This window comes from Chrysemys picta, chromosome 2, assembly GCF_011386835.1.
Source record: "Chrysemys picta bellii isolate R12L10 chromosome 2, ASM1138683v2, whole genome shotgun sequence".
Taxonomy (NCBI): domain Eukaryota; kingdom Metazoa; phylum Chordata; order Testudines; family Emydidae; genus Chrysemys; species Chrysemys picta.
The window spans coordinates 62,289,660-62,361,748 of NC_088792.1; the positions used below are offsets into that span (position 1 = coordinate 62,289,660).

Here is a 72,089-nt window from a genome sequence, read left to right on the forward strand (position 1 = left end):
TGGGGTTCTGGCTGTTGGGCTATAAAATTGCAGTGTAGATTTTTGGGCTAGGGGTGGAGGCTGGGCTCTGATCAAAGGAGGAGGGTCCTAGAGCCTGGGCTCCAGCCCAAGCCTGAACATCTACACCACAGTTTTGTAGGTCTGCAGCCCGAGCCCCATGACCCAACGTCAGCTGACATGGGACAGCCATGGGTGTTTTATTGTAGTGTAGACATACCCTCAGTTGTCACTACAGGGTGCCTGCAAACATAAGAGAAAAGCAGTACTTTGTAACTACCACCTGCAAATTTCACATTGTTGGCAGGTGTTTTGCAATGAAGTACTAGAAAAGGATAATTGCTGGAGACAGAGTTGGCAAGAACAGCATATGGAAGACACATTCGATTGCACATGAGTATGATAGGTGAACTATAAAAAAAACCCTGCCGTTAAATGTTGAACAGCTGAAAACTCTAGATCATCCATTTTGTTTGCTGTGGAGTGGACAAAGGGGCTTGTGATGTGAGTAGTTCATAGTCATTGCATTGTTTGCATAGCAGAGTTACTCGTCTAGACCCTTCTGTGAGCAGTAGTACAAACTTTTAGGATAATAATGGTGAACACTGACACAGCTGCAGTGAAGACAGCGAAATCAGCTAATCTTTTACTTTATTTGCAATATTAATTTTATATTTCACCCTTAAGTAGAATGTGACATAAATGCTAAATTAAGCATTTAAAAAAATAGTTGATATCAATGTTTTACACATCAGCTTGCACTTACATGTGACATCTGTCTAAAGGCTTTGCTTGCATGGGGTGAGGATCACTTATGGCTCTGATACTTGTCAATTGGAATATCTAATAATTAACAGCATGTGTGATTTTACTGCAAACCTACATTAGAAAAAAATGCAATGGGGGAAGGAAGTAAAGATTAATTTTATCCTCTGCCAAATAGCTTTATGATTTATTGTCTCATGCAACCCAAGATTAGAGCCTGAGATTTTCCTTGTTCAGAGTTTTCAGACTTAAGAGGGTCTGTCTACATTAGAAAAAAAGGCCGTAGCCAAGATCTTCCTCACTCCCCACTCATTCACAGAGAAGGGGTTCCATCTGCAGCAGATAGATCTCACGTGAAAGTAGTGATCAGGTACTGCTGTGGCATTGTTCTCCCAGCCCTTTCCTGGCTGGGGCTCCCACAGAGAATCTTCCATGGATACAGGAACCAAGTGAGGGGAGTAGGTGGAAAACAGATGGAAAGGGGCCAAGATCAAGGAGTAGGTTAGGCCTGTGTTCAGTGGGGAGGAACCTGCATTGTCCCCACACCCACACATACAACTTGACCCCAGGGAAATGTCCAGGAAAAAGTAATCCCTAAACCATGCTGAGTCCCCGGGGACATATGTAGCCAGTGGAGGCCATGTAGATACAGCTACATGTTGATCCTTCCAGATCCTTCCCATAGTTATTTCCAGAGGTGGGGTCAATTCAGTTCTATGTTGGTAGGTCTGCTCTAAAGATGGTATAAACATAGTTTGAACTACCATGGTTGAAACACAGCTTCCCTATCCAGTGTTTCTGTGTACTGCCCCTTACAACCAAGGACTGCTCTCTGCACGAAGTGGCAGCCATTCTGCATTCATTGCAGTACAGACTGATATGGAGGAGATATTTGATCTGTTATAGAACATTTTTGCTCGCCCTTGAGGAGTTGTTCTTTTTAATCTAAAATAAAAGTGATTCAGTGTGATTATCCATTTACAGTTTGTGTATGGAGAAATATAACACAAATTGTAGGACTTTGTGTACACAGTCCTAGCAATTACATAGTTCTGCACATTTTTACAGTTGTGTTTTACAAAAAATGAATATCAACAAAACCCCCTATTTTTATCTAGTTGTTTGAGTCATTCCTGATAACATAGGTTATGTCTACACTACTGCTTATGTCGGCAGAACTTTTGTCGCTCAGAGGTGTGAATAAACCACTCCCCTGAGCGACAGAAGTTACACCAACAGAAGCGTCGGTGTGGACAGCAGAATGTCATTGGGAAACCTTCTCCCACTGACATAGTTTCTGCTGCCAATGTATGTTTGTCAGTCTTCCCTCCATTCTGATGTAAAGACTCAAAAGAAAGGTTAGCCCAAGTGGGGCCTTCACCACTGACTGCTTTCCTGATTAACTTATCTTAACATCCAACTTGCTTGATTTTCTAGGCAATAAAATATCTCTAAGACCAAGAGAAACTGAAACAAAACAAAACAAAAATCACACTTTGAAATCCTCCTCCTTGGCAGCTCTCTCTTTTTCATTTGGCACACACCGAGAATTGCTGGCAGAACTGGTGGGGTTAGGCTAAAAGACAAATGGTTCATCGTGAATCCTTTAACTAAGCTGATATTTCAACACAAAGGATGCCAGCATTTTTCTTTGGCGTATGCTTTGTAGAATGTACATGACAGCCACATCGGCATTGTTAATATATTGGCATTACCTGGTTTATTTTTTCTCTCTCTATCACTCACACAAGTGAGTTTCATGAGAATATCACATAATAGAAGTCCATCGTTTTTTAGTGTTTATTTTTAGGTGCAAAAAATAAGACTAATTAAATAAATGTCAGGATTAGGGGGGAAATTCTTAGAGAAATAAAAATGGCCTCTAAATAAATCACATTTTATTTATCAGGACAATTATCTTGTGAACCACTACACTGTCATCACTGACTTTCAAGAATCAGGTATATTAGACGGTTGGAGTATTAGATTTTGGTGAACCAGTTCACCCAAAAACCAAACACAACCCCCTTTTTGAATGGTTCTAATATAATGTTTTGGTTTTGTTTACGTTTTTGACCATCTCAGCAAATGAGGCAACACTTTCAGGTTTCAGGAATTAGCTTGGTAGGATGGATCTAAGAGTCTTGATAAAAAAGAAACATTTAAAATTTCATAGATAAGACCAAATAACTTGAATGGAGCTTAAGATTTCAGTCCAAGCACAAATAACAGCTTGATAAAGCCAGTAAATTTGAGCCAAAAGAAAACACACAGACACACTTGCATGCTGATGAGCCAGTCAAGATGAAGGTGTGGTTAACAAACTTTATCTGGAGTTACCATGATATGCTCCTCTTGGGGAGAAGATTTTACAGTCACCAGGGGAGACAGAATGTGAGGATTTATTGGTAATAAAAATAACTGCTCTGTAATTGAAGAATGGAGAACACATTTTCAGGACTGATGACCAAGAACGCCTTGGCCAAGATTTCAAAAGTGAATTTATCAGGGTTTATCCATGTGTGATCGAATGCAACCTTGTATTCACACCTTACACACCATTGTAATAATTTTTGTACAAAATATGCCTTGTGAGGTATCGTTTGAAAACTAATACCTTGCTGGTCAATATCATGGTGAAATGTGTGTAGCAACATTATATGTAAAGTTATGAACATAAGCTGAAATCATGACTGAAGTGCATTTACTGGACAAGTCTGGGGAGTGGATAAATCTGTTTCTCAAAGACAAAGGACAAGCTGACACCTCTAGCCAGTTCTCATCAAAGCTGATGGACAATCAGCTATCAAGTGACCACTCTTTGGCAAGGAAGGGAAGCAGGAACAAACAGATCTGCATCTTAGCATACAACAGCATGGAACCTCTTTCACCACTAGACTCCTTGACTCCATCCTCACAGTGGGAATGAACTTTATCTAGGGATAACCTTCAGAAAAATGCATTTCAAAGAGTGACTGAACTGTAAAAGTGAAGGGCAAAACCACCCCAAGTTCTCTTCTGTATCTGTCTCTAGTCTCTCTCTCCTTCACCTCAGAAGACAAAAGGAACAGACTTTGGACTTTGGGAGCAGATCTTGCCCTGAGAATTTGGTCAGCAATGTTACTGGAAACATATGGTAAGGGACTTCACCTTGAGTCTAGTTTGTTAAGTTTTAGTATAGAAAGCGTTTTGTATTTATTTCTCTTGTAATCATTTCTGACTTTAATTCCTTATACTTGTACTGACTTAAAACCTATCTCCTTGTAGTTAAATAAACTTGTTTTATTCTTTAATCAAAACTAATCCAGTGTTGTGAACTGTGAGGGTAACTTCATTTAGGGTAGCAATATTACATATTGATCCCGAGAGGGGCAATGGACCTAATATATCTGGACTGTTCAGGATAGGGCTGGACAGTGCAGAACACCTGTTTGGGGGAAAAATACAGGACTGGGAGTGTGTTGAGGTCACTCTGCAAGTAGTAGCCAAGGGTGGTAGAAGCCAGAGTGTGACTAATGTGTGGCTGGCAGGCTGCAACTATGCAGACACTCCCGTGTTATTTGCATGCTGACAGGCCCAGATAGGAGCTACAGCAGCAAAGCATTGTGAGGCACCCAAGTTTGCAGGGCAGGAGTGACAAAGTCCCTCATGGGTCTGGATTGTAACCCAGAATAACATCATGGGAATTCCAGGTATAGTTATAACCATTTGACCACAGCACATCTTATCACTATAAACATCATCCAATATAAAAGAAAGGTAAGTGTAATAAGGTGTATATATAGTAAAAATCATTTTGTTCTTGATCAGAATGGTTAGTTGTTTTCCCCTGACTAAGAAAGATTAAAAATTGTAGGAATAAAACTATAAACTCTAACTTTCCAAATATTGATATTTACTTCAGGTTTGCTATGTTAGTGAGATTTGCAAAAAGCGACAAAGCAATGACAGGTTTTTCTACTTGAAATAAAATTGACTGTAGTGTTAGAATTTATTATTAGTAATAAGAATAAGAGACTGGAATGTAAGAACCTAAGAAGTCAATATGGAAAAAGCCCAACAAGCTCAACAAAGAATGAATAACAAACCATATATTTTTCAAGCTGTGACAGGGCACTGCATAAGAATACTTTAGGATGGATGCAAACAATGTGCTGGGGAGAGTGACAATAAAACAGGGATGGCAGCATAAAAAGAGAATGATGAATGCATTAATACAGGTAAAAGTGTTAGATAAAAGATCACAGGGAATGGCAGAAAATTCAGTCTAAACGGATCCTGAATAATCTAAAAGGAAACAAGTGCTAGGTAATGTTGTGACACCAGATGTTCTTCCTCAAGGACATTGTCAGAATATTTCAGTATACATATATAGAGATTAATATTTGTCTATAGATAAACATTTATAGATACTTATACACACTCTCTCTCTCTCTGTCTATATATATACAGAGAGAGAGAGAGAGTTATAAGTATCTATAAATGTATATATATATATATATTTTTTTTTTGAAATCTCCATGATAAATTTCTACAACCATGTGATAAACTGTATTTACAGGAGTTTGCACCTTTGCCTGCCTCGTCTGCACTACCCTCACTAATCCTTTGCAATGGGACTTCTGGCAATACAGAACATCTAAACTGTTTCCAACAGCTGTCATATTTGTTCAAATCTGCTATAAAAATATCTCCTCTTTTCCTTCCCATGTACTCCTCCAAATGTGGAATTTCCCCTTCAGTTTATCCTGCTTCCAAGATCCAGCCATGGATTAGTGTTGTTTTTAAGATCCAATTCCGTTAATCTCTTAATCCACCAGGGAAACTGACCAGAATTGAAGAGTCCATTATTAGAACAAAAACTGATGTTAATAATATGGTAGCAAGATGCTTTATAAAAAAGAAAATGTCAATAGGTGGAAGAAAGATGTTATTCTTCTATACAAGAAAAAAAGAAAGGCAAATTAAACTTATTAAAACCTTAATTTTTAGTCCAGAAAATTTGTAATAGTACTGGATTTCAGATTAATGGATTCTTGACCAGAATTCTTAACAAAAATCAACATTCTTTAACAATTGAACCAACACAGAAAACAAGGAACCTAATCTGTGTGTTTGTATTGACAATGAGAGTGCCTCTGTGATGCTACAACATAACTAAAAATTAAATTATATATAGTGAGGCCTACATCATGATATTTTTGTTATGTTCTGTAGCCTATTAATTTCTGGAATAACGTATTGATTGTTGATAGATTGTTTTATATTAGATTACAGTGACCTTGGTTAAGGGTTCGGCCTGTTGAACAACTACAGTACCAGGATTAGCAGAGTGAGAATCACCATAAGGATTATCATTATAATGGAGCACACAAAGAACGATGAACACAACTGATGTACTTAGAAGTTCTCAACTATCCTTTTATTAAGAATCTTACTAAACAGACAAACAATGAAATACAACAGCAGAGAGAGAGAGAGAGAGCAAAGTGTTTAGCCCTATGACTAGCATCACTCACATCTCCTGCTAGGGGACCTTGGAGTGTCAGTCATTATCTTCCTTCTCCTCATCTTCATCATTATTACCATCATCACCAGTGGTTGCCATCCTACCGTCTTCCCATAGGTTCCCCCATAACATGGTCAGGCAACCACTTTTATTCCGAGTTATCATTGTGCCTGCTAAGGCTCATACATATGCAGAAGGATTGCAATCCTTTTTTCCTTATTCATACTTCTGCACCTCACTAATTTAGGGGCGCCCCGTTTCTCATTGGCTATCCCCTTGGTTCCCGGTATTCTCATGAACATCTATGTCAATGAGTTACTGTAGCAATTTGGGGGTTATTACAGAATACCAGGCATCTTGGGGTATTAACTGTACACTGTGGCATATTTTCTAGACTATTGCTGCATAGTTTTCAGGACATCAGATGTAACACAGCGGTTCCCAAACTTTTTGCCAGCACAACCCCATTTTAATAAATTATTTCCTCCCAAGACCTAAGACAGCATGGGCCATTTTGAAGAGCAAAATGGCATCCTCCACTCACTGTGACCTCGCATGCACCATACATGCAAGGTCACACCACAAGAGGGACGCCATTTTGCTATACAAAATGTTGTCCTCCGCACAGCATGACCTAGTACGTATGCATCATGACCTTGTTTTCAATGGGAGTTAGGTACCTAAATAATTTTGAGGATCTGAGCCTTAATGACTTCAGCGGGCTTTCGATCAGGCACTTTGATGCTAATACTCCAAAATTATTTTGTTTTACTAGTAGTTAGCACTCTCATGCTTCATCTCTCATGGTTGCCCAGTGACTTCTCTCTTTTTAAAAAAAAAAAAAACTTTTTTTCTTTATTTTTATATACTATATTATTCAATATTTGAGATCTAGGGATGCCTGGGTGCCCTTTCCAAAATGTGTGTCATATATCCTAAGCCACTGAAAGAGTGAAGGAAAATGATACTGTTGATTCAGACCTTTTCTAATATAAAGGGACTGAAAGATGTGTCAATAGTCTTCAAGCCAGGTTCTGGCCTGCAAGTCAAAGGAGGTTTTGCACCCATTACATCAAGTCTGAGTCTGGCCCTTCAACTTTAATTTACAGGGGGAAATTTAACAAGTAGCAAATAACCAAAGGATGATCCTTTTGTTGGTCTGTAAAACTTGGACCACTTGCTCAGAGTTAACTTATGTGTCTATACAATAATTTTACAATAAAACATGCAGAACATTCACTTCCTAATGTTTAGAAAAAACTAAAGATGCAGGATTGGTGGAATTCTAGCACTATGCTGAGGCAGTGGTACAATATTGCCTGAAAGGGAAGACAGCCGCCTGAATCACCAGTAGATGAAGCTTCTGCTTATCTTTAAAACTGCAGCTGTTTTACACAATGTAACTTGTGTTGAAGTGACCCGTCTGAGAGATTTTCAAATTCTGGCAAACAAGTTCCTACAAAACACCTTGTGCTTCTTGTGTTCACCCACAAAGCCTGGGATGAGAATAGGGAGCCTGAAAAATTCCAATCTTTCTATATATATACGAGAATTTTAGTTTTAGCTGAGAAGGAGAGTAGTTGAGGTGGAAGACTTTGCAAATGACAATATTTCTCAGAGATTTTTTTCTAGTACCCTACTGTGTGCTACTGACTCGAGAGACCTGTTAAATAAAGAGTGAGCACTAGCCTTTCAAAACTCTCACCATTCTATAAATAACCTACATAACATGTACAGTATGTTTAAACAGCATGACATGGTTTTTATGGACGAATTTTCTCTGCAATAAAAGTAAAGTCAAAACATCCCATGGATGGCAGCTATTTTATTTATTTATATAGGAATATGAGAGCAAATCAGGTGGCAAATTCTTCATGTTCAAGAGTGAATATAAACAATGAACTTTATGAGGCCAAAGCCATCCCAGCGAGATCCAAATGCAGCTTGAATGGAATTAGCCAAGAAGTGACTGCTCAACGTTTAGTAAAAGCCTCAGCTAAGTGAACAGTGAAAAAACAAACCATTCCAGCAGTAAAGATATCTGCCATCAACATTTTCTAGAGTTTGCCATCTGGGTCCTGCAGCCATCAATCAAGCCCTTTGTGTGACTCCAGCTGTTGACTTCTCTCCTTCAGAGTAGAAAGACATGAGAAAATAAAACAGAAGAATTAGAACAGCAGCTGGAAGCTTTAGTTAGTCAGCAGGAAAATCTCATCCAGACATTAACTGGCTTATGATTATTTTTGATGGTATGAAAAATTCAAGATGTCCACATTTGTCAAAAAGTTTTGCCCAGTTCTACTCATAACCTGCTTTTACAGAGAAGTTGCATACTCTGAACTCCCCATGATTTTAGTGAAACTTGTGGATTCCCATCACCTCTTAAAATCTGGCTATTGTTCTTTAACAGAAAATCTCAAGTTTATTATAAAAGATTCTAGGTGCATCTAATTACAAAGAAGAGAAAATCACATAAATGTATGTGAAATATAACAAAAAGAATAACAAAAACAACATGCAACGAAAAGAATAAAAAGGTAAATTATGACCGGATGCTTAACTACAGGGGAAAGGAACACAAGCCAAAATAGGGAACAAACAGGTTAAAGAATATTTATATAAGTTAGATGTGGGTCTGATGAAATTCACCCTAGACTGCATACGGAACTAGCTGAAGCAATCTTGGAACCATTAGCGATTATCTCATGGAGAACAGGTGAGATCCCAGAAGACTGGAGAACTGCAAACGTAGTAACTATCTTTATAATAAGGAACAAATTGGACCCAGGAACTATAGACCAGTCAACCTAACTTTGATACCTGCTAATATACTAGAACAAATTATTAAACAATCAATTTGCAAGCACCTGCAGGATAATAGGGTTATAAGTAATAGCCAACATGGATTTGTCAAGAACAAATTATGTGAAACCAACCTAATTTACTTCTTTGACAGGGTTACTGGCCTAGTGGATACAGGGGAAGCTGTAGATGTGATCTAGATTGATTTTAGTAAGGTTTTTGGCACAGTCCTACATAACATTCTCATAAGCAAACTAGGGAAATGCAGTCTAGATGAAATTCTTATATTATATATATTATTATTATAAGATGGGTGCACAACTGGTTGAAAGACTATTCTCAAATATTAGTTATCGATGGTTCCATCTCAAACTGGGAGGATGTATCGAGTCGATAATGGAGTGGAAAGCATGCTTATAAAATTTGTGGATAACACTAAGCTGGATGACACTAACCCTTGACAAATTGATCAGAAATCAACAATATAAAATTCAATAAAGACAGGGGGAAAGTACTTCACTTAGGAAGGAAAAATCAAATGCACAACTACAAAATGGGAAATAACTGTCCTGCTGAAAAGGATCTGGGGTTATAAAGCATCACAAATTGAATATGAGTCAATTTGCCCAATCCGCACAACTGATTCCATTGTGACAAAGGCTAATATCATGCTGGGGGTGTATTAACACGAGTATCACATGTAAGACACAGGAAGTAGTTGTCCTGCTGTACTCAGCACTGGTGAGGCCTCAGCTGCAGTACAGTTCTGGGTGTCACACTTTAAGAAAGACGTGGACATATTGAAAAGAGTCCAGAGGAGAGCAACAAAAAAGATAAAAGGTTTAGAAGACCTGACATGTAAGGAAAGGGTGAAAAAACTGGGCATGATTAATCTTGAGAAAAGAAGACTGAGTGGGGACCAGATAACAGTCGTCCAATATGTTAAAGGCTATTATTATAAAGAGGATGGTGATCAATTGTTCTCCACGTCCACTGAAGATAGGACAAGAAGTAACAGGTTTAATCTGCGACAAGGGAGATTTAGGTTAGATATTAGGAAAAACTTTCAAACTATAAGGATAGTTAAGCACTGGAATAGGATTCCAAGGGAGGTTGTGGAATTCCCGTCAATGGAAGTTTTTAAGAAAAGGTTGGACAAAGACCTGTCTGTGATGGTCCAATATACTTGATCCTGCCTCAGCACAGGAGCTGGACTAGATGAGTGCTCAGGGTCCGTTCTAGTCCTACATTAGTATGATTCTATTATTAAGAAGAAGGAAGCAGACATATTAGATTATAAACTCTTTGGGGTAGGGACTATCTTTTTGTTCTGTGTTTGTACAGTGCCTTGCACAATAGGATCTATGGCCCGGACTCTAGGTGGTACCATATTAATCTGGTATTGATAATCTTGGCACCTTGGTGATTCAAAGTATGGATGAACAAAAATCATGTTCGGCTTTAGAAATAATTGGAAATAGGAAAATGTTAGTGTTGATTTAGGGTAAAAATATTCATTTTTGGTTAACTTACGTTTTTCAATAAGTATCAAATGAATTAACATTTTAAAAAGGAATAGAAGTTATATTTCAGCAACTTTGAAATATATTGCCAGTGCTTTCCAATGAGAACGCTGATCACTCAGTCCTGTGGCCAAACTTGGCCCCAGCTGGTGGTTATTACTACAGCTCCCAAAGAGCTAATCAGCCTATTAGTTGAATAAAGATAATGACAGTCACAGGTATTTATAAAAATCATTTAAAATATTCCTTTTAATGTTCTGTATATAAAGTATATAGTACATAGTGGTACAAATACATACATGACCTCCGCATGCACACAGTATTATTTACTGAATATTAGCTTCATCCTGAATTATAGCTCAGCACAGGAAAATTTCTTTAAAATACTATTTTCCCGGATTAATTTCATTAAATACAAACTTTTTGTATCCCCTACAAGTCAAAATAAGTACCGAAAAACCTTTATATTTGTCAGTGAATCTTAGAAATGTTATAATGAGTAGATAAGAACTATTTGTAATTAGCATGCTAATTGCTTGTATGCAAACGGCTGTTGTTGAAGTGGTTTGAAAAGTGCTTGAAAACAGTTTGTTTGCTTTCACTCTTAAGCAGGCTAAGCATTCCCACTTGCAGTCTTATTTACATTATTAATTTGCTTAACAAACATTTTTTTTAATAGTGCAAACAGAAGGAGTGGAAGTCTTGTTTGGAGAGCTCTTGTGAAGAGTGCTGTTTGCTCTAGCTCAAGCAGATGAGCAGACACAATCAGACTGAAATGTGAGTTTTTCAGGCATATAATAGACCCTTGGCTTATCAAAGCCTCTTATCTGATTGCAAAAAAAATTATCAAAGGTAAACTTCACAGCTCCTGGAATTAAAAGACAAATGAGATGTCATAATTATCAAAGTGGCTAATTTAGAAAATTAAGCTATTCACATAGGTGACATAATTGCTTGTCACAATCACTCTTTTTCTCATTAGCCTTCTTCTCCTCAGCACCTACGTACAGTGGAGCATTCTTTAGCCTTGGAAATGAGAGCATGTACTGTAATCTCTTAATAGTATTGATGTAGCCCCTGAAATTAATGTGCAAATATATTTATCAGGTTTATTGATTTAACAGGTTTAATCAAGTCTCATATTTCACAATTTGGTATTTGGAATTGTTTGTATTTTATCAGATCTCTTTTTTAGCATCTTTTAAAATTAAACAATTTAAAATTAATTAGTTAATTATAAAATTAATTAGTTTATCAAGCCAGCATGCAGTATGTTAATTGTTTTTTGGCAGCACTATGGTTTTAGCATACAATCGGGCTCTAATATATAATTTTTGTGGTTTGTATCTAGAAGATTAGATTGTCCTCCTAAATTATGAATGCAAATATATATATATTCATTAGAAATAGAAATAAAATAGCATCTCTTTATATTAATGATTCATTTTATTTTTAGATTTCAGCCAATTTAAAATAGCATTGTAAATAATACTCTGTATAAGAAAATCATTTGGAGGAAGTAGTTAGACTTCCCTGATAATCACATTGTTTATGAGTCAGCAAGTACAGAAATTATTAAGGACAATTTCTAAGAAAGAAAATGAGTCTGGTTTGCTATGTGTGTTTCGAGGCATGACATTGTAAATGGGCAAGGTTAAAGATTTTGGATTAAAAACATGACTGTGAGATTGATTAGGGTCCTACAGTCTTGTAAAGTTGGTAGAACATAGCTGACATGACTTATAGTTTGCTGAATTCCGAGAGATTACATTGATGTCATTCATTTGAAGAGATAGTTCATCCTGGATGCATATAGTGAAGCTGTCATCTGTACATTTCACAAATATTCATGTGGCTAACATGTTTTGATTAGACTAACACTGAACGACACCATTGAATGGGTCATGTGTCTGAAGAGCTATGTCATGTTAAAGTCAAAGCCTGTAGTTAAAAATAAAAAGCAAAACCCACAAAACAAAACAAGGCCACCTATCAAAACCAAGTATCAGGGGGTAGCCGTGTTAGTCTGTATCTACAAAAACAACAAGGAGTCTGGTGGCACCTTAAAGACTAACAGATTTATTTGGGCATAAGCTTTCGTGGGTAAAAAACTCACTTCTTCGGATGAAGTGAGGTTTTTACCCACGAAAGCTTATGCCCAAATAAATCTGTTAGTCTTTAAGGTGCCACCAGACTCCTTGTTGTTTTTATCAAAATCAAGACTCTTTTAAAGGTTTCTGTGAACCTTCCATCTCCATGTCTGAGGTATATAAACATATGCAGTAACTTGTATTTTGCACCAAACCTAATAAAATCAATTAGGCCTCTGACAATACAAAACAAAGACAATATTCCCTCAGATTAATTATTTGTTCTGAGCTGACTCCTATGCAGTTCTGCATGAATATGCTAGTAGGGAAATAGGGTTTATGGAACTTCCTCCCCACAAACAGTAACTGGGCAGGATTCCAACCTAGCGTTCATGAGCGTGATAGGGAGAAACTATCTTCTCAACAAGAAGAAGAACAGGAGGACTTGTGGCACCTTAGAGACTAACAAATTTATTAGAGCATAAGCTTTCGTGGACTATAGCCGAAGTGGGCTATAGTCCACGAAAGCTTATGCTCTAATAAATTTGTTAGTCTCTAAGGTGCCACAAGTCCTCCTGTTCTTCTTTTTGCGGATACAGACTAACACGGCTGCTACTCTGATATCTTCTCAACAGGGTACCACAGCCTCAAGGCTTCACAGTTCTAGGCAAATTGTACTAGGCTTAAGAATGCTTTATTTTTTTTTAACTTGGTATATGAGGCGAACAAATATTTAACGTCAGATTTTGGTTTTTCTTATCTATTGAGTAACTCTTTCCTTTTGTATATGGTTTTATACCCTATTTGTTCTTTATGTATTATGTATAGTACTTGCTTTAATACAACTTATCCTGGTGACTACCAGACACACCATGAGCTTCCTGTCTAAATCTCTTTCATCTTCAGATAGTTTGGTGGGTGAGGGGAGGCTTGCAAAGAAGTCTAAATCTGTTATCAAGTGTCTGAAAGCAGGTGCTGATTTCCAACTCCTGAAGTGGTATAAAATGCCCATTTACATAGTGTCCTGACTGCAGGCCAAAGGTGAAACCAACTTTGGAGTTGGAGCTGGTACATTCCATCAGAGGAGTAATGACAGTAGTTTAGTATAAAGAATATGTATGTTACATGCACTGATCGTTGGTGATGAACAGATTCCTTGGTCATAAACTTCTAAGGAAGTTTAACTGAATGGCATATATTCACTGCTAAAGACTAGAACCTACAATGTATAGATCTATAGTTAAGGAAAGATGTCATTGATAACTAACTCTTTAACTGGAATATTTATAATAATTTCTTTCCTGTCAGACCTAAAAGCAAGTTGTCAGTGCATTTGAAGCAGCTAGGGGTGCTGAATGGAACTGGAACGAGGTCCCTCTGGAGAGATCCAAAGCAACCTTCTTTGTAGCTTAGTCCAATTTCCAGCCAAATAGGTCAGCCTTCAGTGAGGTGCAGAAACTTATGCCTTGGCTTTGTGCATATGAGAGGGATTGTATGTACTTTGACATATCCCTGATTTTGTTTTGCTTAGAAAGAATAACAAGGAAGCTTCAGTAGCACCCCAAATGTAACTTGAAATCAAAGAAATATGTACACAAAGGTTGTTAATTGTCTTTACCAATGTTTACATAATGGAGATATTTTTTCATTGCTCCATCTCAACATCGTACTGTAGGAGGTCAGAGACCACAATGAGTTAAGCAGTAGCCTATGCTGGAAAAGGTGGTTGTTTTGATTCGGGTCTCTAGAAATTTAGCTCTTTGCTTATTGTAAAACACTTCAGTTTTGAAGGAAAAAATTTACATTTCTCATATTTAGATGCTTTCCCCCCCTGTCTCCCTTTGTGAATCTCAAATCAAAACAGAAAAAAGTTATCTCCAAATAGAAGTTGTTAAAATATTATTAAATCTGATTCAAATACAAACTCTTAATACCAGTAGCTTTTTGTTGTCATTTTAAAGGATCATTTTCTATATAGAACCTTTTCATAAAGAAAAAAATAGTTTTGATTGTCAGAAAATACTTCCACTGGAGATATTATAGCAGTTTTGATTTTTGTATAACCTGGCAGTTTAAAATATGTTTTGTCACAACTATGAAAGCAAAGCATTTTAAAGAATTAGATATGCAATTAAGACAATCAAATATGCCATTTTGCAGTGAATATATGCCACTCTGTAACATATTAGGACAATGACGTCTTAGTTCACCAGATACAATTTTATTCCAAAGGTAGCCCTGCAGAATGAGCTTATATATTGTCTTTTGCACCTGCTGATGCAGGAAACAGTCTTTAAAAGAGGAAACCAGTCTCTGTGTTTGTAACTGGCATTTTAACATAAAACTCCTGTATATTTTCATATTATAAAATAAACATACACACCTTTACTCGTGCACATCATTGTTTCAGTTGAAAGAAAAGAAGGAAAATATGGTGTGGAAAAGACTAAATCATGATTCTCCCCCCGCCCCCCTCCAAAAAACCCAACCCTGAATACAAAGAGAGTGAAAGATGAAAAATATAGGGCCCGATTCTGTGTTTGGTACTAGACCCAAGGGAAAGTGGCTAAGCTTTGTAGCTTGTGGATTCTGTGGCTAGTTTGGTTCCTGACTAAAGTTAGGGCTGTTCTAACTTTCTCCTTTTTGCCTATGGCCCCAAAGGGACCTTCTGCCAGCCTAAAATAGCCAGAATATAGAGATGCTCCAATCCTATGCTCTTTCCTTTGCCACACCTCTTCTGTGATGTGTGATAAGGGCATGGGATAGAACCACAATGATGGCTCCATTTCACCCAGGGATTCCCCTACAAAGAGCCCATAGTGTTAGGAATTTGCACTAGATCAAATTGACCAAGCATCTGTGTTTGATTAACAACACGAAACTCACAGCAATAGCTTTTGCTACTTACCAAAATAGGTTACTTTTCAAAATGATCTACAAATATACACCTTATAAACAACAATAATATTCTACTGTATCAAACCGTCCATCTGAGGGGCACGGAGTGCTTTACAAACCATAGGGGCAGATCCCCAGCTGATGTAAATTGTTATAGCTCCAGTAACTTCAGTAGAGCTATGACCATTTACACTAGCCAATAATCTGCTCCTTAATCTTCACAACCCCCCTGAATTAGATGTTTTTATTATTTATTTACTATTTATTATTTATGTAGTATTTTTATTGTCTCCATTTCACAGATGGGAAAACTAAGACACGGAGAGTTTAAGTAATGTGACCAATGTCAGAGCTCGGAACAGAGCCCACAAGAGAGCTATGTGAACCTTCTGTACAGAAAACAGGTCTAATTTGCTAGATTTCAGTTTTTCATTATCTAGTCAAAACTCAGTTTAGGATTGCTAATTGTTTCCTGAGATTTGCATACCTTTTAGTGAGCTCATCCCAAGTTCAGAGTGAAGCTTGATCCAGCTTCCCACAAACCTAGACCCGCTGTTCAAGATCAGGCCTTCTCTTCCCTCAAGTAAGAATCACAACTAAAGCAGGGCAGGCCACTGTTTTCCCTTCCCACAACAACTTTTGAGATTTTGGATATTTTTCCATCTGGCATTGGGACAAAACGTCAAAATCTTGAGAATTTTTGCAAACTGTAAATACTAAAAAAAAAAATTTGTTTGGGTCAATCAAAATGTTTCATTTTGATAATTTCAAAACATTTTTGTTTTGATTTCAACAATTTTTTAAATTATAATTAGCTTACATTTTGAAATAAAAAGTCACTCCTGGCCAGAAAATCTAAATTTCTGTTTTGAAAGTATTGCAATGACACGTTTTGACAGTTTCAAAAAAAAATTCAACTTTTTTTTTTTTTGAGTTAAGGAAAGCATCTAAACTGACCCTTTACCATGAAACATTTCAGTTTTGATAAATATGCATTTTTCGGTGAAAAAACATTTTGGTGAAAAATTCCCAAACAGCTCAATTTCATAGAATCATAGACTTTAAGGTGAGGGGGACCATTATGATAATCTAGTCTGACCTCCTGCCCACCCACTCCTGTATCAAACCTATGGCTGAGCCATTGAAGTCCTCAAATCATGGTTTAAAGACTTCAAGGTGCAGAGAATCTTCCATGGTCAATATAAATACTGCTAATACACTCTTGGAGCTTGATTCACTCCTGGGCTTCCAATGCTAGAAGCCAGTTACACCTCTGCACCAGCAGGAGTGAATGGAGCCCTTGGACGTAAGTCTGTCAATCTCTTGAATAGAGGCTCTGTGCCAAGGGCTCATCACAGAAAGGAGAAAGAAGAGTTATAAAAGAAAGGGAAAATGGCAGCCTGTAATAAAGACAATGGTAGAAGTCCCATGACTCCCTCTTGGATTTGCCCTATTTCCCGAGTTACTAGTCTGAAAGATCCTGTTTATCATATACCCTGCTCTGAGTTGAATGGATCACAGTAGGCTCTGGGATCTTTCAGTGGTAAAAATTGTGGGGTTTTGTTGTATTATATTTAAGAAGCTATTAATATAACATTTAATATATATTTATAAAGCCAATAAATGCAACTAATCATATGAGGCAAGTGCATAATCTGCATTCATCATCTAGAAAATGTCAGTTTCAAAGAACTTTAGGTCTGTATGTGCCTGATCCTGCAGAAATGTACATACATAACTCTCATTCCTCTGGTTGGTCCCGCTGGAGACAAAGGACTACTCACATTAACATATGTTGATTTTGCAGGATTGTATAGTCATGTTGTTGGGGTTTACACTCATTTCATAGAATCATAGAATGTCAGGGTTGAAAGGGACCTCAGGAGGTCATCTAGCCCAACCCCCTGCTCAAAGCCAGACCAATGCCGAACTAAATCATCCCTGCCAGGAATTTGTCAAGCCTGACCTTAAAAACCTCTAAGGAAGGAGATTCCACCACCTCCCTAGGCAACCCATTCCAGTGCTTCATCACCCTCCTAGTGAAAAACTTTTTCCTAATATCCAACTTAAACCTCCCCCACTGCAACTTGAGACCATTACTCCTTGTTCTGTCATCTGGTACCACTGAGAACAGTCTAGATCCATCCTCTTTGGAACCCCCTTTCAGGTAGTTGAAAGCAGCTATCAAATCCCCCCTCATTCAGGGCTGGCTCCAGCTTTTCTGCCGCCCCAAGCGGGGAAAAAAAAAAGCCAATCGGCGACAGCTCAATCGTGCCGCTTCATTCTTCGGTGGCAATTCTGCAGCGGGTCCTGCACTCCCTCTCTTCTTCTTTGGTGGCACTTCGGCGGCAGCTCAAAGAGGAAGAAAGGACTGAGGGACCTGCCACCGAATTCCCACCGAAGACCCGGAGGTGCCGCCCCAATACTGGACGGAGTGCCGCCCCTTTCTATTGGCCGCCCCAAGCACCTGCTTCATTTGCTGGTGCCTGGAGCCAGCCCTGCCCTCATTCTTCTCTTCTGCAGACTCAACAATCCCAGTTCCCTCAGCTTCTCTTCATAAGTCATGTGCTCCAGCCCCCTAATCATTTTTGTTGCCCTCCGCTGGACTCTTTCCAATTTTTCAACATCCTTCTTGTATGGTGGGGCCCATTGGAACAATGAAATCTTCTCAAAAAGGTCATGTTTTATCACAAACCTTTGTTATTAAACAATGAAAAATGCAATTATCATTTTTAAAACCCCTTGGATCAGAAAATAAGAGTGACGAGGAGTCCGGTGGCACCTAAAAGACTAACAGATTTATTTGGACATAAGTGTTTGTGAGTAAAAACCGACTTCTTCAGATGCAATACATCTGAATTCAGGATACAGACTAACACGGCTACCCCTCTGAAAACAAGAGTGTTATGTGGACATTAGACACTTGAGGAGAGTTCTCTTTTCAAGGAGCTGTTTCCAGAATAACATGAATTAATCTTTTAATCTAACATGACATACAAACCGGTTTCTATTTATAGAAAAATTAGCAGTTACCCTGGGCAGGTAATATAACATTATAGGGAGTCATCAGATGCCCACTATTACAGACAAGTATACAAGTCCAAATGTATACTAGACAAATTAGATCTTGGAGATATATTCATTCCGGGCTGTGATAAAAAATTTTTTGGATGCTGATCAAATCATCAGTAAAGTCTGCCTGAGCAGCCCTCTCTCTGACCAAGTGTTTTTATTCAGTGAAAAGTGGCTAGCTAAAGGTCATATCAATGCAAGCAAAAATCCATGGTGCCAGAACTTTACAGATGGCATTTGATAAAGACGTGTACGATTGATGTCAGAGATAAGTGGATTCAGTTTGAAAGGGACAGAACAGGCTTTAACTTTATTGAATAGCTATAAACATCCCATAGGAAGGGATGCTGGGACTGCCATACTCTTACGTCTGATACCTTAAATTTGTCCCTCTCCAGCTGAAAGACCTCCAGTAAGGTTCTCTGATACTATGATAATGGGTGTGGTATAAAAAGTTAAATGCCAGGATGGGCTATAGCCTAATTCATTCTCATGCAGTTTTGTATACAACCACTAAATCCTTCTATAGATCAACCCCATCATTCCTCATATAGGACGAGTGATTCCTGCTCCAAGAGAGAAAGCATAGTCTCTGTCACCCAACTGCTACAAGGTTAAATGCTGCACCCCGACTGCCAAATAATTAACCCTCTAGGTCCACCCTCTACCTGGCGAGCATGGCTTAAAAGTTTTTATTGCACGATAGAAAAGGAAAATAATATTAGGTTAATGAAACTATGTGATAGGAAAGGAAGAAAAAATTAGCCAGTGAACATAGATGTAGCAGTGTGCAAACATTCAACTGCAATAAAAATGTCAGAAGCATGTGACAAATGTTTTTAGCCATCTGCTCCCCTGAACAGATTTAAAGCTGTTTTGGCTGGCACCCCAGCCAGCTAGTCTGATCTGTGGTGGTCTTCATGTTCCTAGCCAATGGTATATTGGCTCAGTGAGATTGGAGGGTGCCATTGGCCAAGCTAGGCTGAATGGATCTTTCATGCATCCCCAATAAGAATGCCCCAACTTGAAGGCCCCAGTTCTTTTTGGGTTCTCCAAAACTGAATGCTGAGAATAATAGCCCACTGTTTAGTGCTTTTTAGAGAGTGACAAAAAGTAGCTTTTGCATGTTGATATTTAAGAATGCCCACTTCATTAAAACTCATCCATGTACTTTATTCAGTAAAGGAGAGTTAAGTAGAAAAGAAAGCATACTAGCAAAAGGTGCAGTATGTTTTCCTGTAAGTTGCTAGAGAACTTGCTTACTAAAGATCTCCCTAAAATGTGAACTAAATATGCAACTTCTTTGATAAATGGATACAAAATCATTATCTTTTGAATAATTATATGATTGGGTACATCCACATTAGATTGATCTAATATGCAATTAATTCATTTATATATGCAATTAAATCATTTGTATATGCAGTTCTCAGACTCATCATCAATAACAGGAGAGATGGCCAATGGCCAAATTTGCTTGCAAGAGCAAAATACTGTGTGTTGAAAAGAGGGTTTAGTCCTAATTGGAACATTGTCAAATAAAACTGAGATGCAAGTCATCCATTCAACTAACATCTGATGTTTACAGAAGTTTGTATATCAGTAGCTGAACAAATGTCTTAGTTTTATGCACAGTTGGAAGCAGAGGCATGTACACTTCTTTGAGCTCTGGTCAAGTGAAAAATTCTCTAAGTTGTATCAGGTCTAATCTTTCCTCCCCACAATATAAGAAGTGAAAATTGGGTGCTGAAATACTGTGGTGTGAATTCTATAAACAGACAAAAAGGCTGGAATGCAATGGTATTAAAACTTGATTCTGTAGTGGAGACTTCTACTAATATTTCTTGCAAAAATGAATATCAGTTTAAAGTTTCCATGTGCAGGGAGGGGCTTTAACTATTTTGTTTGGTGAGAAAGTTGAAGATCTTTAAGATGCTCAGCTATGTAGATTCCTAGTTATATTTTTCCTTAAAAAGCCATACTACAGCGCACAAATGTTGTGTTTCTATTTTAATAAAGTATGTTCATGGGTATGTTCATTTTACCATTTTTGGCAATATTACTTTCACAAATACTGTTCCTACCTTTGTGCTTGTTTTGAATGTTTATATTCACTTGAAAACAGGTTCCCGTCCTCAAATGAATAAATTGGATTTGAAATTAAAGAAGCTTCGCAGCTCCCATTGGCTGGGAACCGCTGCAAAATAAAGACAGTGGATTTAAAGAAGGCAGACTTTAGCAAACTCAGGGAGTTGGTAAGTAAGATCCCATGGGAAGCAAATCTAAGGGGAAAAACAATAGAAGACAGTTGGCAGTTTTTCAAAGAGACATTATTAAGGGCACAAGAACAAACTGTCCAACTGTGTAGGAAAGATAGGAAGTATGGCAAGAGACTACCCTGGTTTAACCAGGAGATCTTCAATGATCCAAAAATCAAAAAAGAGTCCTACAAAAAGTGGAAACTAGGTCAAATTACAAAGGATGACTATAAACAAATAACACAAGTATCTAGGGACAAAATTAGAAAGGCCAAGGCACAAAACAAGATCAAACTAGCTAGAAACATAAAGGGTAACAAGAAAACATTCTACCAATACATTAGAAGCAAGAGGAAGACCAAGGATAGGGTAGGCCCAATACTCAATGAGAGGAGGAAAATAACAGAAAATGTGGAAATGGCAGAGGTGCTTAATGACTTCTTTGTTTCGGTTTTCACCAAGAAAGTTGGTGGTGATTGGATGTCTGACATAGTGAAGGCCAGTGAAAATGAGGGAGAATCAGAAGAGGCTAAAATAGGGAAAGAACAAGTTAAAAATTACTTGGACAAATTAGATGTTTTCAAGTCACCAGGGCTTGATGAAATGCACCCTAGAATACTCAAAGAGCTGACTGAGGAGATATCTGAGCCATTAGCGATTATCTTTGAAAAGTCATGGAAGATTGGAGAAATTCCAGACAACTGGAAAAGGACAAATATAGTGCCACCTATAAAAAGGGAAATAAGGACAACCCAGGGAATTATAGACCAGTCAGCTTAATTTCTGTACCCGGAAAGATAATGGAGCAAATAATTAAGCAATCAATTTGCAAACATCTAGAAGATAATAAGGTGACAAGTAACAGTCAGCATGGATTTGTCAAAAACAAATTGTGTGAAATCAACCTGATAGCTTTCTTTGACAGGGTAATAAGCCTTATGGATAGGGAGAATGCGGTAGACGTGGTATATCTTGACTTTAGTAAAGCTTTTGATACGGTCTCACATGATCTTCTCATAAACAAACTAGGGAAATGCAACCTAGATGGAGCTACTATAAGGTGGGTGCAAAACTGGTTGGAAAACCGGTCCTGGAGAGTAGTTATCACTGGTTCACAGTCATGCTGGAAGGGCATAACGAGTGGGGTCCCGCAGGGATCACTTCTGGGTCCGGGTTCTCTTCAATATCTTCATCAGTGATTTAGCTAATGGCATACAGAGTACACTTATAAAGTTTGTGGACAATACTAAGCTGGGAGGGGTTGCAAGTGCCTTGAAGGATAGGATTAAAATTCAAAATGATCTGGACAAAGTGGAGAAATGGTCTGAAGTAAATAGGATGAAATTCAAAAAGAGCAAATGCAAAGTACTCCATTTAGGAAGGATCAGTTGCACACATACAAAATGGGAAATGACTGCCCAAGAAGTACTGTGGAAAGGGATCTGGGGGTCATAGTGGATCACAAGTTAAATATGAGTCAACAGAGTAACACCGTTGCAAAAAAAGCGAACATTCTTCTGGGATGTATTAGCAGGAGTGTTGTAAGCAAGACATGAGAAGTAATTCTTCTGCTGTACTCTGCGCTGATTAGGCCTCAATTGGAGTATTGTGTCCAGTTCTGGGCACCACATTTCAGGAAGGATGTGGACAAATTGGAGAAAGTCCAGAGAAGAGCAACAAAAATGATTAAAGGTCTAGAAAACATGACCTATGAGGGAAGATTGAAAAAGTTGGGTCTGTTTAGTCTGGAAAAGAGAAGACTGAGAGGGGACATGATAACAGCTTTCAAGAATGTAAAAGGTTGTTACAAGGAGGAGGAAGAAAAATTGTTTTTCTTAACCTCTGAGGATAGGACAAGAAGCAATGGGCTTAAATTGCAGCAAGGGAGGACATTAGGAAAAACTTCCTAACTGTCAAGGTGGTTAAGCACTGAAATAAATTGCCTAGAGAGGCTGTGGAATCTCCATCATTGGAGATTTTTAAGAGCAGGTTTGACAGACTCCTGTCAGGAATGGTTTAGATAATACTTAGTCCTGCCACCAGTGCAGGGGACTGGACTAGATGACCTCTCGAGGTCCCTTCCAGTTCTATGATTCAATGATTCATCTGTTCTAAAAAGCTTCAGTCATCCAGTTTGGAAGAGGAAACAATACATATGTGATCAATAACACATTGCCAATAGGAAGTGAACAGTTTGCAAACACCTCAGAGAGTGAAAATTGTTCATATAAACTATTTGGCAAATACTTGCAAGTAACAAATATAGGTACCGAAATCTGAACTGATTCATGTACAATTCATAACTAGTCAAGAGGACTAACAGATAATCCAAATAATTCAACCAGCTCCAGTCAAGAGTAACCCCATTTTATGGCCATTCTACTGAACCTTTTCAGTCTGCATCTTCCTTTTTATTTTCATTTTAAAATATTGAAACATTACAGAGGAGCAGGGAAGGGTCCCAGCAGGATTCTCCCTCTGTTAAAAAAATTAGGGACAGGGGAATGTGCATTTCTAAAGAAGTAAAGAAGGAAGAATGGGAGGAAACGAGTTAGTCGGGGCAGCCAGAGGACATCACAACTTTCATACTATCTGGTATGAATTATACTCTTGTAGGCTTGAGACCCCCAACAACTTGTAGCTATCTAAGGCATAGATATGTCTTGGTTTGCTGACAGTAGGGCTTAGAGCTGTGTGTGGAGCTAGTTTGGTGTTAGTAGAGATCAATGTAAAATCAAGCTAGTCACAGAATTTTACCATGGCTAAATACTACTTTGCATAGTGGGACCAGGATCCTGTCTCCCACAGTGACCAGAATCAGATACTTCAGAAGAAAGTGCAAGAAACCTTGTGGCACACAGTTATGAAATAGTATTTGATCGTTCAGCTAAAGATTGTATGGTCATGAAGGCACTTTTTACTTGCCTGTAAAGTGCTATGAACACCTGTGGCGCTATACAATAAATCATAATTATAATCTCCAACTGCTTTACCAATGTTCATCAGTCAAGCCTTACAACAACCTTGTAAAGTAGGCAATTTTCTCCCTTTTACAGATGGGTAAACGAAGGCCAAGAGGGATTAAGTGACACCTCAGCTCCATGCTCTAATTACTCCAATGAGCCTTCCCTACAGGTGAGACAAGAACATGCAAAAAGCACTTTCTGCCCTTGTGAAACTAATTTTTCCTTTAGCGCATTGCCACCTTATTCTATTTGATAAAAAGGCTCCAAATCTTGACAAAGTTAAACTACAGAAGATTTGTATGAGCTGAGATGAGTACATAGACGAAGAGCAGTTTTTGCCAAGCTGATGGTGGAACTTGGGATGGCTAATCATCCTGGAGAAACTCAATGCCAACATTTTCTTTCCAAATAAGAGGAACCTGGCACTACTCTTTGTAGTTTGAGAACCTATTTCTTATGGAAAGAAAACTCCATGGGATTGCACCGGGTGCAAGTCTGAGCAGAATTTGCCCTTTAGTTATCCTATGGAAGATTCTTGGATAATACTAACGTCCTAAATATTTACAATTAAAAGGGAAGCAATGCAAGTCTGACTTGGTTTCAGTTTGGTGTTCCACTCCAAACAGGCCAGTTAACCTACCTGTGCTGAAAGACTTGCTATGATTTGCTACTGTTGGGTGAACCTGGGCCAGGTTTATGAGTCAGCATCAAAATCGTGCAAAACTAGTTGTTTTTCACAATGTAACGTGAAACAAGAGTTTCCCTTTGTGATCTTGGGGTCAACTAAAACTCTGAAAAGGGGGGGATGTGAACTATTCCAATCAAAAGAAATGTGGGCACAAACCTGGTGAAGTGAAGCCTGTGAATTCAAATCAGTACTAAGCAACACTTCATTTTAAGCATCACCTATTGATGAATTCTGCAGTTATTTATTAATGTACAGAATTTCCAAGCATGTTCTAAATAATATTCAGGACTATATACATTTTACAAATCATTTACATTTGTCTAGAGCATAGTACTACATACTTTGGGGATAAGAAAACCTAAAATAGATTAGACAGAAGAATTATAACCCTTTAAAAACATTGTAAATTCATTTGATGTATGTTATGAAGCCTTTTTTGTTTTATTGTTTTCTGTCTCACAGAGCTGTTGTGAAAATCAGCTTATTTTTTGCAAAGCATTTTAAAGATAAGTGAAGAGCATGATGTTGCAGCTGGTACAAAAGGAATGTAGAAAAGGAATGTTGTGGCTAGTAGGAAAAGGAAGAAGAAACTGAAATAAATAAAATGACATTTAGATAGCCTATTTTTGGTCTTGTTGAGTTTGCAAAGGGAATTGGAGTTCTTAATTATTCTTTAAAATCTGGGAATCTTTCTGAAATAATTATGATGGGATTAATATGAATCAACTAAGCAAAAGAACCCCACATCCTAATCTCCGTTCATTCTATTAACACGTCACCAAAATATGTGGCTGATCATTGTTTCAGTGTCAAATGGATTGAGCTTTGGTCTTAAAATACAAGAGCAATGTAGGATAGCTCAGGTTGATAATTTTATGGGGTTTGATTGGTTGGCTGTTCATTTTTAAGGAATGTGTGCATCTTTAATGTCTTGCTGAAAACCTTGATGACAAATATCGACACTGGGCTGTGCTTTAATACTGTCAGATTTTTAATTTCAGAAAGTGTAAACGTTGCCAAGTTTTGAAGGTCTGAACCAAGGATACTGACATAATTTTCAAAGGCATGGGTAATACCTCAGCACCTCCCCTCAACATAAAACCCAGGGGTTTGACACAAGCAAACCTCTCCATAATCCACTTCATGCATAACAATTCTGTCAGCCATCCTCACTGATTATTCGAGAATCCACATGCTGAATTGTGGTTTGCATATGAAGTTCGGATGATGTTATTTATTGCTGATACCGTTTCACCTGTATTTAGTTCCACTGACATGGAAAACACTGCAGCCAATTGTCCTTATTACAGTCCCTGTGTATTTCTTCCCAGTGCATTTGCACAGGGGGAAGATGTGAGCGTGGAGTGTACTTGACTGCCAGGCTGAATGGCTCTGTAATGTAGCTTCAGCATGGCATAAATTAAGCTGTCATTTTTTTGGCAGCAAGTGCAGAGAGGCGATTTTCCTGTACTGTAACATTTGAAACAACAATTTTCTGGCTCCAGTAGTAACTGACAGTTCTGTGTGATACATGCTCGACATTTGTGCTTCAGGGGCTGCAGCTGGAAAAAACCTTCAGGGCAAGGTATAGTCTTTATTAACAAATTGAGCTTGCAGTCGCATAACATGAACGTTTCCTAACTCTTTCCGAGAAGACTGTCACTCATATAACATGAAAAATTATATTTAAAATTTACTAGGTGTCATCAAGATACTTAACTGTGTTTCTTATATGCAAAACATTATTTTTTTATAATGACTGATAAATATATTCATTGGAAAGATTGTTTACCCAGAGAGAGCTGGCCACTAGAGTTTGATGGGCATGTGTCTCAAGATGATGGTTTGAGGAGTGGCCAGGTTAAAAAATGATCTTGGAATTCGTGGCCAGGTTCAGGCTGGTGAAGAAGTAGGACGTTGATGAGGGGGCAACAGTACTGGAAGAGGGGCAAACTGCCCTTTCTTGGAGTGTCATTAATGAATGACTGTGAACATTTTTGAAGGAAACCTCATCCGTTTCTCTGCCCAGATGTAAGCAGCAGACTAGTTCATCTCAAAGAAGGTGAGGGGAAATTAATTAAGGAATCACCTATGGTAACTTATCAATTTTGCAGATATCCCCTATTTCAGAATCTGAGTAAATGACTCCACTGACATTTAAGAAACCCTGGGACAAATTCTGACCCCACTTATGCTGGTGAAGTCAATGGAGTTATGCCAGATTTAGACTTGTGCAACTGAGAGCAGAAATTGGCTCAAAGTCTCTAATGTTACAAAGTGATCTTCTTACCATCGCTAAAAGATTGCTTAAATGAGCCCACTTTACCTTCAGATATTTTGACATTTGCATATACAGTACCTTTATTACCTCCAAGTTGACTTATTTCAATACGTTTCTAATTGGTCCCCTGGCAACCTCTATTAGCATTCACTTCATTTGAAGTACTACTGCCAGTCAGTCATTGTTGCCCGTTCTAAATGTTCAGGTCATAATATGCTCATTCTGAAGTCATTCCTTTCGTGTCTAATTCATTCTGGTATTGACTTTCAGATCCTGCTGTTAACTTTGAGACCCTGTTGAATATGGGCTTCTGATCTATGCATATTTTTATATTCCCCACTTGCACTTTTTTGTCTTGGAGTTCCTGGCTGACTTTGTCAAAGCCTCCTAAAAGATTTGGATGCCCAGTTCCCATAAAAAATAATGGGAATTGAGCTTCCAATTGTTGCTTTGTAAAATCTCAGCTGCAGTGGTTTTGTTGAATCAAAGGCTCTAGAGTTTGGGTGTTTTTTTCAGTTGATGAGCTCAGTTTCTGAAACTGCTGCTTCTGAAGAACAGAAATGAACTACCCCAATTTCTCAAGCAAAATCTGAATACATTGCTGCCTTGGAAAGTTTGTCATTGTTTATATTCTCACCTAGCTCTGTGTTGAGTATTAGGCATGTTTTTATGAATTAGCTCCTAACTTTTATTATAGCAGCACTCAGTCTCATCGATATAATTAAGGGTCTGTCAATGCTTCTATTACATACCTCTAGTTTAAGAAGCTTAAAACTCAGCCATAAAATCTCTTTTGATTAAAACTTGGCAAATATGATCTCAGTCCGGAGTATGGGTGTGTGTTTTTTTAGGGGTGGGGAGTGGATTCTTCATTTTATTACTTTTAAGTGTTTAAACAAACTGAAATTCAGGAGGTGATTTATAGCACTCATAATAATAACTGATCATTTTTAAAGTGATATCTGCCCAATTCCCACCCACCCCCGAAAGCACTCAGGACTTGAGGTGTTGCATAAACAGTCAAAATGCAATACAATTAAAAACATAAATAAAGAGAGAGAGAATAAGAATTTCTGAAAACCAAATGGCTGAGTATTTAGATCATAATGTGGACTAATAATTTATCCAGATTTGCACAAAATAATAAAGTTTAAATCTGTATGAAAGTAGCATTATTTGGGGATGAATTTTCAGTGTGACATCTTGGTGGTTTACTGTACAATACCCGTACAAGCAAAACCAGATAAAAACATCTTGATCAAATAGGCAGAGCTCTAAATCCTCTAGCATAGTGTTTCTCAATCTTTTTGATACCAGGGGCTGGCTTGCTGCCTTCCAAAACTGTGTCAAGCAGATCTTAGGGACTGACGCCAGTCCATGGGCCAGTCATTAAGAAACACTTCCCTAGTTGTATGGCGTCTCAGAGTTAGAGGACCCCTCTGGAAAATGGGGAGGACTGGTTCAGATGGTCCATTAGAAGTTCTGTTAATTTGCTACTGTACTTTACAACCATTAATCAAAAGTCTACTTTCATGTTGATGAAGTGACTTGATGGAAGTCAGCAGAATTACCCCAGATGAGCACTCATCTTAGTTGACTTTGCCTCATTGGCTTTAATGGGAGGGAGACTAGTTGTGCATATGGTTTATGAAGACTTCTCTCTTTCTCATACTCCTCTTTTCTTCCAGAGGAAGAGATAATAACACAGCAAGGTGGGAAAGTATGAGAATGAAGATGGAGAAAGAGTATCCTATCTAGGGTTTTCAGTCAGGAAAGCACCTATATTCAAAAAAGCAGTAAAGCACATTCTCATTGAAATCAAGAGGACTTTAACATATGCTTAAAGTTAAGCATGTGCTTTCCTGAATCAGGGCCCAAATTGGGATTTTCATTCACGTACAATCCTTCCACCTCAACTGGGCCATGGATGTTTAAATAATATGTTTAAAATATATTTAAATAATAGTGGGCCTCATGCCCCCAATAGCACATATACTGGTGATTAAAAAACAGTCTTCTGGAAGATTGGGCAGCTTAACCCCTTCCATTCTATCATTTTCTTGTCATTCCCTTGAAGTAGAGGGTAGTGTAAGAGAAGGATGTATTTCTACATGATTTGTTCTTTAGCTGGATGGAATTAGATCATGGCATTCCCTGATTTAAGGCTCACAAACTGGTTGATCCTGCACAGTTTGAGTGTTATGTTCATGCCACTTTCTACATCTTCAAGTTATTCAAATAGACTGAAGCACCACACTATTCATGAATGAAGCATGAGTTCATCTGAAAAAGCACTACAGAAATTGTGTACGTACTTAAAAAAAACAGGTGTGAGGGCGGTGGTGGGGAAGTTAACTTGTAAATATTTCATTCTACCAATGTAAAATTTGTATTCCAACACATGACTATAGCCCTGCATAAACAAGAGCAATATGGTATGCAAAGTGATATTTATTCCCATCTTTAAATAACATAGCCTGTCCACCACATTTATTATGTCAAATTAAGCTCCTGGGACAAGAAGTTTTAATATGAATCTATTTAGGTCTTCTATCTTTCCTAAGTGGTTTCCAAGTCTTAGCAAAAGTGTCTCCACAAGTCTTGTTTGCCCATTCAATTTAACTGATAATTCCATTGTCTTTAATTGATCTTTCTACATAACCACAGATGTATCAAGAATACTGGGTTTCTAGCTGAATTGCTTCATGTCTGTTATTTTGCTCCATCTGATCAACAATGCTGGGTTTCAGTATTCCCCTGCTTTGTCAATGTTAATGCAACGGCAAAGGATAAAGATGCCCTTTGCCAGGAAACATTGATAGCCCTTAATAATAAACAATTTATGCACTTCAGATTGCTGCTATATATGAGCAGGTTTAGTCAACCCCTGAAGAGAACCTGCACCTTCTCATTACTGGGCAGCAGTAGTGAGAAAGCAATTCACCAAGCCCTAGGGTTGGCAATCACCCGTATTTTCTGCTATGAGTAAATAACTTCAATTGATTTAATCATAAAAGAATAACAGGAAAACTACATTGATTTCCACATCCCTAATGTGAACATCAGAATATATTGACCAAGTTGCATGTAAGAAGGTTGTATCTATTTATATGAACTGAAGAAATGTCAATATTTGATCATTGCTCTAACAAAAAGAATGACAATTTTGACTATCTCAGAATGGACTGAAGTAACATTATGCAGTACTATGGTTCAATATAGAGTATAAGTGATAACACTCTATACTATTCATTAGGTCAAAAAGAGTAAAATCCATCATTTCTGGCAAATGGATCGCCTATTAATTGTAATGGGCCATTCACAATCCTATAGTACATGTAATAATATAGCAGACCTTGTTTTTTATTAAAGAAATCAAACAGAGCGGTAGCGGGCTCATTTGTTATTCCTGTAAACATAGCCACCACCACAAATGTTCAGTGCTAGCTAAACCCATAAGTGCAGAAACAACAAATTAAGAATACAGCTCCTTTTAAAAACTGTCCTAATATTTTACTGATGGAGCTGCTGAAACCATGATGCTTCTGCTGACAGCAAACCCTAAAATGATTTTTCTTTGCATTGAAGAATTTAGAATCATAAGTTGTTCAGTTAGAGGAACTGATGTCATCTTTAAAAAAAAACAAAAAAAAAAAACCAGCCAGCAATAATTTAACTGTTTCATCTGTTTTGTTGGTTATTGTGTCAGATTGATAACAACAACATTGAATCTGTTGTTAAAGAGTTACTTTCTAAAATGGCACACAAACTTTTTCATAATGTGTCTCTATATTAATAGATAGATTGTCTCCAGAACCACCTCCCCTCCCATGTGCAGTCACATAACATACCTCAGGCAACTACACCAACTGCTAACAGGGCAAACTAATAGCTGGAAAGTAGTTAAGGTATTTTTAGCTGGATTTAATGAAGTTTTGCAGCTGAAAACCAGGAGAAGAGTCAAAACCTAGTGACCAGTGAGCTTTCTGCAGATCACAGTCTGAGAACCGATGATTCCAAAAAGAGAGACAGTATAAAATCCTGACCCATTCAAATAAGTGGGAATTTTGTCATTGATTTCAATGGGGCCACAGTTTCACCCTGGGAACCCAACTTGATCTTTTTAGGTCATACGTATAAATCCTGGAATTTGTTATGAGTATCTTATGCAGCAAAAGATGTAATATGATGCTTACAATTACAAAGCCTGTGTCGTAAACTGTATTTTGTAAACAGTTCATCACTGAGTAAAACAGGCATTTCATTTTGTTAGTTAAAAACACAAATTATAAATGGGATTTTCTCTCTTTTCTATATTCATCAGAACTGAGGCACTCTTAGGATTGTGCCAGAAGATTCCTTTTGATGTCTCTGATCCTAATTCTGAAAATTCAACAACTTTGGGAGGTTTTTTTTATATTGTTGGACTTATTGTGGCTTCCTCATCCTCTGCTAAAACTCTATCAAAGCAGATTGGAGAGAACCCTAGGACACACCCATTTATCTGTAGTAAAGAGCAGGAATTAACTATGAATCACAGGAGCTTGTTCACAATGTCACCAAAACCTACATCTTCTTTATGGATCCTGTAAAGAAATGCTTGTGTAGAGTCAAAATCAACATCCCACTGCACAATACATAATTTGCTACAAGTGGATGAACCAGTTTGAAGAGCTGGAACATGATACTTCTGAAATAATACAGAATCACCCTTGCGGAAGGTTACTAAAGAGGAGTGAAAAGTGGTAAGGAAAATAGGCACTCTCAAGCTGTCTAAGGCAAGAAAAGAAGAGGAAAGTGTTCTGAGAAAATACCACATGTCAAATTGACTGGTTATATTTGTGGGTCCTAATGTCAAAAAGTGAACAACTCAGCCCAGGTAAGAGCCTGATCCAAAACCCATTGAAGTTAATGGAAAGATTCCCATTGACTTCAGTGGGCTTTGAATTGGGCCCTGAAAGGGCTTTGCTTATGTGGAAATCTGCTGCAACATAAAGTAGGAATCTTGAGACCCAACATAGAATCATAGAACTGTAGGCCTGAAAGGGACCTAGAGACGTCATCGAGTCCAGACCACTGTGCTGAGGCAGGAAAAAGTAAACCTAGACCATCCCTGATGGGTGTTTTTCCATCCTAATCTTAAAAACCTCCAATAATGGAGATCCCACAGCCTCCCTTGGAACTCTGTTCAAGAGCATAACTACCCTTATAGTTAGAAAGTTTTTCCTAATATCTAACCTAAATCTCCCTTGTTTCAGATTAAGCTCATAACTTCTTGTCCTACTTGTCATGGACATCGAGAACAGTTGATCAAAGTCCTCCTTATAACAGTCCTTACTGTATTTGAAGACTGTTATCAGGTCCCTCTTCAGTCTTCTTTTTTCAAGACTAAACATGCCCAGTTTTTAAACTTTCCTTTTAGGTCAGGTTTTTTAAACCTTTTATCATTTTTGTGTTTTCCTTTGGACTTTCTCCAATTTGTGGTCATCTTTCCTAAAGTGTAGCACCCAGACTTGGACAAAGTACTCCAGCTGAGGCCTTGTGAGAGCTGAGTAGAGCAGGACAATTACCTCCCGGGTCTTACATACGACACTCCTGGTAATACGTCCCAGAACGATATTAGCCTTTTTTGAAATTGCATCGCTTTGTTGACTCATATTCAATTTGTGACCTATTATAACACCCAGACCCTTTTCAGCAGTGCTACCACATAGCCAGTTATTTCATGTTTTGTAGTTGTGAATTTGTTTTTTCTTTCCTAACTTCAATACTTTGCACTTACCTTTATTGAATTTCATATTGTTGATTTTAGACCAATTCTCCAATTCGTCAAATTCATTTTGAATTCTAATTCTGTCCTTCAAAATGATTGCAACCCCTGCCATCTTTGTATCATCATGTCTTGTAGGACTAGGGTATCCTTGTAGCTGGCCCATTGCAAGCTACTGCTGTGTACATCTGGTCAAACTTTTAGTTATAAATAATATTAATTATGAATTTAATTTGTCTAATAATGCACCCTTTTTTTATTAGTAAATTGTTCACAATCAAATCCTTATTTCAGAGAGTGTATTTGTTGTTCACCACATAGTTCTGAAAAATCAATTTGACCTCTTGGTTGCTCACAATCTATTTGCTTTAAATGTTTGGTATTTATGTTGTGGGATTGTGATTGGTCACCTGAGTCACATGATATTGTTTCTCCTTTATTGGATAATGAAGTTTTTGAACAGGAGAGTAATAAATGCCAGATAATGAACTTTCATTCTGCATTTTGGGCTAAATGATGATTATTCATGTGAAAATGCATGAAACTTCTGGGGTTCATGAACTTTTTCACAAATACCTGGCAGTCATTGGAATACTTGTGAATAGGGAATAAATACGAGTGTGAGCCATAACAAACTGAACACTACACATATACTATTCAATCAGCTATGCTGCTAGTAATGGGATGAAGTGGCAAACAGCCCATTGATGCCCTCCAACACTGGGTTTTGGCCATGTGGATCATGTGCTGTGTTGGGGCAGACTGGCCATGCCTTTTTTGTGGGTAACACATCCACTCTTTCTTCCTCCCATTCGCTACAGGAAATCATTGTGGTTATTTAATCTGCACTGTGCAGGAGGCTGTTGTGGCCAGATGATGTTATGTTTCCTTTAACAGATTAGGTATAGTGCTGAAGGGTTACAAAACCAAGAAAACCATATTATCAGTAATAGTGCTAAATGACAAATATTTCTTATTTGTAATAGAGCTTAACTTAATATTTCATGTATAGGCATTTTACAGCAATACGTAATTATGTCATTAATTCTGATGTCAAATTCATAAATTATAAGCCATGCCAGCTGTACTAACATGTCATCTTTAGATATCGAAATTGAAAAGAGTATGTAATTGATTGGCGCTACATGTTGCAAGTGCGTTAATAATAACTAACATTTTTTTGCATTGCCATTGTGCTAGTTTTTGCTATCCAAAGTCCATAAACAGTCCATGTTCTCTCTTAACTGATTGTTTCAGGGGAACTATACGATCCAGACTCCAACTGAGATCATCTCATAAATTTCCTCAAATTGATCGGAATTATCATAGTTAGAGTAGTACCCAGACCCAGGCCAGTGACCACTCATTGCTCATTTGAAGGAATAACATTTGTATGCATACATTTGAATTAAAAAAAAGAGTTCATGGAATTTAAATGACAGACATTTCCTTAGCTTTCTCATTTACATTACACTAGGCTTGTCTACACTTACCGGGGGATTGACATGCCGCGATCGATGCTTCGGCGGTCAATTTAGCGGGTCTAGTGAAGACCTGATAAATCAACCACAGATTGCTCTCCCGTCGACTCCTGTACTCCACCTGAATGAGAAGCGCAAGGGGAGTTGACAGGAGAGCATCTCCAGTCGACATCACATAGTGTGGACTCCGTGGTAAGTAGATCTAAGGGTACATCTACACTACAGGGGGGAGTCTATTTAAGATACGCAAATTCAGCTACGTGAATAGCGTAGCTGAATTCGATGTATCGCAGCCGACTTACCCCGCTGTGAGGACAGCGGCAAAATCGACTTTTGCGGCTTCCTGTCGACGGCGCTTACTCCCACCTCCGCTGGTGGAGTAAGAGCGTCGATTCGGGGATCGATTGTCGCGTCCCGATGGGACGCGATAAATTGATCCCCGAGAGGTCGATTTCTACCCGCCGATTCAGGCGGGTAGTGTAGGCCTAGCCTAAGTACATTGACTTCAGCTACATTATTCACGTAGCTGAAGTTGTGTAACTTAGATCAATCTCCCCCTGTAGTGTAGACAAGGCTTAAAAATCAAGATGTATAGGAAACACATAGCAGGAGATTAAATACCCTCATTATACAAGCCCAAAATAATGAAAATGTAGGACTTTTTATGTGTTTTTTCCCCTAATTCTTGAGTTCTCAGTTGGAATTCAAATGACAGACCCACCAAAGTAAGAGATGGAAAGACCTGATAGGCCACCTAGTCTAGTTCACTGACACTACCCAACAATTCAAGTTCCAGTGCTTTGTACAGTAAAGAGTCAGATGTGTCTGAGATGTAAATAGTACAGGGCAGAGTGTGCTTAGTAGGCATAGACCTGCATCAGAGGAGGTGTGAAGGCACACCACTCCATTGGAAACTCCACCTCTCAGAAGGGTGCGACATGTATTCTGCCAAGCTTTGCATCTGAGTTTTATGGTTGTAATGCTCTGAACAAAAACTGCAGCCTCTGACCAACATTCTGATTAGTGTCTGCACTTTGTTGCTTGGGCCTATTTCTGCTAATAATTTCTATTACAAATATTTTGTTCTTTTATTACTGTCTACTTATTTTCCGATATGGCATGACTAGCTAGATCTTTAATGTCTTTCCCTTTGTTTCCAGGCTTTAAAAATGTGCTTTGGTACGAAAGTGGATATTAATTTTTGTTATCTCTACAGGATCTTTATATAGTAGCTTTGTCCAAATGACTGTTCAATGATTATACATACCTATTTATATAAGAACCACTTTTCCCTCAACTAAAATGCAGCCACCTCTGGGTGAAACTCAACAACTGTTTAATAATGTACAGCAATAGTTCATGACCTAAAGTAAGAGTGAATACCATATCCAGTTGAAATTGCGTAGAAGATTTAGGCACTGAAGATATTATCTAATTACCAGAGTTGAAATTTGGGCAGGACATTGGGATTAACACCCATACTCTCATGAAAACTATCATGGATTCTTTAAGGTCACAAGTGGTCAAGACCATAGTTTTGTAGCTCATCTGAAAGACAGCTACACCTCAACAGCACAATGACCCATAGACAACTCCGAGCCAGGACATTAGTTCAATATCTACTCAGAGGGAAGAGTGCCACCTACTGAATCACCAATGCCTCTTATTTCTTTCAAAATCCATTGCTTTCATTAAAAAAAAACACTGTTTGCTGTCTGATTTTGTGCTGCTTTACACCAATATTCATCCAAAATGACAAACCACATATGGAAAAACCATGCCTTTAGACTTTGTAACCCTGGTAGAAATTGACCCAGCACCCACCTCTATGCAAACTACATTAAAAAAAATTTTTTTCAGTCCTGCATTGAATGGCTTCTGATTCAGTGGGTATTAATGTAAATCTGATATTTCAGAATGCTTGTTAAGGAGCTTGTCTGAAAAAGGTGTTGTGCAAATGTAGATTGATTGACTGTATACCAGACATGAATTCAAATTTTTGAAAAACAAACCTGCTTACATGGAAATGCCAATAACTACCATATATTTAGTTAAATAAGAGCAATAAATAACCCTACAAAACTCTGATGCTAATTTTTATGTTTGCTGCACCATTTTAGCACCCTCATAAACCTGTAGTAGCTTTAACAGAAATATGGTCTAAAGCAGCATATTTTATTCTCCTACGTTAAAATAGAAAAGACCAAACAAGTAGAATATGGAAAGTCTTAAAACCATTTTTTTGCACTAGATCTTGCTGAAATATTATTATTAATACATTTCACATCCTTTTTATTTTGGTGGCTGGTGATGGTACATTTATTATTTGGATTCCAGCTGTGGAAACCACTGAAGCAGACTGCATAAAGGAAATATTACTGTGTCTCTTAGCCAACCTTTCAGCAATCACACACTATGGCTTTTTCCAAAGGAGTGTTTGCTTTTAACTAAAAAAAAAAATAAAAGCTTGTTTGACCTTTAGGTGCTACTGTTCTGGAATGACATGAGCTATGGTGGCTGATACAATGAGGGGCACGAAAGAATTTAATATGGAATAGAGTTATTTTTCAGAGATTGTTGTATAAATTAAATGCCACATTGTACCCTTCAACAGCCTCTTCTACAGGGGCCAGAGAGCCCACCTGGGTTTGCCTGGTGGAATTTTCAAAGTGCTTCTCTCAGGTGGAATTAGGGGTGTGGCCTTCAAACTCTGGTGATTTTATAGCTCCATAGGGAAAGGCATCTCCCACTGCACAGAGGGACTGCCTCTCTGCATTGCTGAAAGCCTCCTTCTTTTCCCCTGGCAGACTGGCACTCTTAAGAACTGCAGTGTCACTGACAGGCCCAGCTGCAGCTGCATCCTACTCTCCTTCGTGGGGGATAGGATAGCACTAGAAAAGGCATTCTGGGAACCAGCATAAGCTATATTTGTATAAGGACTTCTTATACTGATATAACTGCACATACATTAGGGTTTTTACCAGCATCCCTATGTCAGCAAAATATCACTCCCTTAATTGACATAGCCATGCTCATAAAACTTTAAAGTGTAGACCAAACCTTTTTCTGAAATCCTGCTATTTTAGCCCATTTAGTATGCAAGTTACACCAACTTACACCAATGTGTAAAGAAACCACCATTTGTGTCGCCTTTGAATTTGGCCCTGTATGCAAATATCTGTGATATTGGCTAACGGCTATTGTTAGTATTCAGCCTTCAGTACAATAGTTTGCTCTTATTCAGTTTCTGGGAACTGTATTTCGTCAGTGAAACTAGGACTTGTAATTCTCTACCAGTAGTGGCAGAGGTGGAAACTGATTTACTTTACAGTTTTTACCATTGCTATCATCAGTGGCAAACTACTCTCTGGACTTGGCTATACACACACAAGTACTGCTGTGACTATATTGGTACAATTCAATTCCATATTAGACATTGTACTAGTATAACTATATTGGTAAAATATATATATACCACTAAGTAAAATAGCTATACTGGTACAAAACTTGTATGTGGACCAGAGCTCAGTGTTTCAAGCATAGACAAGGCCTCTAAGGGCAAGACATTACTGGAAGCATGGGAATGCGTTGAGAAGACAACATCAAATTTAAAACAGAAAAGAGCAGAAATAAATGCAGAATTAATGAGTGGCTTTCATAAGCAGTATCAGTCTAAAGAAGCAATCTTCAGAAGACTTGTTATTGTTGATGGTAGGCTATTGAACAGCATCTTATACAAGCCATTTTAACTACACTTAAGCTAAGTGAAAAACCAAAAAAGAAAAAAAAAAACAGCTTACAAAGTTAAAAGGGCAGATTTTCACTTCAGCAGTCGTAATCATGAGTAACTGTAAATGTAAGATAATTTGCACAGATAATCATCCTTTGGGGAAAAAAGTGCCGGTTTGAGTAAACATGATTTGAAAATGCTTTCCTTCACTTTGCTTCTCCCATCCATTCAGTCCTCTGTTATAGACAATATAATTTAGGTGCTACAGTACAAGGCTTGGCTAGCAGAGTTATTTATTTTAAAATAACTCAGACGGAGTATAGGCTCTTTAAACTAGAAGGAGATTGTCTGGATGATTTGTTGTTTACTCATTCAAGCTTCTTTCCCACCCACACGCTGTCTTCCTCAGTTGTAAAAATTCATTCACAGCAGGGGAACTTAATGGCTTTACCTGTCTTTAATTTATGCAGCATTTTCAGATTGTGCTATCCTTGCAGGTGTGACCAAGCTTTTGTTGAGGCTTTATTTTATTTTTTTAATTCTGATCTACCTGCTTGAATCTGTCAAGAGTCCATTTGTATGCACACAGCTAATGTGCTAGAAATAAAAGCCACAATCTGTCAAATAAACTCTCTGCACCTGTATGAAGCAGTTAAATTGTTCCATCTACCATTATTCTCTGAGATCAAAGGGTCCTCACTGTGAGGGGCTCCAAAGAAATAAAGGAAATGATAGACCTACTTGTCCTTGAGCTTAAAAAAAAAAGTGAACTAGTTCAACTACCTGAAGGAGCTTTTGTTTGGCGTGGGCACATGAACGCATTCTTTCACATTAAGAACCAAGAGGAAGAAATTCATTCACTAGTTATTATGGTGACGTAGCTGTGGCATTCATGTGTTTTTAACCTTGAATAATTTTTGTCTCTAAAGCTCCAAACAAGTTTTATCCTGTCCACAGGTCAGTTTTGTTACAAAGGCCAATTAGTGGTGCTACCTTAGCCTGCAGCAAAAAGCCAAGTAATGGTGGGGCAAGCCCCATCGAGAGGTGATGAATAGCCTGTAGAGCTATAATTTGAGAGGGTGGGGGAAGGGGGGCTTTGAAGCATTTACCTTACATGGAACTCCATTGTCACTGCAGGCTGTTTGATCTTAAAATAATTTACTTAATGATCTCACCATGGGAGCAATTGGCAGAGCAAGATTAGGTTGTAAGGGCCTAATGGACATGGGAAAACTTAAAATTACTCTGAGAAAGGTATGTACAGGACTAAGATTTTTCTGTGTGGATCCATGATTGAAATAGGCAAAAGCTTCTCTGATGCTGACTTTGCACATATTGACAGAGGAAACAAGAAGAAATTCTGTATTTAATTAACATTTGAGGATATTTTAAAACCTTTTTAATCCTCATGCTTTTTTCAAAGAACAGGGACATTATTTTTTTTATAACAGGTTGAATATAGAATCCTTTAAAAACAAATAATGCAGCTGCTTAGAGCAGTCTATTGTTGAAAGCACATAGTTAGCAAAAATATTTCATTTTGGATAAATAGTGGATTGAAAAGTCTGAGGAAGAGGTTTGTGCTTGGGCAAAGTGTAACATGGCCCCTTTCACTCAGCAAATGCCATAAAATAAGAATTATTAGATGGTTTTATAATCAAACAGGAGAACCATGCTACATTTTGTGGAAATGGAATTTAGAATATACTGTATTCTAGATATTATATTAGTCACTGCCTTTTAAGTACTTGCAAATGGCAGTTGTAACCTTACACAGATATTCCATTCACTTGCAAAGGGAAGACCTCAGATACTACAGAAATGTTAATTAGGTGAACGGCAGAATTGTACACATTTTAATGGTGAATGCTCTATAATTATTTACTATGCCTTCATAGGCACACACCTTTATGTAAAATAGAAAGGATTAGAGAGTGTGCATGAGAGAGACTAATATAATCACATGCAGACTCTAAGCTTTTTCTACTGTACACAAGTGTGTGTATGCATTCAAAGATGTAGAAATGATTTTACCATGATCACCATTAAAATAGAGACAGGGTGGTTGAGGTAGTGTCTTTTATTTGACCAAGTTTTGTTGGTGAAAGAGAAAAGCTTTCAAGCTAAACCACATTAAAATTCAGAGTAACAGCCGTGTTAGTCTGTATCCGCAAAAAGAAGAACAGGAGTACTTGTGGCACCTTAGAGACTAACAAATTTATTAGAGCATAAGCTTTCGTGGACTATGCATCCGAAGAAGTGGGCTGTAGTCCACGAAAGCTTATGCTCTAATAAATTTGTTAGTCTCTAAGGTGCCACAAGTACTCCTGTTCTTCTTTTTGCACATTAAAATTAAAATACAGAATCATCTACAGTACAGATAAAAGGGCCAACTCCTGCTTGTCTGACACATGTGACTAGTGTTTCTAGAGCCAAAGCAAGGGGAATAAACCCAGGAGCAAGGTAAGCAGTTTCTGGCTCAGAATCAGAAAGTAAGCATATACAATAGTGACATCTGTTAGGACTCAGTTCTCTTTATAAGATAACCTATCATTAGAGCTGGTCAATTTTTTTATTTTATTTTATTTACTTTTTTAGAAATCATTTTGAAAACATTTTTTTCAAAATTTCCTGCAATTTTTTTTGTTTTCCCCTTTCTCTCTCCTCTCCTTTTCCAGAGACTACATGGAAAATAGAAAAGAAAGCAAAAAGGGGAAATAACACTAAACTGAAAAAAGTTCATTTTGAAAACTGAAAAACTGAATATTTTTCTGGGTTTTTTAAAAACATTTGTCAAAAAGGAAAGTACAATTGCTTGATGAAACCTTTTGTTTAGGTGAAAAAAGATAATTTTCCATTAAAAATATTTTGATGGGAAACTTTCATCCAGCTCTATGCATAAGATAAACATGAGCCAAGTTCTCTTGCACGTTACAGCCACTTTGCACTGCTCCGCTAGTATAACTGACCCCTGATGGTGTAAACGCTCCTACATCACTCCAGCTCCCTGCTGTGGGCATCACCGAGAAATGGGGGCATAGCCAGAGCAAAGGGGCATGGATGCAATGTTTCTGTCCCAGGCCAGTCCTGGTCTGCACTGATGAATGAAGTCTTCTATATATCTACAGGGGGCAGCATGGCAAGCTTCTCACACACTGTCTGGCCGGCATGCCTCAGTCCTATCTGGAAGGGATTTCCTCCAGGAACAACAGGGGTAGTTCAGGCTCCACAATCCATGCGGTTCTTTTCCTCTCTGCTGAATCTGCCAATTAGTGTAAAGCAACAGGTGAGGTTGTGATGTGGAAACTGGAGCAGAGATCCCACAAACTCATCTCATATAGGGGACATCAAACATCCATTAGAAATGGAAAACTTTCAATCCCTCCTGAGCTGGCCTGAACTCATACTGGTGGCTGGCTGATCAAAGAATTGTAACTCATTTGTCTGAGGCGTTCAGTCCCCCAGTAAGTGGGGTTCCTAGATGTATCTATTACCTCTTTTAAAAATCCCTACATTAAAAGAACATTAAGGTTGAAAAGTCAAGCAGAGTATTAGAAAATGCCAGCATTAAGGCTACTTGTGCACCTTTAATTCTGATCTTCTTGTGCAGATGTATTATGATGCAGTCTTTAATTGTATGATCACACATTACTTTTTTCTCCCTGGGCTGTCAGCAGGATCAGGGCCGCCGAGATCAGGTTCGGGCTCCGGTGAAAAAAAAATTTTGGACCCCCCAGCAAAGGCGGACTGGCAAAACAGGGCCGACGGGGGGGCGGGGGGGGAGCCGGGCCCCGGGCCCCCTTCTGGACCGCCAGGCCCAGTAATTTGTACTGGCTTCCCCCCTCCTCTCGTCAGCCCTGAGCAGGATGTAAACCCAGACGTTCAGATCAACAGCACCAACCTCTTCTGCTTGAGCTAAAGAAGTAGGTTGTTATCCTCTGTGCACCAGCCCCTAGAGAGGGACATGACACTCTTGAGCTGGCAGGTAGCTCACCTATCATGGCACTGTGGTGAAATCATGGGAGTCAGCATTTCTTGATTTTGTTCCTGGCTCTAGGAGCAGTGTGGTCGGGGGGTTACAGACAGCAAAGGCAGCACATCCATTTGGCGTTTACATTCTGAAAGGCAGTGTAACAAAGTGGATGAGATTTGGCAGTTATATTAAAAATTGTGATAACCTTGTACAACATCTCAGTTCCAATTCACTATAGCTTAGGTATTAGGGCGTCTTTTGAGCCACTAGTACATACTTGCTTAGGATACCCCTGTGGTAGGTGCTGTATAAAAACCTAAAAGAGGTAGATCTATAATCATTAAAATGAATGGCAGTTACCATGGGCACACATTGATGGGGACAAAAACCCCATAAAGTGTATATATACTCTCCTTCTCCTTCCACCTGCACCTTCCCAATCTTTTGCCCTTATGAGAAGCTTGGGAACATTTTCCAGGCACACTGTGCCCTCTGGGGTGCTACTACTGAGGAAGTCCCAAGGAATGCAGTATTAAAATAGGCAGCAGAGGGGCCAGCATCATAAAAACTAAGGAGCCTCTTCCTGAAGACTTCTGCTGCCACTCTTGGTAACATGGGACATGAAGGCTCTATGCTGAGGCGTCTGTTGGTCTCCAGCCTCCCTAAGGGCTGGTCTACGCTGGGGGGGGGGGGGGGGAAATCGATCTAAGATACTCAACTTCAGCTATGTGAATAGCGTAGCTGAAGTCAAAGTATCTTAGATTGATTTACCTCAGGTCCTCGCGGCGCAGGATCAACGGCCGCAACTCCCCCGTCGACTTCGCTACCGCTTCTCACTCTGGTGGAGTTCCGGAGTCAATGGGGAGTGCGTTCGGGGATCAATTTATCACGTCTAGACGAGATGTGATAAATCGATCCCCGATAGATCGATTACTACCCGCCTAACCCTAACCCCTAGAGATTAAGTGGTAGCAGGAGGAGGACCCCAGAAGCTCCCTTACAGAGTTCAACTGCCACCACTAAACAGGTTGTGGGGGCAGAGAGAAAGTAGAACCCTCAGAAGGGTCAGAATATATTTAGATATAACATATGATCTGAAACAAAGTTCTGATCTTATCATGATTTCCCCATCATGAATCCTTCCCTTTGATACACACAAGTGCACACACACGTGTGTGTATATGTGTGTAGATGCATCTATGCATGTGTGTAGACCAAGAGGATACTACACAGGTGGCCACACTACATAGCTGCTATGTAGATGTCAAGAAATGCTCAGGACTAAGGGCTGGTCCACACTAAACCCCCACTTCGAACTAAGATACGCAACTTCAGCTACATGAATAACGTAGCTGAAGTTGAAGTATCTTAGTTCGAACTTACCACAGGTCCAGACACGGCAGGCAGGCTCCCCCGTCGACTCCGCATACTCCTCTCGCGGAGCAGGAGTACCAGCGTCGACGGCAAGTACTTCCGGGATCGATCCGGGATTGATTTATCGCATCTAGACAAGACGCGATAAATCGATCCCAGAAGATCGATTGCTTACCGCCGGACCCGGAGGTAAGTATAGACGTACCCTTAGTAACCACAAGAGTGAAGATCAAATATTTGTGGTGATGTCATCCCTCATTTCTCTATATTATACTCCTTTTCATCCTCATTTTATTGTAATATCTTTATTCTTTTGTGATATAACTGTATATTAAATTAAACAAAAATTTACCATATAAATGCTTGCATAATAAAAATAACAATTGAAAAAGGTGAGGAAAAGGTTATGAATAAAACTCATTGCAGATAACAGCAGGGGTCGGTAACATGTCCATACACGGACACAAGTGTCATGGTCACCTTGGGCGGTTCCCCGCAAGCAGCTCCCCATCCCTGCTGTTGCTGGTGGAGGTGCAGCCGGCGGTGGCCCAGGCAGCTCTACACACTGCCTCCGGCTCCACTCCCTGAGCACTGGGGGCGGAGGCACAGCTCAGGCTCAGGGCGGACTGGGGCAGGGAAGGGAATGCACCACCCAGGGGCCTCAGGGGCAGGAGGGAAGCAGGCAGCCAGGGCTCTCTGGTTTCACTCAGTGCCTGGCCCCGAAAGGCAGCATATGCAGGCAGGGGAGGGAGGCTCCAGGGCAGAGAGGAGGAATGCTCTCTCCCATCGACACAGCACAGTGTAGCCACCACGGTAAGTGGATCTAACAACGTCAACTTCAGTTACATTATTCACGTAACTGAAGTTGCTAAAGTTAGCTTGATTTACTGCGGTAGTGTAGCCCAGGCCTGAATGACATAACCCCCCACCAATGTCTGACACTAAGTCCGGTAATTTTGTCAAGTGTCTGTCGTGCAATATGGTGGTGCTGACCCCTGGATAACAGATTAATACAATTCCATCTTTAAAATCTCTGCTAAAACTCTGCTTACCACTGAAAGGAAGTTCAAGAACTTGAACCAGGCTGTGACGGGGTTGGGACTCACCACCTGGCGCCCCCTACTGGTTGTCTCGGGAATTAGCTCAGTCCAGTGGAGCGCCCCCTCCTGGTGGTGTCCCGACGGTCGTCTCGCCCTCGGTTGGCATATCTGAGCCCACATCGCTCACCAACTCGCAGCATCCTCTTCAGGACCACTGCCCACCGACAGTGCCCCTCAGTCCTTCCACACCTCTTTCTGGGGGGGGGGGGGGGGTTGTCAATCAGCAGTCTCTATGCTATGTTCCAGCCACCGTGGTCAACCACACACCCCAAAGTCTAATCCCTCCCATCAGGGATCTGGCGTGGTCTATAAGGGCCGCTCTCTACGGCCAATGGCTGGGTGTACTGCAAGGAGGGTAGGCGGGGGGACCCAGGCCCGCCCTCTACTCTGGGTCCCGGCCCAGGGACCCTTTGGCAGCAGCCTCGCTGTCCTCCTTCTCTCCCCTCATCTGTCCGCTTCCCTAGACCGCTCCCTCTATGGCCCCTTGCACCCGCTAGGCCCTTCCACTCAGGGCCTGTAGCCTGGCAGGCCTTAGGCTAGAGCTCCCCGAGCCTGTCCAGCACTGCGCTGTCCACGGTGCTAATCTCCCAGCTTGGAGATAGACCTTCCCCTCTCAAAGACCTAGGACAGACCACCTGCTCCTGCCCTCTGCAGCCTTCTTATAGGGCTGAGCCTGGCCCTGATTGGCTCCCTCCAATCTGGGCCCTGATTGGCTCCCTATAAGGCTTTCCCTGATTGGCTCCCTGTCTGCATAGGCCCACTGGCCTGCTGCAGCCCAAATTCAGGGAATGGGGCATCCACCCCACTACACAGGCATTAAAGAATTAGGAATACATCCTTTGGACAATGAGTATTTTTATCAACCTTTACTAGCTGGCTGTCCTCCTGTGGTAGGTTCAGGGCTGAAATGTACTTTCTACATGTTTGAATACACTGTGGATGTAGGTGTCAAGTAGTACTTAACCACAACACAAAGAGGACTCACACACCTCCCAGTTCACTGACAACACAGCAATACATTCATTCATACTAAAGGAAAGAAGAGAAGAAAGGAAGAGAGAGATAAAAAAGAATGAGGTCAAGGTCAAGCTACTCACCCACTCTAACCCGCCCAGTTCCCCTCCCCAGAATTCATTCATTGCCTACTCTCGGTCAGATTTATTTCCACTGACCCAGAATCTGTCTTCTCTTCCAGAAGACATAATCTCCACCCATGTAGCTCTAAAATCCAAAACAATTCAATTTATATACAGAATCTAGTATTCATTTCATAGGCTGCTATCTCAGCCATGCAGATGTGCCATCCCTTGACATTTGGTGCGATTCTACCCCTCCTTCTATTATATGAGTAATTTTTTAGCACTCAGAATTGTCACTGAACTTCATTTTCACAGATTACTGGACCTCCCCCAGACTCCCCCAAAGTAATGAAGTGAAATACTGAAGGAGAGCCAATTGAAAAAAGGTTGGGCACTTCAAAGTAAGTTTGTAGAAGTTACCAAGGAATGACCGAGTTCATAGTATTCACAAAAGATTGCCCCAGCTTTCCCCCATCACCAAAATCTATCTGAAGCATATGAGCATTACAAGAAGGGTGTCCAATAGTTTTAAGTTTGAGTCTTAGACATGTTTCCCAGTTGCTGATCTGCTGGGGAATTAGCAATTTCTGTGCTTTGTGTCTCTTCTAGTCTCTTTCATATATTTTTAGTGTTTCTAGGGATATTTTTGTTCAGGCAGAATCTATAAACATCTGAGTAATTTGTGAGACAAAGTGAGCCACTGATTCAAGTATTTACATGAGTGGTGGTGTTTGAGATGCCATAGGACCTACTTGGATAAATTATTCGGAGAGTGATCCATTCTGGGGTATCATCACCATTGATTTTTGCCTAGGTGAGATTTCTTTTGAGTATCACAGCTTCTTTTCCCATCTTTTCAATTTCTGCTTATTTTGATTGTTATAGAATGCTTTTTCCTCTAGTAGCATGTTTATGTAACCCCATATGAAAGATAAAACATCTAAGTAAAATTGTTGTCAGTTTTATATTGTATATTTATATGCTATTAATATGTTATTTTAACATTTGTGTTTTCACCAAAGGTAGGTGCTGGTAGCATCTGTATCCTCCTGTGGACAAATAGAATTTTATGTTCTTTTGGTAGACTCTGAGTCAAACTTGGTTTGTTTTGTAAATCTCTTCTGAGACTAAAAAATCAAATCAAATATAAAGGTTTAGGCCAATGTTTTCAAACTTGAGTGCCTGAAGTTAGGAAACTATATTCATATTTAGGCACCTATAGACACAATTAAATGCCTATCTTGGCCTATTTTACTTATATGCCTATCTTTGGCACACAAGTTTAAAATTTTGTCTTGTGTGTACTGCGCTATACTTACTGTAAGTGAGGTTGCATAAGAAATTCCAGTTTGTATTATATACTGTATTATTTGAAAAATAATTTATTATATAAAGAGATATTATTTAAAGTAAGACACAGGAACAGAATAGGGCTCCAGTTAAGGAGCTATAGTTAACTATGCATTTTATGACTTTTAATTACTTGCTTTTCCAATATTAACATTGCAATTAATGCCTTTTTTTTTTTCCAGAAAATAACCTTATTTTATATTGGAGTTGTTTGTTTGCTTGCTTTGGAACCTGTAAATTCCATCATCTGGAACTGTCCATCTCCCTTTGATTGAGCCCACCTTAATGCACATGAAAATACTTAGGGCAGGCGTACACTAAAAAGTTAGGTCAACCCAACTATATCTCTCAAGGGTGTGAAAAATCCACACCCCTGAGCGACATAGTGAAATTGACCTAATACCTAGTGTAAACAGCTCTAGGTAGACGGAAGTTGTGCCACTGTAGTGGTTTAAATGTAGACATGGCCTCAGTTTATATTTATCAACTTTAATTGTAAAGAACTAGAGCTTAGAATTTCATACCTATTTAACACACCTGGTTAAACATCACTTAAGTACTTAGCGTTAGCTGACTGTGTTCCATTTGTAACAGAGAGGCCTGCCCCTTTACGGGCCAGAAGGCCAGGGGTCAGTCACCTCTCTTCAGTGCCAGAGTTCCTTTTACAAACAGGTGGTTGGGAATGGAGGGAATTAGATTCCTATAAAGGGCTGAAAGAGCATAGCTGAGGAAGAGCTACAGGAAGTAAGGTGGCTCTTGTGGCTAGGCTTGGCGTGGTGGTGGGAGGGGGGGTAAGAGATGCCCAGAAAAAGGCCTCTGAGCCCCTGCAGCCTGCTTTGGTCAAGGGTATTATGGGCATTTGGTAGTACGTATGTTGGGAGTCCTATGTTTAAAGAATACAACTGTACCCTGAAAAAAGTGTCTGAAGAGACTTTGGATGTGGTGTTAATTCTTTCTGGGCTGGGGGAGACAGGCTTGTAGGCCTACACCATTAAGTGTAGCCGTGGTCCTCTGGACCTGCTGCTCACATACAGGGAAGAATTGGTAGGGGAAGTAGAAGTGGGTGGCAACCTGGGCAGCCGTGACCATGAGATGGTCGAGTTCAGGATCCTGACAAAAGGCAGAAAGGAGAGTAGCAGAATATAGACCCTGGACTTCAGAAAAGCAGACTTTGACTCCCTAAGGTAACTGATGGGCACTTGGGCAGCATACCCTGGGAGGCTAATATGAGGGAGAAAGGAGTCCAGGAGAGTTGGCCATATTTTAAAAAAGCCTTATTGAGGGCACAGGAACAAACCATCCCAATATGCAGAAAGAATAGCAAATATGGTAGGAGACCAGATTGGCTTAACAGAGAAATCTTCGGTGAGCTTAAACACAAAAAGGAAGCTTACAAGAAGTAGAAACTTGAACAGATGACTAGGGAGGAGTATAAAAATATTGCTCGAGCATGCAGGGGTGTAATCAGAAAGGCCAAAGCACAATTGGAGTTGCAGCTAGCAAGGAATGTGAAGGGTAACAAGAAGGATTTCTACAGGTATGTTAGCAACAAGAAGAAGGTCAGGGAAAGTGTGGGACCCTTACTGAATCGGGGAGGCAACCTAGTGACAGATGATGTGGAAAAAGCTGAGGTGCTCAATGCTTTTTTTGCCTTGGTCTTCACAGACAAGGTCAGCTCCCAGATTGCTGCACTGGGCAGCACAGTATGGGGAGGAGGTGAACAGCCCTCAGTGGTGAAAGAACTATTTAGGACTATTTAGAAAAACTGGATATGCACAAGTCCATGGGCTAGATCTAATGCATCTGAGGGTGCTGAGGGAGTTGATTGATGTGATTGCAGAGCCATTGGATGATTGTAAAAAGCAAATATAGTGCCCATCTTTAATAAAGGGAAGAAGGAGAATCCAGAGAACTACATACTGGCAGGGCCAGCTCCAGCATTTCTGCTGCCCCAAGCAAAAAAAAAAAAAAAAAGCCACGATCGCGATCGGCGGCGGCAATTGGAAAAAAAAAGCCGCGATCGGCGGCGGCAGTTCAGCAGCAGGTCCTTCACTCCTAGAGGGAGTGAGGCACCTGCCGCCCCCGAATTGCCGCAGGTGCCGCCCCTCTCCCTTGGCCGCCCCAAGCACCTGCTTGTTAAGCTGGTGCTTGGAGCCGGCCCTGCATACTGGTCAGCCTCACCTCAGCCCCTTGAAATATCATGGAGCAGGTCCTCAAGGAATCCTTTTTGAAGCACTTGGAGGAGAGGAAGGTGATCAGGAACAGTCAACATGGATTCACCAAGGGCAAGTCATGCCTGGCCAACCTGATTGCCTTCTATGATGAGATAACTTGCTCTGTGGATATGGGGAAAGCGGTGAACGAGATATATCTTGACTTTAGCAAAGCTTTTGATATGGTCTCCCACAGTATTCTTGCCAGCAAATTAAAAAAGTATGGATTGGATTAATGGACTATAAGGTGGATAGAAAGCTGGCTAGATTGTCGGGCTCAACGGGTAGTGATCAACAGCTCAATGTCTAGTTGGCAGCAGTATCAAGCGGAATGTCCTAGAGGTCCATCCTGGGGCCGATTTTGTTCAACATCTTCATTAATGATCTGGATGATGGGATGGATTGCACCCTCAGCATGTTCATGGATGACACTAAACTGGGGGGAGAGGTAGATATGCTGGAGGGTAGGGATAGGGTCCAGAGTGACCTAGACAAATAGGAGGATTGGGCCAAAAGAAATCTGATGAAGTTAAACAAGGATACGTGCAGAATCCTGCACTTAGGACAGAAGAATCCCATGCACTGCTACAGGCTGGGGACCAACTGGCTAAGCAGCACTTCTGCAGAAAAGGACCTGCGGATTACAGTGGACGAGAAGCTGGATATGAGTCAACAGTGAGCCCTTGTTGCCAAGAAGGCTAACGGCATATTGGGCTGCATTAGTAGGAGGGTTGCCAGCAGATCGAGGGAAGTGATTATTCCCCTCTTCAGCACTGGTGAGGCCACATCTGGAGTATTGCATCCAGTTTTGGGCCCCCCTGCTACAGAAAGGATGTGGACAAATTGAAGAGAGTCCAGTGGAGGACAATGAAAATTATTAGGGGGCTGGGGCACATGACTCAGGAGGAGAGGCTGAGGGAACTGGGGTTATTTAGTCTGCAGAAGAGAAGAGTAAGGGGGGATTTGATAGCAACCTTCAACTACCTGAAGAGGGGTTCCAAAGAGGATGGAGCTAGGCTGTTCAAAGTGGTGGCAGATGAAAGAACAAGGAGCAATGGTCTCAAGTTTCAGTGGGGGAAGTCTAAGTTGGATGTTAGGAAAAACTCTTTCACTAGGAGGGTGGTGAAGCACTGGAATGGGTTACCTAGGGAGGTGGTGGAATCTCCATCCTTAGAAGTTTTTAAGGCCCAGCTTGACAAAGCCTTGGCTGGGATGATTTAATTGGGGTTGGTCCTGCATTGAGCAGGGGGTGGACTAGATGACCTCCTGAGGTCTCTTCCAACCCTAAACTTCTATGATTCTAAGTGGACTTTGCTAACATTATGCTAATGTTATCCTGATTAAACTGCAGTCATTTCCAGTTGCTATCATTAAGGTTAAATCTCTTTCCTGGGGGATATTCCAGTAAAGCATTCATCATGATTCAGCATCTACCAGAGAAGTAGAATATATATATTATAATATTTTACCTTTCTGTAGCACTTTTCATTCTCAAGTATTTTGGAAATTAAAGACATTCAGCACCACTGAACTGCCATGGCTGCTCAGGTGGAAGGGGATGCAGGATGCAGGGGAACAGTAGCAGGGGAAATTTTGTACAGTGAAACATTAAAATATTCCTGCAACCATTTTGTCGAGAAACTGTAGCTTCCCAATGATTGGAGCTGAGGCTTGAAAGTTGGCAGGGGGTTGTGCTGGTGTCAGAGATGTGCTTTTTGCTATCCTTGTGAAAATCTGCCCATATTTGGCCAAATTATGAACTGCTGGAAATCTCAGTTTGCAATGCTCAGTACAGGCATGTTTGAGTTTGGCAGCTAAGTTCTCTAGAGATTCTGAACACGCTGAGCGTGCTCCCTTCCCTCACAGTGCTACCTGCTGACCAGACTACACACGTGACAACCCAAAGAACAACCAGTCAGGGAAGCAGGGGCTGAGCAGGACTTTCTGTGAAATTGTTCCTCCCAAATGTCAAGGGTCACTGGGCATCAGAACAGAACAGGAAGATTGTCTGTCTCTCCTGTGCTCTCAATGCTTTTGCTACTGACGCACAGCACAAGAAAGAAACAGCATGACTAGAATGCAGAGGAGTAAGGAACTGGGCTGGGGGAGACTGGGACAAAGTAATGGGGAATGGAGGAGAGACCTGGACAAGGAACCAAAAGAGTAGGGTAGTGGATTGGGAACTGGGACAATTTGCTGAGGGGTGTATGTGGGATGAAGAGCTGAGGTGGGAGGGAGCTGGCACAATGAGATGGGGAGGGGGAGGGGGAGAGTGGGACTGAAATAAGGACAAGCTGGAAGGGCCAAGGACAGAAGAGGTCAAACTTGGGGGAATAGACAAAAGGGTCTGTAAACACTAGAGCACATTCCTCTCTAGAACCTGGAATGGAACCCAAGATTCCTGAGTCTCACCATTCCTCTGCTGTCAGCAAATAACTGTGAAACCCACTGGCAAAGTGTGTATCATCCCCCTCTAGTGCTAGTCCACACAGAGGATGATAACCTACTATTGATATCAGTTATTCCATTAGCTCGAGTGGCACAGGTCCATGCAGGGGATCTAAAGGTTCAAACCTTGCTGACGAACCATGTGGGTGGCAATATGATGACACATGATGAAATTTCTGGGTTTTTTTTCAAGTTTGTTTTCTTAAGCATCTAGGAAATTGCCTACCAAAAAAACAAAACAAAAAACAAAACCTATTATAAAAGGGCAAGGTTGCAAAATCACTCAAAATTTAGGAAATTATATATGAAAATACATATATAGGAAATGCAAGCATGTACAATGATAAATTCTCTGAGAAATCAGTCAATTGGTACCTCAGACTGGCACCCAAAATTGATGGACATTTTTGACATTACTGTATCTGTGCCTCAGTTCCCCATCAGTAAAATGGGGATAATAACACCACCTCGCTTCAGAAGGGTGTTGGGACAATACATTCATTAATGTTTTTGAAGTACTCACGTTTTACAGTGACGAGTACCATAGAAAAACCAATGAGAAAATAATCCTCAGATCAGGATTTGAATGGTGTACAGTAAATAAGGTACATTGCCACACATTTAATGATGAGGATAAACAGCATGTTGAATAACTGCTCAAGGGAGCACCATCCACCTTGTGCTCTGAATGAGGCAGGGGTCTTGTGGAAAAAATATGTGCTCATGTAATTAATGACTGTATAATGTATATGCAAAAGGGGGCTGAATTAAGGTTGTGCAGGCAACCTTACTTCTGGTATTTCCTAGCTTTTGAGTGGTGGACTTTGCAACATTAATATTCCTTTAACATAGTTTTTTGTATGTAATATATATTTTGTGTCTGTGTATATACATACATAGACAGCTAACCATACCACAGATAATACCACTGTTAATAAAAAAAAAAAGCATCCTGTTAATAACCCTTGTTCTTGTCTCTCTGATGTTTTTAGGAAATGTCAGGGCAAGAGGCATTTTAATTTCTGCTCTGGCACTGTGAATCTGATTTCATCTAAATACAGAAAAACCTTATTGATCTATCATTTATGCCACAAGCATTTCTGCTTTTAGCATGATTAAACAGAAGAGACACATACCTTGTTTGAGTCTTGTTTGAATAATGCAGCATTGATATTTTACATCTTGGGCTGCACTTCATTTTGTCCTCGGCAATGTGTGAGGACTTGAAAAGGATGCAGACATTGCTTGCTAAGGAGTGTGTCAGTTAAGATATCTTTTCCTAAAAGATACAGGCATTTCAAAAATGCACATTTTTAAATAGTTGTCGTCCTGTGCTAACCCAGGTCACCCCTGATGTCCTCATCCTCTGACATCATGAAGCTCATAATCGTATATTTATGTATGTCTGTTCTAAAGGCGCTCAGTATTTTACTGTGTAGGTAATGCTTTACTCACCAATGATATGTGGCAACATCTTGGATGGAAAGTGGTAGCTAGTTAACAATACATGGCAGCCCTACACAGCATTTTATTATAGGAAGTGAAGAATACAATATTCAGTAAAAATTTTCAGGGGAATATATAGGTAGCATGTAATTTCCTCTGCTAGAATTTGACCAGGCCATCAGGGCTAACACCCCTTTTCTTGTAAAAAGTGCTTTCAGACCTCCAGTGACAACTAGTGTTCAGTATGTGCGTTTTACGAATCATCTACTTTGTACAGTTAGAAGTAGAAGTTCTACTGATGCCTCTGTGACAGCCCTTTCTCTGGGCCACCTTAGCCCCTTGCCTAACCATGTGGCATGCTTTTGTGAGCTGCCCATCCTTGCCAGCAGCTTTGTAATCATACTTCCTTCTTTCCCCAAACTGAGCTTGTGCAACTGAGATTGTGTCATTGGACTGAGGCAGTGGTTGTCCATGGCCACACTTTGCACTGGTTTCTCACTTGATTGAAGACATTGAATTTAGAACTGATCATTGTGCTCATGCAGTCAAATGCTTTGATTTCAAAATCAGCCTAAAGAAAACTGAAGTACTATAACAACCTATGCCGGTCGAGGCACATGTCTACCCAGTTATTTAGATTAACAATTCCCCTCTCGAGTCTGTGGAGAAGTTTTGTGGCCTAGGGTGTGTCACAGAAGAGGGCATGGATCAGTGTTCACATTGCACTCCACGTCAGTACCCGGCCCAAGCCAGGAAGCTAATGATCCAACCAGTGAACCAAATTCAGTGATGAATCCTGGTCACGTGTCACCTCAGGCACGTTGCATATATGCTAAGAAGACTGTCACAGAATACCACAATTTAGGAGATTATTCATCACATAGCCAAGGCCAGCTCTGCATTTGGAATGCTGTCACACCACCTATGGTATGATAGGCGCATTAAAACAAGCATTAAGCTAAATGTCTATTGGGCAGTTCTATATGGTTGTGAGACATACACAACCTATTGCTGCCACATTAGGAAACTTAATCAGTTTTACAAAGCTTAAAAATAAATCATCAGGCAAAACTCAGAAATGGCAAATAAAGGTTATATGGGTCCAAATCAGACCTGGTTTAAGTATGTACAACTCCATTTAGCTTTATGTGTTTAATAATATAGCATTTGCAGTGGATTCACTTGTACCTTTGAGGCAAAGTAACTAATAATTTGGAACTGAATGATAGTACTTGTTTTTAGTTTGTGGCAGTCAAACACATCCGTTCTTTATATCAATATTCACAATATTGACTAAGGTTCAAATTCTACCTTCAGATATACAAGAAACTCCTGGTAACGTCAAAAAATCCAGGAGTAGAATTTAGCCAAAGTGTTTAACTTTAGCATTTGAAGGCAAAAAATAAAAAAAAATTAGCCTTTTAACAGATTTAAAATATATATTCAATATGTGCTATACAGTTTTTAAAAACATTTACTGACTTTTTAGGAATATTTTCACGGAATATTGTACAAACCACTGAAGTTCCCCATATCACTGTCTAGAACCAACAACTCTTTGTGTACTGTGTGCAATAATCTGTAAAATATATGCAAATAATGTATACGTAAATTTAATTTATCAAACCTATTCTACCTACCTACCTACCTAAGACACATGTCTGAAAAATATTTATATAGACTAGAGAATATATTTTAATATTATCAGTTTCATTGCCAAAGACTTTTGCATTATATATACAGAAAGCCTGGAAGGTAAATGCCCAGTCTTTTGAAACTTAGAATAAAGATGTTTAAATACTTTTCAATTTATTAAAGTGTTTTAACACCACTCATATTATTCATATTATTCATATTATTATAATTGAATTGCTTCAGAATGAGGTTAGTGCTCTATATAAAACCTGATTTTAAAACCCTACAGGAAGGGTCAAAGACCAGGAAATGCTCTCACTATAATTCTCATTTTCAGCTGAATTGGCCATGGCAACAGGGCTAAGAATGCAAGTTTGAATTTCATTATGTTCTAGAAACCTTTAACTTTGCATCATAATGACTCCTGTTGTAACAGAAGCAAGTTGCATACATTTTTGATGTATTTGATATATTTAATTTATAATTTAATAAAGTTTCATTTTAACATAGGTAGTTACTTTTAAAAGCTAAAACAAAAAACTCATTCATTTGATTGCTACTAAATACATCCTTTTACATTTTACCTGTAAAATGCTCTGTGTTTGGTGACAGGTTAAATGTATACTATACACAAGGAGCCAACATTTGTCTTTGTAATACCGCAGCAGCTTTAGCAGTTTTAGCAGCATTCTTTATTATTTTAAGCCATCTCCATTGTCTTCTAAACACCATAATTAGAAGCTGAAAACTTACGGCAACCAAACTCAATAAGCTCTCATTATGAACAAAATATTCTACTGTTGCTCAACAAGTGACCCTATGTAGCCCAACATGATAAAGCATTCTTCCTCAATTGTGGGGCCATAAGTCCTTGCAGTCCTTTCAAAGGCAAATTTCCCATTAACTACAGTGGGAGTTTTGCCTGAGTGAGGACTTCAGCACTGGGCTCACTGGGGCAATGTCCTTTAGGCACTTCCATTTCTTTAGCTCTAATTATTCTCTCATTGGTTCTTGTATTTGACTTTTCATCTTGGTGGTAGTGGTGGTGATTTATTTTTCCTGTGGAACAACAGGAGCTGAGCATCAACTCAGATAAGACTGTTGTCTTGCAAGCACTTTGAGTGATAGATTACTGAGACGTAATGCTTGGGAATGGAATGATTTAAATGGGTGAGCCAACATACTCTCTACTGATATACTCTAAGGCTGTGTAAACCATGGAGCAAACCTGAGCAGTTCTGGCATCCTAAGGAGACACTAGCTAACACAATAAAACTGTCAACACACTCTTAGTAGTGATGCTATTTATAGAATGTCATTTCCAAATCTTCATAGAGTCTTTATTACATCTGCCTTTTAATTTTCTTAATATACTGCCAGAGAAATGCTAAAGACTGAATCCTTCCCCAAAATGCACACTGGAAAAAATAACCCCAACTATACATACAATATGATGGGGGCTAATTTAGCTACAACAAGTCAGGAAAAAGATCTTGGAGTCATTGTGGATAGTTCTCTGAAAATGTCCACACAGTGTGCAGAGGCGGTCAAAAAAGCAAACAGGATGTTAGGAATCATTTAAAAGGGGATAGGGAATAAGACTGAGAATATATTATTGCCCTTATATAAATCGATGATACGCCCTCATCTCGAATACTGCGTACAGATGTGGTCTCCTCATCTCAAAAAAGATATACTGGCACTAGAAAAGGTTCAGAAAAGGGCAACTAAAATGATTAAGGGTTTGGAACAGGTCCCATATGAGGAGAGATTAAAGAGGCTAGGACTCTTCAGCTTGGAAAAGAGGAGACTAAGGGGGGATATGATAGAGGTATATAAAATCATGAATGATGTGGAGAAAGTGGATAAGGAAAAGTTATTTACTTATTCCCATAATACAAGAACTAGGGGCCACCAAATGAAATTAATGGGCAGCAGGTTTAAAACAAATAAAAGGAAGTTCTTCTTCACGTAGCGTACAGTCAACTTGTGGAACTCCTTACCTGAGGAGGTTGTGAAGGCTAGGACTATAACACAGTTTAAAAGAGAACTGGATAAATTCATGGAGGTTAAGTCCATTAATGGCTATTAGCCAGGACGGGTAAGAAGTGGTGTCCCTAGCCTCTGTCTGTCAGAAGGTGGAGATGGATGGCAGGAGAGAGGTCACTTGATCATTGCCTGTCAGGTTCACTCCATCTGGGGCACCTGGCATTGGCCACTCTCGGTAGACAGGATACTGGGCTAGATGGACCTTTGGTCTGACCCGGTACGGCCTTTCTTATGTTCTTATGTTATGTTCTTATGTAAAATGCTGCAGAATTGCTCCACAACTGCAGCCCTTTCTGTTCCTGCCATAGTTGCAAATAGCCCTGGTTTGCCTGGGATCATCCCAGGTTTTTGCAAACAGTCCCAAATAACCTAATATTTCAGCCAGGAAAAAAGAGAGCAAGAGAAACAGAACTTAGTTTCAGCCAGAAACTTTTTAAACAAGTTCTGTGCCTTCTGGGACTGGGTGAGGTTCTTAGTGGGGATGTTGTATAGGCAGAAAAGGCAGCTTTGGTGGGGTCCTGAGAGCTAATACAGAATGGACATGCCATGTCAAAATATTCTCTTCATCAAAGTGTGCCTGGCTGCCATTTTAACTTCTAGCAGTGTAATCCAGAGTAACACATTTTGAGGGGTATGACGAGCCCATCAAAATGTGCCCAACCGCCCCACAGTTTTCAACTCTGGTTCTGATGGGTATGGAAGCCCCTCAAACTATGCCCGCCCCGCAGATTTGCATCTGCCCAGGCCTCATTTTGATGCCTTTCACCTTATGTGTCAAATGTGCCTTCCATGGGACTCGTAGAGAAAACTGGGGCATGGACACATTTTGATGGGCTCGCTATACCTGTCAAAAGGGACCCTTCTATAGACCTGATCTCTTGTTATAACCTCTCCCCTTCTCTCTTTTCCTCCATGCCATACAGTGGATGTCCAGATAATGTCTGCATTCCATGGTGTGGACAAAAGAGTCTGGGATATAGAGGAAACCGTCCCCCTGGGGGTTTCATCCCCATCTACCAGAGCTCTAATTTCAGATGTCGTTGCAGGATCCCTGCATTGATTTAGTGTACTTGAGGCAAAGTACTGAAACTGAGGGCAAAGGGCAGGAGAGAACAAGGGCCTCACTCAGACTTCAGTTCCCCCAGCGCACACGTGCATACATCCTGCACAGGCTCACTAGATATGTTCAGAGAAGCTTGCCCATACTCAGTCGCAAAAAGGGTGCATTTTGAAGAAGGGCACATTTCTACATGAAAGGTGAAATTTCAAACCTTCCCAGGTCAAAGGAAAGAAACAAACAGGGGAGAAGCCTGCTGGGCTTCCCCTGTAGGAGAGGAGTAGGACATGCTCCTCGAATATACTGAGGGAATGGGTCTACTGCTAATATTATTTATTGATTGATTTTATTTGATTTGTATTACCGTAATGCCCTAGGATCCACAGCCATGGACCAAGATCCCATTGAGCTAGGCATATACAAACACAGAACAAAAAGATGGTCCTACCCCCTGAAGATGCCAGAGTGGTGTAGGGAGAGAGACTGCAGTACACTGGGCCGCCTCTGAAGAAGACAGCTACAAGTAAGGGGAGACACGTGTTGGGCAGGGAAGTTGTTTGGGGAAGAGCTAGACCTCAATGGACCTTGTAGCTGCTTACCTGCCCTGTAACCTTGTGAGGCCTAGAGATCTGAAATATTCCTATCCAGTGATCTGGGAACAGCCTACTTGAGAGACTTCCTCTCTCCCCATGATATACTTCTACAGCTGGAGTCAGTGAAATGCAGATGCTAGAGCCGCCCTCAATGTTATGGAGAGATGGCTGCTAGCAAGACATCCTTTGTAAGGGTCTCAGAGCTCTGGAATACTCTTCCTCTCTTAATCTGAAGTAGCCTGTTTTTTTTTTTGTTTGTTTGTTTTACATTTAGGGTACTCTCAGGGGCCCATTTGTTTCAACGGGCTCTTGAGGAGATTAGTGTACTGGCCAATATGTAGAGGAAATGTTATTTGTATGAAGAGCAGCTCTTTGGTGTTTAAAAAAAAAAGGGTGAGATGATGAAAATTTGCATTTGGTTTTGTAATTTTAAAAAACTGGCCAGGTTCTCAGAACTTTATATGATCACTTTTTATTATTATACATTGAAATAATAAATATTAACATCACTTAAAATTACCAGGGCGTGAACATGCTACAGCTTCCTTCAGGCTTACTGAAAAAGGGTAAAAAATCTTACCAAAAATCTTTGGGTGATCTGTTCTGTTTGTAATTTGTAATAAAGCACAAAAGCTGGTGAAATTCTTGTGCTTTCAGTTTTCATTGTGCAAACTTTGTACAGAAATGAACAGAATCTCTTTCCTACCCCCAAACATTGTTCAAAAAATACCTTTACTGATTAAAAATAGAACAGAAAGGGAAAGGGTGTATTTGATACTAGTGCCTTTCTTTTACTTATTCTTACAAGATGCCAAGGCAGAACAATGGAACATCTCTTGAGACTGCATTAAAGTGTGAGTGATTTTCAAACTTCTTTTCTGGGGACCCAGTTGAAGAAAATTGTTGATGCCCATGACCCAACGGAGCTGGGGATGAGGGGTTTGGGATGTGGGAGGGGCTCAGGGCTTGGGCAGAAGGTTGGGGTGTGGGGATGAGGGCTGCAGGATAGGGCCGGGAATGAGAGGTTCAGGGTGTGGGAGGGGGCTCAGGGCTGGGGCAAGGGGTTCGGGTGTGGGAGGGGGTCAGGGCTCTGGACTGGAGTGCAGGTTCTGGGCTGGGGCTTGGGATGAGGGGTTTGGGGTGCAGGAAGGGGTTCTGGGTTTGGATGGGGCTCAGGGTTGGGGCACGGGGTTGGGGTGCGGACTTACCTCCGGTGGCTCCTGGTCAGCAGCACAGCTGGGGTGCAGAGGCAGGCTTCCTGCCTGTCCTGGCACCGCAGACCGCACTGCGCCCTGGAAGTGGCCAGTATCAGCTCTGGCTCCTAGGTGGAGGCACGCAAGCAGCTCTGTGCAGCTCTCACCCGTAGGCACCGCCCCCTCCAGCTCCCATTGGCCAGGAACCAGCCAATGGGAGTGTGGAGCCGGTGCTCGGGGCAGGGGCAGCGTGTGGAGCCTTGTGGCCCCCCTGCCTAGAAGCCGGACCCGCTGCTGGCCACTTCCGGAGTGCAGCACGGTGTTGGAACAGGTAGGCACTAGCTTGCCTTAGCTGGGCAGCACCATTGGGGGGACTTTTAACATCCCGGTCGGCGGTGCTGACCAGAGCGACCCAGTGCCTTACATGCCGCAACCCAGTACTGGGTCGCGACTCGAACTTTGAAAAACGCCGCATTAAAGGATGAAACAGAGAGTCACCATATCTGATTGGCATTTTCTGTAAGGATCTCTTAGCAAAAGTAGCCAATACTGGTGCTCATTGATTTGCAACCATTCTCCAATCACATTGTGTTCATTCTCAAGTGCTGAGGAGAAAAAAATGTATAATGTAATCATTCAGAATTTGGAACTTCCGTTGAAGTCAGTGGGAATGTTTGTGATATCTACCCATCTGTTTAGGTACTTTAAACGTCCCAATTAGTATCATATGTGAGAACCTCCCACATATTTGAATGTATAAATAATAACAACAGTCTCATTCTCTTCCTTCCTTCCCAACATTAAGAGAAATAGCTCGATAACTTTATGGTTGCTTTTTATATTGGTCAGTGTGAGCGAGTGTGGCATGTGTGGAAATAATTCACCGAGGGAACGCAAAGTCAAAGCAAAGAGTTTTGCCTTTAATTCTGCCAGTGAATTCTGCAGCCATTGGTATCACTTGTGGGAGTGAGTTCCGTGCTTTAGGTCCAGTGGTGCACTCACAAGTCTCTCCCTGTAGGCTGACAGTTTCCTTGTTCCAATGGAATGTAGCGATCACAGCAGGTCGTGATCACTTCTCCCTCCAAGATCTAGGATGCGGCCCTTAAATTTCAATATAAATGTACCAAGGTAAAGGAGAAGTGAACACTGAAGGTAGAACTGCAGGTTCTTCCATTTTAAAGCAACAATCCATATCAGTTTACAAAGGCACAGGAGAAGCAAGCACTGACTCTGTTCACCTGGAGGAGGAGGGATAGTAGTACAAAGCAAGCTTTTTTTAACTACAACAGCAATCTTTTAACAGCAGCACCCACTCAAAAACACAGAACTCCGAGGCTGATAATCATCTTTCAGCTTAGGTTATTGCATGCAATTTTTCACATTCATTCAGTTTTCTTCATACTGCTCTTAGTAAGGTAACTCCCTTAACAATAAAAGCTTTTATAGCAGCCCATTACACTGGAAAACTAACCACTCCTAGGGTTTTTTTATTGGCTTCTTGGAATATTTATAGCAGTCTTTGTTCTCCCTCCAAGCTTATGCATTTGGGTGTGTATGGCTATTTTTTTGGCAATTGGGTATGATATTTTACATCTGTGAGGCTTTAAAGTTTTATATTTGTTTTCCTCTATATATTGTTTATTATTGGCATGGAAGCCAGCATTTCCCCTGCCTCTTCATTGTTTAGTACTTGAATATTCACTGCTAGACAATTTTCAGTCCAAGTTGCCTAACATAAAATTTTATATGCCGCCATGACACTTCTTCCTGATAAACTGGTTACACTGTACACAGATAGGTGGAGTGATATTTAGCTCCTTACTAACAAAGCAGAGAATCCCTTTGGTCACAATGAATGGATTCAATTGCTAATTTAAGAGTTTCATAGAAAAAACTCACAATACAATAAATTGGCGCCCTTGCACAGATCCACTCAATATTCATTGACGCTATCATGATAACAGCACATGCGCCTTGCAGCCAAAACAATTCCAAAACATTTTATACAGTGTATATAATAGAAATGGACCAGAACTAGGACTCTGGATATGAAGACCCCTAACCTTTGCTTTTAAAATTACACCTCTACCACGATATAACGCTGTCCTCGGGAGCCAAAAAATCTTACTGCGTTATAGGTGAAACCGCGTTATATCGAACTTGCTTTGATCTGCCGTTGTGCGCAGCCCCCCCCCCCACCCGGAGCGCTGCTTTACCGCGTTATATCCAAATTCGTGTTATATTGGGTCGCGTTATATCGTGGTAGAGGTGTATTGTATTTATTATAATTATTTTAATCTTGTATGCTTTCATCGACAAAGGCCCTGGTCCTGCATGGCCCATTTACACAAAACTCCTGCTTGAAGTCATTGGGAGTTTTGAGCGTGCAAGGAATTTAGGAAGGGGGTGTATTTTTAGTTACCTTTTCAGTATATCAAAAGGAAAATTCAACACTAAGGCTGAGGGGAACAATGCCTTCTTCCACCTCCAGCTTGCTAGGAAAGTCTATTTACAAGGATTTGGCCACACGGTTATGAGCATTTGCCACTTCCAGACTGGATTAATGCTATTAACTACAGGTTGAAGAGGAAAGCAGTCTTCAGTTTATGCAAAATATAGCAGCCTGCTTCCTCAGCTGGATGAGCTACCAGGAGCCCTGTGCGCCATCATTTCAACGTCTTGAGCCTGATCTTCAAAGCCATCATTAGGCATTACTAAGCTACATCAGTGACCGCATTTCTGTTCTTGACCTGCCAAGACAGCTGTTCTTCTTTGGGACAATGCAGCTCAAAATACCAACAATGAAGCATATACGAACTGAAAATAAAAGCATTCTAGAGTAAGGGGGTCCAGCTATAGGATGATCTTTCAGATAGTCTAACTGTGAGACTTTTCTCACCATAACCAGAGTGGGGAGTGATAATGAATATCTGAACAAAAATTGAATATCCTAGGGAGAGCTTCCTGTAACTAGGAGAGAGACTTAAAGAGTCGAAGACTCCACGAAGGCCAGATCTATACTAAAAAGTTAGGCCGGTCCAGCTGCGTTGCTCAGGGTGTCCCTGAGTGCCATAGTTAAGCCAACCTAACCCCTGATGTAGATAGCGCTAGGTCAAAGGAAAAATTCTTCCATCGATGTAGCTAACGCCTCTCAGGGAGGTGGATTATCTACACTGACAGGCGAACCCCTTCCATCGGCATAAGTAGTGTCTACACTGAAGCGGCACAGCTGCTGCACTGCAGCATTTCAAGTTTGACGAGCCCAAAGTCCTCCAGACATACTTGATGTGCAGATCCACTTCATCTGGAAAGTGCTTAGATGCTACTATGATGGGCATTAAACCCTAAGGAAAATGGATAGCTGACCCCTGAAGATATCACAGGGCTGGCCCAGACTTGCAGCTGACTTCCTGAAGACACGGAAGGTAAAAAAAAAAAAAACCAAACAAGCAAAAAGCCCCCTGTTTTCTTTGGAAATGAATATGCAAATTAAATACCAGACATTTTCATGGCCCAGTGCAGGCTGCGGTGGTGCTGCTGTTTGTAAATGCACCCAGACAGCTCTGAGAGCGTGGTGGCTCCTCCCTTCTGAAAGAATTTTCCTAGAAATTCAGAACACTTCACATGACTTAAGTATAGCCTAAAAGTGAGAGAGGTACTGTAAAAGCATTTACAATGAGACTATAAATATTTGCATACCTTTAGAGGTTTACACCTTATAAATCTTTGAAAACAATAGTGAAATACTATTTTTCCTTTCAAACATTTTTAATTTTCATACTGCCAATGCATTTTCTTGATTGAGCCGGAACACAGGGACATGTTGAGGTGCAGTATGATTGGGCTAGTTTGAATTAATATCCTTGTGAGTTGAAAGAAAGAAAGAAAAAAGTCAAAGAATACATTAGAAGTCAAAGCCACAAAGAAGTCAGAGAATATATTACTCTTCCCAATTTTAAAATGCAACGTATAAATATGATTTGTTTTGTGGTAAATAGCAATCATGTATAAAATGGGAACAAACTATGGAAAATAATTAAATAAAAGTCTATTCATGTGAAATCCCAGGAACTTTAGTGTTGTGGAACACTGTTGGGCAGCTTCAGATTTGTAAGCTCTTTATCTCAGCTGAAAGGTGAAATTAGCAGCTTTCTCAAAACCCTAGGAAGCTATTGTGTCAATGCTACACTGTGGAGACCACAGTTTGATTCCAGTGCCACTGGTTTAGATGAGCACTGCAATAAGGAATGTTAAAAGTGAGTTTTTGAATTGTGTTGCATGAAACAATGGCGCTTCTTACAAACAAAGAAACTGAACGAGGACCGTATTTTAGAAACATTTATAGTAGTATAACAATATTATACATGCCAAATGATGTAACTCAATTCAGCAGCATAAAAGCCACCAACACAAGTAAAACACTGGGAGTGGGGAGGTGGAATCTGAATAAAGAGAATGAAGTAATACATATTTCAACGTAAGATGCTGGACATCTTACTGAATACTTAATTGTTAATATTGTGAAGAATAACAGAATAAAGTTGTCTCTAAAAATAATTTACAAGTCCATAGCTTCTCCTCTTGCGTACAATATTCTATTGGCTTTTTTAATTTTTAAAGATAATCTACAAGGTATTATTTTAATTTGGGCAGCAAATTGCATCACTGTTCATTACACTACCTACAATATAAGTATAAAATTATCCAATTTTGCTCCATTCTTTTAATTTACTTTCTTGAAAGTTGCTAACAAAGCATCTTCAGAGGATACATGATATTTCATAGTACAGGAGGGCAGATTTTGGTCTCATTCACACTGATGTAAATCCAAAGTAACTTCACTGATCTGTAACTGTCATGTTGTGGCTACTGTTCACAAATTTACTTTTTTTAACACATCCAGGACATTTGCAAGTATTGTGGTAAACCAGTCAAAAAAGCTATATTAGAATAATTGTATTTTTGCTACCATGCGAAAGCATCTAAAGCAATATACTGTACAAGTTCATTACCAGAAATGATGAGAAATAAAATAGTCTTCCTGCTACATGATAGGGTTTATGAAAATATCCCTAGATGATTCATTAGTTTTAAACTGACATGAAAATCAATTAATTTTAATGGGGAATAACAGATTATGTGTTTAATAATTCATCTAATTTCCTGAGGCAAAGCGAATTAGACAATGCAATGTAAATCCAATAACAGTTGTGACCACATAATTTGACTGTCAAGAGCAAAGCTTAGTGAAATGATCAAGAATGAAACAGAGAGAAAAACATTAATTGTGTGTAAACTGAGTGACAGTCCCATGTAACCCTAAAAGGCTGTGAGTTCAGTGTAATTATTTCTATTCAGTCTTCTTTTAAAATTGTCCTATTTTTTTAATTATGTATTCACATTAATTGGACAAATTAATAAATAACATAAAATAACTTTCCTACACTTTCAATTTAGAGGTAATTTTCAGTTGCTAGAGACTTTACAGAGTGCATGAAACTATGTGAAAATTGTTTTATAGTCTGCATTAATTAAACAATAATGACCCCCAGATCAGGCATTTCCTGGTTGTTAATGACCAGCTGGAGGAGTCGAGGACCCGAAGCAGAGCAGAGGGTCCTTAACCTGGTTGGTCATTAACGTTCGGGAAATGCCCGACCCAGAGGTCATTGTTGATGTTATTCTAAATCATGATAATTGTTATGTTTTTCCATACACAAAGAGCAGGCATCTACTTTCAGTCTGAATTATTTCAGATTAAGAGGAGCAACAAAACAGGAAAGAACAAAAGTAAAGGCACACAAGAGAGTGCAATGTGCATCTCCTCTGTAACATACTGCATCACTGCCTCACAATATGGCAGCTGCAGACAGAGGGCTACTAGAAATGTTAAGGTGCAGTGCACAGAAAACAAGATCATAGCATTTACTAGTTTTATATCATACACCACACAGTAACAATAACACACTAAGAAAAATAAAGGGATTACCTTTGTATATGTTTAAAATATATACATTGAAGTACATGTTGCCATGGATACAGGGCTCTGTTTAGAGTACTGATCTTTTCCTGACAGCTTAAGGACACCATAATAACCAATAGGATTACAGGGCTTCAGTGTTAGTGTTGGTGATGTAATTACTAAAATAATCTAAAGAAATGGTATGGTAATTTTAGAGTTGAGCCTGAATCAGTACCCTGAATTTAAACACCCTGAACTCTGGATGTAACAGGATCTGGACATCAACCTGCAGTTCTAGATCCAAACAAGATATCAGTGTCCGGGTCCAGATTGGAAGTGCCTTCTTGAGTGTTTCCTACTACTGACCCACACCATTTCTGATTACTCTTGCCTGCTCCCCTTTAAACCCCAAGTTTGCTCCACCCCCTACCTTTTGTTCTCTCCTTTCTTCAGGACAGCACTACCTGCAAAGCTGCTGCCAGTGCAGGGGAGTCTACACTGATAGCTGCCTCTACATGACTGCTCTGGGGGCTGTAAACCACAGCAATATCTGCCTCCTGTGTCTGGAGGTAGGAGCAGAGAGAAAAGGGATGCAGGGCTCCATCTGCTTTTCTCCAAGATTGAGGAGAAGATGAGAAAGGAGTCCTGAACATGGCCCTCTCTGGTGCCCACTGCCACCTTGCAGCATGTGGTCCTTGGTGTTTTCCTTTGGGGTCAGTTCTTCTCTGCTACTTTTGTGCAAGGAAGTACAGCAAGGTCAAATATGGGGAGGGGAGATGAAGTGGGAGAGAGGCACAGATATAGGCTGGATGAGGTAAAAAAGATGAATAGACATGGGGGATTGAAACCCCTTGCATGCTTCCAGATGACCCTTCTGACTCCCCATGCCGCAAAGCACAAGCAGGAGATGGAAGAGGTGAATACTACCTCCCCAAAGATGCCAATGGTAAGTGCAATATCATGTTGGGGGCCAGTGTCTTGCCTGCTACTATAGAAACAAAGCTCATAAGACCAGTGATTGAGTCTAGAGCTGGTCAGAAAAACTTGGATGGAACCGTTTTCCATCAGACAATGCTGTTCCACTGAAGTCAAAATGTTTAGCAAAATCGTGTTGATTTTGCTGAAATTTTGTTTTGGAAAAAAACTTTTAAAAAAAGTTCTGATAATGTCAAAACATCACATTTTGACATTTTCAGAATGAAAAATGTTGATTTTCCATTTTGTAATGTTTAACTGTCTGCACTTAAGCCGCTTTGTAATGATGGGTCGGGGGTTTGCATGTTGTTATTTTATTCCACTATATGTTTATTCTATAAGTAGAATAGGAATTATTTAAAGGGGAAAGTGAGCAGGGGAAAATTTGGAAAGGGTAAAATACTTCACATTTCAATAGGCCATGAATCAAGAACTAAGGATGGCCATTGGAAAGGCAAAATATGATGATTAGTGTTGTGACACTATATATTTCATCATGCTAGAAAGTGGCATTGAGAGATACAGATAAGCTGGGTAAAACAGCTGAAAGTCCTTAGGGAATTTTAAATTTATTGTTTTTAACATCAGCATTTAAATGAATCCCTTGAAATAGGCTTACAGCAAATGAGGAATATTTATTCATAGCTATGTGTACATTAAATTTAAAGAATTGCATGAGGTCAGTTTCAACAGATTTCTATTGATTCTTCTAGTTAATAAAGAGTTAAAGGATGAAGTGAGTTTTTAAAAAATATAAGTGCTCTGAAGGTGCTAGAAAGGAAAAGCATAGTACTAAGTGGTCATGTGGCTAGTGCCATTCATCTTGGTAGTGACTATCTGTCAAAAGTGGCAAGAGCCCCTGTTAACAGCCCTGACCTGTGCTGTAATGAAGGGAGAGTGCACAGCAAAGTGTCCATTATCAGGCAGTTGGGAGCAGTAAATTGGTGTAGTTTGCCTCAATCTTGCAGCAAGTTGAGATGTAACATAGGTGGGGATCAGCAAGAGGCAATTTTATCCTATGATCATTTTTGTCAGATCACATCAGAGTGGGAACTTAGTCAGATTCAGGCTTTCAATTAAACAAGTCCCCACACTAAGTGACCACTCCCAGGAATGCTTTCTCTGGTCCTTTATGAAAAATCATGTAAATACACCTGCTGATATTTGGACAAGAAGCAGTCATGGAGAGTAAGGTAAACAACACACCTACATGACAGTCATGTACAATCAATCACATCTTGCACCCACTCAGCAGGGCTAACAGCATGTAATAAAAATAGGCCACCTATGTTACTGATACAGTGCCACTACTGTGTTTACACACAATTCTAACTAGAAAAATCTGTTTAATATCGTTTGCTCTTTTTTTTACAAATAAAAGCTCAGAGATGTTCACTCTTATTATAATGAATTATCCCGTTCCAGAGTCACTTTACTGAGTACTAACCACAAAAATCTATGCAGTGTCCAGTGTCTGATTCAGGTGCACAAAGACAAGAACAGTAAGTTAAGTCTGAAACTACTGTGCAGCCTTAACCTTAGAGAGCACTCACTAAATTGCAGTAGGAAGCAGAAGACAAGTGTACTTGTCTCAGCTTCAGTTCACTCTTTCTCCCCCCATCAAGAGCCTCTATCATCATCCTCCACCCCCCACCCTCCCATCCCTCCTAGGGGTGGGGCAGGTTCCCTGATCATCCTCCATCCACCCTGCTAGTTCACTTCCTCTCCTCCGATATATAATTCCACACACCTCCCTACTGCCACCTACCTGGCCAGTTCGCTCCCCACTAATGAAATTTACCGGCCTCCCACAGCAGGTTCCCAACCACACTGTCAGGTTAGGAACTGCCAGCAGAGGAAGAGCACATGTCTGGGGAACAATGTGGTGAGACAGGTCAGGAATCTTTCTTACTCTGAATAGCAACATTACCTAAGAGCCTGTTCTGACACTTTTCCCATATGGGAAAATCCTAAAGAATTTAATAGAGAATGATCTTCCTACAGACATTTTAAACTAACTTCTTGATTTCTATGGTAAATATCTATTAAATAGTCTATATGGAAATTATACAGGATGGCTCTGAAATTCTAGAGTAAGAATACAAATTTCTATTCCATGTTGTGATTGTTACAGGGGCACTTGTAGTGCCCCCTGTGTAAGTCGCCTAACAATTTACATTAGAAGAGGTAATTGTGACCTTTTCTGAGACGCTCTAACACCTCTGTTGTTTGCAGTATGTTTTTGAAATTCTGCAGGGGCAAAGCCCTCCGGCTAGAAAAGTGCCTTTTCTTTATCCCATTAAATTTAATTCAGGATTTGCTGAGATAAATATAGAAAATCAGCGTTTCCTTTCTGTCATGTGCATGCCTCAGGAAAATTTTGGCAGCATGCCAAAAAAAATGACAGAACAGGAACATTCTGAGGCTGAACCCATCCAGCTGATAAAGCAGCTGCAGCAGATTCTACAGGGGGAATGCCTGGGAGATGGCAGAGCAGCTGAAGCTAGGGTGGAGGAGAGATGTGCCAGGCCTTGCCTAGTGACTCCATAGACCCAGCACATATCCAAGCAGCCCATCTGGGGGTACCACATGGAGCAGGAACTCCAACCAACTCTTGGAGTGGGAGAAAGAAAGCCAGGCTGAACTTCTCCTAACCACCCCCAGCTACATATTCCCCACTCAGCCCGTTGCCTGCTAATGTAGTTAGTCCTGTAGCTCCAGTGATAGCAGTCTGTGTTGCAGTGCTGAAGGTTCAGCGTTCAAACATGGATGGTGATGGATGGTTGTTATGGTTATACATAATATAATTTTGTTTACCTTTTCCATAAAAAACAAAAACAAAATAAAATAAACCAATCCCTCTCCCCCATCTCTAGGAAATTACACACACAAATTTTTTGTTGAAAGAATGTTATTAAGGTTGGGAAATCAGCATGCTAAATTTAGGAAATTCCAGATTTACAGTTGTTGTGCAACTTTGATTCGGCTCCCTTGAGTGGATGCATTATGATACAATCATGAATTACATGATCATATTCTATTTTTTTCCAGAGGACCCCTACCTCATTCAGTACATTGGATGGGTGCATGGGGGAGCAGAGATAAGGCAGATTGCTGACTTTTCCTAACTTTGGACTGCTTGATTTACCAACCTAAATAACATTCTTTTAACATAGTATGTTTGTGTGTAATAGGATTCTAGAGTCATTTCTATAGAATTCTGTTACATTCCATGACCAGGGCCCCTGCCTTATAAGGCCTTCTGCCCTGCCTGTAAGCAAACATGAAGCACAGAATTGAATAGAGACCCTAACTCAGCACTCTTCTCACTGCTATGGACACGTTTCAGAGAGCTCAGGCAGGGACTTGGGAATGTTGTTTTTTAGAGTTGGGGACTGAGGGGAAGAGGAGCAGGCTGGCACTGTGGGTGAAGTGTGGAGGGGCAGCTTTGTGGTTGGATCCCCCCCACCCACCTTCTGAGCTGGAAATAGCAGAGTCTGGGAAGCCTTTAAAGTAAATGAGAGGCAAAAAGCCAGGGAGAAATGTGCTTGTGATGTAAGGTGGGAGTCAAGTGGAGTTCTGCTGTGCTCCATTCTATTTTATCCTCTGTCAGTCTTTAATAAAATATAGATATGTAATCGGGGGGAGGGAGAGATAAGGGAATAGTCTCCTCTCTGCCTAGCTACTTTATACTGCATGGAAAGAATGAACACCACTGCGGGAAAATCCTTGAAATATTTAGGGACAAGCTAACAGGCAGAGGAAGGAGTTGCAGTATTGCCAGCCCCAAACATTCAAAAAAATCATGAGATTTTTAAAAAATAACCTATTTTGGTGTCTTGTTCTTTGTCTTCTAGTTTTTGAGCCTTTAGGATTCAAGTTTTCAAGATTTTCTCTACTACCAAGAGGTCAAGTAACTGTATTTTTTTTGTTTGCAGTGAAAGCTGAGATTGTCTTGTAATCAAATGACTTCAGGAGCTGGTTCTTTGAAAAAACAACAACCAATATTGTGAGGCACGTAATAAAATCACAAGAGTTGGCAGTACTGGAGTTTTATCCTTAAATCTGTATGTCCTGGGTCCTGATGATTTCAAGAAGAGGAAACTTTCAGATATATCAGATGGAAAACAGATGTCTCTTACCTTTTAATGAGAGTTTTAAAATGCCATATTTGCAAATCATCACAGATAATTGTGTTTAAACCTGAGTTTTCGTCTTCCCGGCCCATTTTCTCTTCGTACTTGATCCTGTAATGAAATCATTACACTGAATTTATGACATCACATTCACTCCATGGCAACAAAGTGTGATGTTTACCAACCACTGGGATTAAGGTGACTTCACCACAGGATCCAGCTGCCAGAGAAGCTGCGTTGTGAGGAAAAAGCATTTACTTCAGACACAAATATCTGAAACCATTTCAAAGGAAAAAAGATGAAATTACAGGCAAGCTGCTTTTCATAGAAAATGTTCCCGTTTTTTTCAAGTGTGAAAATGTCTTTAAACTTCTTATCAGTTGAAAGAGATTTATTACTTTAACTTCTTTCATTTTTTTATCTTTTTATAGCAGTATTTTTAAAAGTTAATAAAAAGCAGAAAACGTGCCATTAAAAGGTTATCCTTTTTTGACTCAAAGTGTTGTACGTTATTGTAAATAATTCACATCTTCACAAGCCAACCAGTGTTCTCAATTCCCCTATGTTCTGAGCCACTCTTTTCTTCTTTTGCTAGGAGTTTCTTGTTGTGCAATGGAAAAATCCTGATTGGCTGATGAATTGAAGTGGGGAAAAAAAATAATTTCTCTGGATGGAATGTTCCATTCTAACAATTCCAACAGGATGTGTGTTTTTCTTAAAGAATATAAACAAAAAAAAAGGGAGAGAATGTTTTTCAAAGTTGTTAATGTATACTGTACCGTAATAATAATAATAATTTGTACTTACGTGGTATCTAAGTGATTGGGCAACAAAATGGCAAATGAAATTTAATGTGGATAAATGTAAAGTAATGCACATTAGAAAAAATAACCTCACTATACGTACAATATGATGGGGGCTAATTTAGCTACAACAAGTCAGGAAAAAGATCTTGGAGTCATCGTGGATAATTCTCTGAAAATGTCCACGCAGTGTGCAGAGGCGGTCAAAAAAGCAAACAGGATGTTAGGAATCATTAAAAAGGGGATAGAGAATAAGACTGAGAATATATTATTGCCCTTATATAAATCGATGGTACGCCCTCATCTTGAATACTGCGTACAGATGGGGTCTCCTCATCTCAAAAAAGATATACTGGCACTAGAAAAGGTTCAGAAAAGGGCAACTAAAATGATTAAGAGTTTGGAACGGGTCCCATATGAGGAGAAATTAAAGATGCTAGGACTCTTCAGCTTGGAAAAGAGGAGACTAAGGGGGGATATGATAGAGGTATATAAAATCATGAGTGATGTGGAGAAAGTGGATAAAGAAAAGTTATTTACTTATTCCCATAATACAAGAACTAGGGGTCATCAAATGAAATTAATAGGCAGCAGGTTTAAAACAAATAAAAGGAAGTTCTTCTTCACGCAGCGCACAGTCAACTTGTGGAACTCCTTACCTGAGAAGGTTGTGAAGGCTAGGACTATAACAGAGTTTAAAAGAGAACTGGATAAATTCATGGTGGTTAAGTCCATTAATGGCTATTAGCCAAGATGGGTAAGGAATGGTGTCCCTAGCCTCTGTCTGTCAGAGGGTGGAGATGGACGGCAGGAGAGAGATCACTTGATCGTTGCCTGTTGGGTTCACTCCCTCTGGGGCACCTGGCATTGGCC

The 72,089-nt window shown here is 39.8% G+C and overlaps 1 long non-coding RNA gene across 1 annotated transcript; it reads left to right on the plus strand.

Annotated features, from left to right (window-relative positions):
• The first annotated feature begins 20,779 nt into the window (after positions 1-20,779).
• Positions 20,780-58,509, plus strand: LOC135981099 (uncharacterized). Its single transcript, XR_010598063.1, has 3 exons — positions 20,780-20,911; positions 23,971-24,049; positions 57,932-58,509. It is a non-coding gene; the product is annotated as an uncharacterized LOC135981099 (long non-coding RNA).
• Positions 58,510-72,089: the final 13,580 nt, after the last annotated feature.